Source organism: Ambystoma mexicanum, chromosome 8 (assembly GCF_040938575.1).
Source record: "Ambystoma mexicanum isolate Mex_15411 chromosome 8, UKY_AmexF1_1, whole genome shotgun sequence".
In the NCBI taxonomy this organism is placed as follows: domain Eukaryota; kingdom Metazoa; phylum Chordata; class Amphibia; order Caudata; family Ambystomatidae; genus Ambystoma; species Ambystoma mexicanum.
The window spans coordinates 219602901-219674989 of NC_090929.1; positions in this window are offsets into that span (position 1 = coordinate 219602901).

Sequence of the window (72089 nt, forward strand, 5' to 3'; positions counted from 1 at the left end):
TGAGCTAAAGACTCTGGGTAAGTCTCTCACAACCAGGACTAATGTCTGGCAGAGGGACTCCCAGGACCCCCCTTGTTAATCTGCATATGCAAGTAACTTTGGGTCTCACCCTAAGTTACTACGGGAACCCAGATGTGGACCCCTTGCTCACTATTCTTAGAGAGACACAGCTCCTCCCTACTGATGACGTTCAACCAGACCGAAACACGTGTCTGGGGATGCTGTTGGTACTCTTGTTCAGAGGAGAATTGCCTAGCATTTAGGTGCTGGACTGCCCCAGGGCAGGACAAAGACTGATATGTTTAGGATATTTCTTCTCTGTGAAAGATAGTGAGCTAAAGACTCTGGGTAAGTCTCTCGCGACCAGGACTAATGTCTGGCAGAGGGACTCCCAGGACCCCCCTTGTTAATCTGCATATGCAAGTAACTTTGGGTCTCACCCTAAATTACTAGGGGAATCCAGACGTGGACCCCTTGCTCACTATTCTTAGAGAGACACAGCTCCTCCCTACTGATGACGTTCAACCAGACCGAAACACGTGTCTGGGGATGCTGTTGGTACTCTTGTTCAGAGGAGAATTGCCTAACGTTTCGGTGCTGGACTGCCCCAGGGCAGGACAAAGACTGATATGTTTAGGATATTTCTTCTCTGTGAATGATAGTGAGCAAAAGACTCTGGGTAAGTCTCTCGCAACCAGGACTAATGTCTGGCAGAGGGACTCCCAGGACCCCGTTGTTAATCTGCATATGCAAGTAACTTTCGGTCCCACCCTAAGTTACTAGGGGAATCCAGATGTGGATCCCTTGCTCACTATTCTTAGAGAGACACAGCTCCTCCTTACTGATGAGGTTCAACCAGACCGAAACACGTGTCTGGGGATGCTGTTGGTACTCTTGTTCAGAGGAGAATTGCCTAACATTTCGGTGCTGGAGTGCCCCAGGGCAGGACAAAGACTGATATGTTTAGGATATTTCTTCTCTGTGAAAGATAGTGAGCTAAAGATTCTGGGTAAGTCTCTCGCAACCAGGACTAATGTCTGGCAGAGAGACTCCCAGGACCACCCTTGTTAATCTGCATATGCAAGTAACTTTGGGTCTCACCCTAAGTTACTAGGGGAAGCCACACCTGGACCCCTTGCTCACTATTCTAAGAGAGACACAGCTCCTCCCTACTGATGAGGTTCGACCAGACCGAAACACGTGTCTGAGGATGCTGTTGGTACTCTTGTTCAGAGGAGAATTGTCTAGCATTTCGGTGCTGGAGTGCCCCAGAGCAGGACAAAGACTGATATGTTTAGGATATTTCTTCTCTGTGAAAGATAGTGTGCTAAAAACTCTGGGTAAGTCTCTCGCAACCAGGACTAATGTCTGGCAGAGGGACTGCCAGGACCCCCCTTGTTAATCTGCATATGCAAGTAACTTTGGGTCTCACCCTAAGTTACTAGGGGAATCCAGACGTGGACCCCTTGCTCACTATTCTTAGAGAGACACAGATCCTCCCTACTGATGAGGTTCAACCAGACCGAAACACGTGTCTGTGGATGCTGTTGGTACTCTTGTTCAGAGGAGAATTGCCTAGCATTTCGGTGCTGGACTGCCCCAGGGCAGGACAAAGACTGATATGTTTAGGATATTTCTTCTCTGTGAAAGATAGTGAGCTAAAGACTCTGGGTAAGTCTCTCGCAACCAGGACTAATGTCTGGCAGAGGGACTCCCAGGACCCCCCTTGTTAATCTGCATATGCAAGTAACTTTGGTTCTCACCCTAAGTTACTAGGGGAATCCAGACATGGACCCCTTGCTCACTATTCTTTGAGAGACACAGCTCCTCCCTACTGATGAGGTTCAACCAGACCGAAACACGTGTCTGTGGATGCTGTTGGTACTCTTGTTCAGAGGAGAATTGCCTAACATTTCGGTGCTGGAGTGCCCCAGGGCAGGACAAAGACTGATATGTTTAGGATATTTCTTCTCTGTGAAAGATAGTGAGCTAAAGATTCTGGGTAAGTCTCTCGCAACCAGGACTAATGTCTGGCAGAGAGACTCCCAGGACCCCCCTTGTTAATCTGCATATGCAAGTAACTTTGGGTCTCACCCTAAATTACTAGGGGAATCCACACCTGGACCCCTTGCTCACTATTCTTAGAGAGACACAGCTCCTCCCTACTGATGAGGTTCAACCAGACCGAAACACGTGTTTGGGGATGCTGTTGATACTTTTGTTCAGAGGAGAATTGCCTAGCATTTCGGTGCTGGATTGCCCCAGGGCAGGACAAAGACTGATATGTTTAGGATATTTCTTCTCTGTGAAAGATAGTGAGCTAAAGACTCTGGGTAAGTCTCTTGCAACCAGGACTAATGTCTGGCAGAGGGACTCCCAGGACCCCCCTTGTTAATCTGCATATGCAAGTAACTTTGGGTCTCACCCTAAGTTACTAGGGGAATCCAGACATGGACTCCTTGCTCACTATTCTTAGAGAGACACAGCTCCTCCCTACTGATGAGGTTCAACCAGACCGAAACACGTGTTTGGGGATGCTGTTGATACTCTTGTTCAGAGGAGAATTGCCTAGCATTTCGGTGCTGGACTGCCCCAGGGCAGGACAAAGACTGATATGTTTAGGATATTTCTTCTCTGTGAAAGATAGTGAGCTAAAGACTCTGGGTAAGTCTCTCGCAACCAGGACTAATGTCTGGCAGAGGGACTGCCAGGACCCCCCTTGTTAATCTGCATATGCAAGTAACTTTGGGTCTCACCCTAAGTTACTAGGGGAATCCAGACGTGGACCCCTTGCTCACTATTCTTAGAGAGACACAGCTCCTCCCTACTGATGAGGTTCAACCAGACCGAAACACGTGTCTGTGGATGCTGTTGGTATTCTTGTTCAGAGGAGAATTGCCTAGCATCTCGGTGCTGGACTGCCCCAGGGCAGGAAAAAGACTGATATGTTTAGGATATTTCTTCTCTGTGAAAAATAGTGAGCTAAAGACTCTGGGTAAGTCTCTCACAACCAGGACTAATGTCTGTCAGAGGGACACCCAGGACACCCCTTGTTAATCTGCATATGCAAGTAACTTTGGGTCTCACCCTAAGTTACTAGGGGAATCCAGACGTGGACCCCTTGCTCACTATTCTTAGAGAGACACAGCTCCTCCCTACTGATGACGTTCAACCAGACTGAAACACGTGTCTGGGGATGCTGTTGGTACTCTTGTTCAGAGGAGAATTGCCTAACATTTCGGTGCTGGACTGCCCCAGGGCAGGACAAAGACTGATATGTTTAGGATATTTCTTCTCTGTGAAAGATAGTGAGCAAAAGACTCTGGGTAAGTCTCTCGCAACCAGGACTAATGTCTGGCAGAGGGACTTCCAGAACCCCCCTTGTTAATCTGCATATGCAAGTAACTTTGGGTCTCACCCTAAGTTACTAGGGGAATCCAGACGTGGACCCCTTGCTCACTATTCTTAGAGAGACACAGCTCCTCCCTACTGATGAGGTTCATCCAGACCGAAACACGTGTCTGTGGATGCTGTTGGTACTCTTGTTCAGAGGAGAATTGCCTAGCATTTCGGTGCTGGACTGCCCTAGGGCAGGAAAAAGACTGATATGTTTAGGATATTTCTTCTCTGTGAAAGATAGTGAGCTAAAGACTCTGGGTAAGTCTCTCACAACCAGGACTAATGTCTGGCAGAGGGACTCCCAGGACCCCCCTTGTTAATCTGCATATGCAAGTAACTTTGGGTCTCACCCTAAGTTACTACGGGAATCCAGATGTGGACCCCTTGCTCACTATTCTTAGAGAGACACAGCTCCTCCCTACTGATGACGTTCATCCAGACCGAAACACGTGTCTGAGGATGCTGTTGGTACTCTTGTTCAGAGGAGAATTGCCTAGCATTTAGGTGCTGGACTGCCCCAGGGCAGGACAAAGACTGATATGTTTAGGATATTTCTTCTCTGTGAAAGATAGTGAGCTAAAGACTCTGGGTAAGTCTCTCGCGACCAGGACTAATGTCTGGCAGAGGGACTCCCAAGACCCCCCTTGTTAATCTGCATATGCAAGTAACTTTAGGTCTCACCCTAAGTTACTAGGGGAATCCAGACGTGGACCCCTTGCTCACTATTCTTAGAGAGACACAGCTCCTCCCTACTGATGACGTTCAACCAGACTGAAACACGTGTCTGGGGATGCTGTTGGTACTCTTGTTCAGAGGAGAATTGCCTAACATTTCGGTGCTGGACTACCCCAGGGCAGGACAAAGACTGATATGTTTAGGATATTTCTTCTCTGTGAAAGATAGTGAGCAAAAGACTCTGGGTAAGTCTCTCGCAACCAGGACTAATGTCTGGCAGAGGGACTCCCAGGACCCCCCTTGTTAATCTGCATATGCAAGTAACTTTGGGTCTCACCCTAAGTTACTAGGGGAATCCAGACGTGGACCCCTTGCTCACTATTCTTAGAGAGACACAGCTCCTCCCTACTGATGAGGTTCAACCAGACCGAAACACGTGTCTGTGGATGCTGTTGGTACTCTTGTTCAGAGGAGAATTGCCTAGCATTTCGGTGCTGGACTGCCCTAGGGCAGGAAAAAGACTGATATGTTTAGGATATTTCTTCTCTGTGAAAGATAGTGAGCTAAAGACTCTGGGTAAGTCTCTCACAACCAGGACTAATGTCTGGCAGAGGGACTCCCAGGACCCCCCTTGTTAATCTGCATATGCAAGTAACTTTGGGTCTCACCCTAAGTTACTAGGGGAATCCAGACATGGACCCCTTGCTCACTATTCTTAGAGAGACAGCTCCTCCCTACTGATGAGGTTCAACCAGACCGAAACACGTGTTTGGGGATGCTGTTGATACTTTTGTTCAGAGGAGAATTGCCTAGCATTTCAGTGCTGGATTGCCCCAGGGCAGGACAAAGACTGATATGTTTAGGATATTTCTTCTCCGTGAAAGATAGTGAGCTAAAGATTCTGGGTAAGTCTCTCGCAACCAGGACTAATGTCTGGCAGAGGGACTCCCAGGACCCCCCTTGTTAATCTGCATATGCAAGTAACTTTGGTTCTCACCCTAAGTTACTAGGGGAATCCAGACATGGACCCCTTGCTCACTATTCTTTGAGAGACACAGCTCCTCCCTACTGATGAGGTTCAACCAGACCGAAACACGTGTCTGTGGATGCTGTTGGTACTCTTGTTCAGAGGAGAATTGCCTAACATTTCGGTGCTGGAGTGCCCCAGAGCAGGACAAAGACTGATATGTTTAGGATATTTCTTCTCTGTGAAAGATAGTGAGCTAAAGACTCTGGGTAAGTCTCTCGCAACCAGGACTAATGTCTGGCAGAGGGACTGCCAGGACCCCTCTTGTTAATCTGCATATGCAAGTAACTTTGGGTCTCACCCTAAGTTACTAGGGGAATCCAGACGTGGACCCCTTGCTCACTATTCTTAGAGAGACACAGCTCCTCCCTACTGATGAGGTTCAACCAGACCGAAACACGTGTCTGTGGATGCTGTTGGTACTCTTGTTCAGAGGAGAATTGCCTAGCATTTTGGTGCTGGACTGCCCCAGGGCAGGACAAAGACTGATATGTTTAGGATATTTCTTCTCTGTGAAAGATAGTGAGCTAAAGACTCTGGGTAAGTCTCTCGCAACCAGGACTAATGTCTGTTAGAGGGACTCCCAGGACCCCCCTTGTTAATCTGCATATGCAAGTAACTTTGGGTCTCACCCTAAGTTACTAGGGGAATCCAGACATGGACCCCTTGCTCACTATTCTTAGAGAGACACAGCTCCTCCCTACTGATGAGGTTCAACCAGACCGAAACACGTGTTTGGGGATGCTGTTGATACTTTTGTTCAGAGGAGAATTGCCTAGCATTTCGGTGCTGGATTGCCCCAGGGCAGGACAAAGACTGATATGTTTAGGATATTTCTTCTCTGTGAAAGATAGTGAGCTAAAGATTCTGGGTAAGTCTCTCGCAACCAGGACTAATGTCTGGCAGAGGGACTCCCAGGACCCCCCCTTGTTAATCTGCATATGCAAGTAACTTTGGTTCTCACCCTAAGTTACTAGGGGAATCCAGACATGGACCCCTTGCTCACTATTCTTTGAGAGACACAGCTCCTCCCTACTGATGAGGTTCAACCAGACCGAAACACGTGTCTGTGGATGCTGTTGGTACTCTTGTTCAGAGGAGAATTGCCTAACATTTCGGTGCTGGAGTGCCCCAGGGCAGGATAAAGACTGATATGTTTAGGATATTTCTTATCTGTGAAAGATAGTGAGCTAAAGATTCTGGGTAAGTCTCTCGCAACCAGGACTAATGTCTGGCAGAGAGACTCCCAGGACCCCCCTTGTTAATCTGCATATGCAAGTAACTTTGGGTCTCACCCTAAGTTACTAGGGGAATCCACACCTGGACCCCTTGTTCACTATTCTAAGAGAGACACAGCTCCTCCCTACTGATGAGGTTCAACCAGACCGAAACACGTGTCTGGGGATGCTGTTGGTACTCTTGTTCAGAGGAGAATTGTCGAGCATTTCGGTGCTGGAGTGCCCCAGAGCAGGACAAAGACTGATATGTTTAGGATATTTCTTCTCTGTGAAAGATAGTGAGCTAAAGACTCTGGGTAAGTCTCTCGCAACCAGGACTAATGTCTGGCAGAGGGACTGCCAGGACCCCCCTTGTTAATCTGCATATGCAAGTAACTTTGGGTCTCACCCTAAGTTACTAGGGGAATCCAGACGTGGACCCCTTGCTCACTATTCTTAGAGAGACACAGCTCCTCCCTACTGATGAGGTTCAACCAGACCGAAACACGTGTCTGTGGATGCTGTTGGTACTCTTGTTCAGAGGAGAATTGCCTAGCATTTCGGTGCTGGACTGCCCCAGGGCAGGACAAAGACTGATATGTTTAGGATATTTCTTCTCTGTGAAAGATAGTGAGCTAAAGACTCTGGGTAAGTCTCTCGCAACCAGGACTAATGTCTGTTAGAGGGACTCCCAGGACCCCCCTTGTTAATCTGCATATGCAAGTAACTTTGGGTCTCACCCTAAGTTACTAGGGGAATCCAGACATGGACCCCTTGCTCACTATTCTTAGAGAGACACAGCTCCTCCCTACTGATGAGGTTCAACCAGACCGAAACACGTGTTTGGGGATGCTGTTGATACTTTTGTTCAGAGGAGAATTGCCTAGCATTTTGGTGCTGGATTGCCCCAGGGCAGGACAAAGACTGATATGTTTAGGATATTTCTTCTCTGTGAAAGATAGTGAGCTAAAGACTCTGGGTAAGTCTCTCGCAACCAGGACTAATGTCTGGCAGAGGGACTCCCAGAACCCCCCTTGTTAATCTGCATATGCAAGTAACTTTGGGTCTCACCCTAAGTTACTAGGGGAATCCAGATGTGGACCCCTTGCTCACTATTCTTAGAGAGACACAGCTCCTCCCTACTGATGACGTTCAACCAGACCGAAACACGTGTCTGGGGATGCTGTTGGTACTCTTGTTCAGAGGAGAATTGCCTAGCATTTCGGTGCTGGACTGCCCCAGGGCAGGACAAAGACTGATATGTTTAGGATATTTCTTCTCTGTGAAAGATAGTGAGCTAAAGACTCTGGGTAAGTCTCTCGCAACCAGGACTAATGTCTGGCAGAGGGACTCCCAGGACCCCCCTTGTTAATCTCCATATGCAAGTAACTTTGGGTCTCACTGTAACGCTCACCTGGTTCCCTCGGAGGCGCAGGCCTTGATCTGGTGGGGATACCGTCTTCAGTGTTAGGCGCAGGGTTTGTTTTGCTCCCGGACAGGGCCCCCTTCTCACCGAAAGTTTAAGCTGAAGAGTGAGGTGTCTGCAAGGGTAAACCAAGGTATTAGTGATTGGAAGGTTGGGAAAGTTCCTAGCCCCTCTCGCCCTTTCTTTCCCCGTGGAACTGGGTTGATACTTGCGCTTACCTTAGATAGGTAAATGCCGGGCTCTCCATCCTGCGTCTTGTGCAGGGGCGCTCGGTCCAGTTGCTTCACTGGATGCGAGCTCTGCCTCTTGATAGCAGAAGGTTAGCTGAGAGCGAAGACGCCGTTATTGCACAGGCGTGCCTTGTAAGTATTTAAGTTCCTTTTAGATTGTTCTCTTCTCTTTCAAAAGTCTTAAGTCTTTAAAGTCTATGGCCCTCATTACGACCCTGGTGGAATTCGCGGTGCAAAATGCACCGCGGAGCATGGCGGAAAGCCGCCGATAGCGCCATGGGGGTTGGCGGATTTACCACCCCATGCCGACCTTGGCGGAGCGGTAAATCCCCAATCCCCATTTTACCCTTCCCCATTCCCATTCTTGCCCCATAGGGTATAATGGGAGTGGGGAAGGAGTTAATTACGCCGCCGTAAAGTACGGCGGCGTAATTAACAACGAGGTCCCTTAGCGCCATGGTTTTCTCCGCCCGGTAAAACCAGGCGGAGAAAACCTCCATGGCGCTAAGGGAACTCGTAGTAGGGCGGACGGGTCCGCCGCGATTACCGCTGGCGGTATCCCACTCCGCCAGGGTCGTAATGAGGCCCTATGTCTTTTCCTTTTCAGATGCTGTGGCGGTGAAGATTATCCTTCTAATGGCACGTAATAAAAAGACTGCACTAGCGCTGTAGAATGCACCGTAATGTCTCTTTTGTCTTTGCAGGTGCCGAGGTGCAGCGCGAATAGATTGGAAGCGAACGTAACACAGGTAAGCAGTCTTGTAACTAAGCGTTACGAACCGATGTATCTTGTCTTGCAGGTGCCATAATGCCGCGCGAGCTGAGTTGGAACGGGCGTAACACAGGTAAGCAGACTTTGTAGTTAAATATTACTGACCGATGTTCTTTCTCTTTGCAGATGTCGGATGCCGGAAGAGAAAGGCTGAAAAAGGCGCCTTGGATGCTGCCGTTGGATTAGGTAAGTAGATGCGCTGCCTTTGCTTTAGCCTAACCTGTGCCTTTGTTTTTGCAGGAGCTGCTGAAGACTGAAGAAGACTGAAGGTTGGATCCCAGCAGGTGATTTCGTGTTCACAGGATCTGGAGCTGGAGGTTTCCTGGAGCTGACACGGTGAGCGTCCTGCTGCAGATGCAGAATAACGCGAAGCACGTGAAACCAATCGGGTGTGGTTTAAATAGCCTTCTGTAGTGCTTAGGCGTCTTCTTCCACGGCCCCACCCAGGTAAGAAAAAGAGTTCCAGATTTCTAGAAGAGTTCATGGGCCTCATTACGACCCAGGCGGTAAGTTACCGCCTGGGCCGTGACTTTACCACCATGGCGTAAACTACGTTTACGCCATGGTGGTTGGCGGACTTACCGCCCCATTCCGAGGTCGGCGGGGCGGTAAGTCCCCAATCCCCATTTACCCTTCCCCATTCCCATTTTTGCCCCATAGGGCATAATGGGAGTGGGGAAGGCGTTAATTACGCCACCGTAAATTACGGTGGCGTAATTAACTCCATGGTCCCTTAGCGCCATGGATTTTAACACCTGCTAAAAGCAGGTGTTAAAAGCGCCATGGTGCTAAGGGACCTCGTAATTGGCGGTAAGGGGTCGGCGCAGCTAACGCTGGCGCTAACCCCTTACCGCCAGGGTCGTAATGAGGCCCCCTGTGTTCTGCTTCCAGGGAGTGGCTCCTGCTCCACCCAGACAGAAAAAGTAGTCCCAGGCAGAGAAGGATCAGGAGACCAGCTAGCTGGTAAGTAAGCAGCATGGTCTGCTACAGGTAGGTCCACCAAGCACTCTTATCTAATATGAGCCCGGCGCTTCCTGTGCCGGGACCAGTCACCTTCATGAGCCTGGCGCCACTGGCGCCAGGACAAGGTCCAAAAGGTCCCAATAGGGACTGGCTGGTTCCTGGGATCAGAGTGATGGGCCTACTTCCAAGGTCGTGGGAAGTCCTGACCCCTTGGAAGCAGGGATCATGACAGCACCCCCCCTTAAGGCCCCTCCCAAGGTTGACTTCTCCGGAGGTCTTGGTTTGTTAGGAAATGTCCGATGAAATTTCTTGATTAGTCGAGGTGCATGTACATGTTCTGCAGGTTCCCAAGATCTTTCTTGGGGGCCGTAGCCTTTCCAGTCAATCAGGTAGTGTAGTTTCGATTTGGAGATCTTGGAATCCAGGATATTTTTGATTTCAAACTCGGGTTCTCCGTCAACTAGGATAGGTTCAGGAGATTTAGTCAATCGGGTTTCTGGTTGAACAGGTTTTAATAGTGAAACATGAAAGACTGGGTGCATTTTTATACGAGGGGGTAAATCCAACTTGACCGCTACTGGATTTATTATGGCAGTGATAGAGTAGGGTCCCAGGTATCTTGGGTTAAAAGTGCGTGGTCCCTTTAGGGGTAAATGTTTGGTGGATAACCAGACTTGATCTCCTATTTGGTATTGAGGGGCTTCCTTCCGATGTTGATCTGCTCCTTTCTTGTATTGTTCCTTGGCCCTTTGAAGGTGGGTAGTATCTTCCTTGAAGGCTTGGGTGATGGTTGAATGTAGGTGGACAACTGCTGGCGTTCCAAGATCCTGAGGTGGATCCAGGTTAGAGGTTCGAGGATGGTTACCATACAAAAGAAAAAACGGGGTCTTTCCAGTTCCAGAGTGGACTGAGTTGTTGTAAGCGTACTCGGCTATCCAAAGGATGTCCTTCCAAGTTCCTTCTGTCTGTTGCAGCATGCAGCGTAGGTACTGTTCCAAAGTCTGATTGGTCCTTTCGGTCTGACCGTCGGTTTGTGGGTGGTGACTGGTTGAAAGTCTCACATCAATTTGAGCCAACCGACAGCAACTCCGCCAGAAGTGGGAGATGAATTGACTTCCTCTGTCCGAGATTAAAATTGAAGGAAAGCCGTGCAACCGAACGATGTTTTCAAGAAATTCTCGAGCCAGGATTGCTGCTGACGGTAAACCCTTTAGTGGGATGAAATGTGCCATTTTTGAGAATAAGTCTACGATTACCAGGATTCTATTGTATCCGGAACAGGGAGGTAAGTCGGTGATAAAGTCCATGGAGAGGGTATGCCAGGGACGAGGTGGGATGTCAATTGGTTGTAAGAGGCCTGCTGGTTTCTCCTTAGGACTCTTGTTTTGGGCGCACACTCCACAGGACATGACAAAGTTTCTGATGTCCTTTCTCCAAGATGGCCACCAGAAGTGACGCTTGACCTTTTCCGAGGTCTTGGCCATACCCGGGTGTCCTTCCATTAAGGAGTCGTGATAACAAGAGATGACTTGATTTTGTAAGCTTGTACAGGGTAGATAAAGTCGTTCCTTTAAGTACAATAAGTCGTTCTTTACTGTGAAGTCTTCCCCCTGAAGATGCCATTTTTGTATGTCTGCTGGAGTTACAAGTTGTTTAACCTGGGCTTCAATTTATTCAATGGATTGCATGCCGATCAGACCCAGGATTCTTTGTTCAGGAATAATAGGTACGGGCTCAGGGTTAACCATGTGTTCATCTACTCCAATTCGAGAGAGGGCATCCGCTTTACCATTCTTATTGCCTGGTCGGTAGGTGATTATAAAATCAAATTCGGCAAAAAATAATGCCCAGCGAAGTTGTCTGGAGGATTGGGCTTTGGCTGATTTAAGATACTGTAGGTTACGATGGTCAGTAATGACGGTGACAGTGTGTCGGGCTCCTAGGAGATAATGCCGCCAGGCCTTAAAGGCGGACTTAATAGCCAAAAGTTCCTTATCAGTAATGGTGTAGTTGATTTCTGGGGCCGAGAATTTGCGTGACCAAAACGCCACGGGTGTAACTGGTTGGTTTCTGGGTCTCTCTGTGAAAGCACTGCTCCCATAGCGAGGCTGGAGGCATCGGTCTCGACGATGTAAGGTAGTTCCGGGCGGGGATGTTTTATAATCGGGGCTGAGGTAAATTTAGTCTTTAGCTCCTGAAAGGTTTGTTCTGCCTCGGTAGACCATTCAAAACGTTTGTTTTTTCTGAGGAGAGCTGTAATGGGTTGGACTACCCGAGAGAAGTCTGGAATAAACCTACGATAGAAGTTGGCGAAGCCCAACATACTTTGAACTCCTTTTACAGATGTTGGTGAGGGCCACTTGATGATTGCGTCTACTTTCCTCGAGTCCATGTGAACTCCGTCAGGGGACAAAATAAATCCCAAAAATTCGACCTCAGTGACATGAAAGACGCACTTCTCTAATTTTGCAAAAAGTTTGTGTTTTCGGAGCCTCTCCAGTACCGCGGTGACGTGTTTTCGGTGTTCTGCCTCAGAGGACGAATAAACCAGAATATCGTCAATGTAAACAACTACACACACATCAATGAGTTCACGGAGCACGTCATTCATAAAGAACTGGAATGCGGCCGGTGCGTTACACAACCCGAAGGGCATCACTTGATACTCGAACAGTCCATACTTGGTACGAAAGGCCGTCTTCCATTCATCGCCCTCCTTTATTCGCACCAAATGGTAGGCTCCTCTGAGGTCCAACTTAGTGTATAAACAGGCGTTTTTGACTTGGTCAAGTAGTTCTGGGATCGATGGCAATGGATACCTGTTCTTAATTGTAATCTGGTTCAGGGCACGGTAGTCTATACACGTTCTTAAGTCTCCCTCCTTTTTTGGCACGAAGAACAGAGCTGAGGAGGCCGGGGACTTCGAAGGACGGATGAATCCATTAGCCAGGTACTGGTCCAAATACTGCCTTAGGTGGAGATTTTCAGGTTCAGTGAGGGCATAAATCCGACTGCACGGAGGAGTGGATCCGGGAATCAGGTCTATCTGACAGTCGTATGATCTGTGGGGAGGCAAAGAATTAGCTTGGTCTTTCCGAAAGACATCTTGGAATTCCTGGTATTCAGGAGGCGGTTGTGGACTCTCAGAAACAGTTGCAGCTAGTTTGGTGGAGGGCTGAGGGTAACAGGTAGAAGCGCATTCTGGAAACCGGATTGTCTTTGCTCGCCAATCAATTTGAGGATTGTGTTTCTCCAACCAAGGAACTCCCAAGATGACTTGAAACTGCGGGGCCTTGATCACATCAAACACGATCTTCTCTTGATGCCCATCTTGGCTTACTAACGTTACTTCCATGGTGGTGTGAGTTACAGGTCCGGAAGCTATTTCCGTCCCATCCACGGTGGTGATGACGTCTTTCACCGTCTTTGGACAAAGAGATAGATTCATCCTGGCGGCCAGTTCACAGTCCAAGTAATTCCCGATTGCGCCACTATCAATGTATGCTTTAATGGCATGCATACAATTAGGTTGCTCTGGACTCACGAGGACCATGGGCATGATGAAATGCGAGGTCAAAGAACTGGTTTTAACGCTCGGCAAGCGGACCTCTACACTTGCCGGGCGAGGTCGTTTCCCGGCTCAGAATTCTCGGTACCTTTATCATACGCCCCTACTATCTTCTTCTTGGGCTTCACTGGACAATCTCGAAGAAAGTGCCCTGAGTTTCCGCAATAGAGGCATAATTGCAGTTGTCTCCTCCTTTCCCTCTCCTTTTGGGTTAAAGGTCCTTTAACAACCCCTATTTGCATGGGTTCCACAGAATCAGTTACTTTCGTGGAACTTTGTGGCCTTGGAAAAAGTCGGGTTTCAAATCTGGATCGATCAGCTTTCCGATCCTGTAGTCGATGATCCAATTGCACTACCAGATCGATATATTCGGAACAGTCTTGTGGAGGATTTACCACTTGAGCCAGAACGTCTTTTAATTCCCCACGCAGACCTCTGTGAAACAGTGTGATCCTCTTATCCTCCGGCCATCCGGTTTCCACCACTAATCTGTTAAATGATGCAATATAAGTCAGAAGATCTTGATTGCCCTGTCGTAGTGAAAGAAGTTCATTGTCCAAGGCCTGTCCCTGATAGTGCCTTGCGAACAGTTTCTCCATACTGGCTTGGAAGTTCTGGAAGTTATGGAGAATGGGGTCATCTTGAGACACTAAAGGAACAGACCAACCTGCGGCACTGCCACTGAGATAAGAGAGCACGAAGGCCACATTAGCCTGGTCCGTTGGAAAAGCGGCGGGTCTGCACAAAAAGTGCAAGCGACATTGATTGATGAACACAGCAAACCTTTTCGGAACACCTGAAAAGCGTTCGGGCGGAGCCAAAGGTATATTTCCTGGTAGATTGATTTGCACCGGATTTGAGGAAGCTGTAGGAGCGTGGCCCCCACTAGGGGTGGGTAGAGGAGTTTGTCCAGCTTGGGCTTGCAGCAATTGCCTAGCCAAATCGTCTGTTCGCTCCTTGGAGACCACTAACTCCCTCCTTAGGGCATTTGTTTCCTGACGTGCGGCGTGTACTTCCGCCCTCAACTCCCCGAGTAAATGGGCCAATTGGTCTGTGTCTGAGGTTTCCATTGCGCCTGGGCGGGAATTATGTGGTAAGGCTTCGCGTTCTGTAACGCTCACCTGGTTCCCTCAGAGGCACAGGCCTTGATCTGGTGGGGATACCGTCTTCAGTGTTAGGCGCAGGGTTTGTTTTGCTCCCGGACAGGGCCCCCTTCTCACTGAAAGTTTAAGCTGAAGAGTGAGGTGTCTGCAAGGGTAAACCAAGGTATTAGTGATTGGAAGGTTGGGAAAGTTCCTAGCCCCACTCGCCCTTTCTTTCCCCGTGGAACTGGGTTGATACTTGCGCTTACCTTAGATAGGTAAATGCCGGGCTCTCCATCCTGCGTCTTGTGCAGGGGCGCTGGGTCCAGTTGCTTCACTGGATGCGAGCTCTGCCTCTTGATAGCAGAGGGTTAGCTGAGAGCGAAGACGCCGTTATTGCACAGGCGTGCCTTGTAAGTATTTAAGTTCCTTTTAGATTGTTCTCTTCTCTTTCAAAAGTCTTAAGTCTTTAAAGTCTATGTCTTTTCCTTTTCAGATGCTGTGGCGGTGAAGATTATCCTTCTAATGGCACGTAATAAAAAGACTGCATTAGCGCTGTAGAATGCACCGTAATGTCTCTTTTGTCTTTGCAGGTGCCGAGGTGCAGCGCGAACAGATTGGAAGCGAACGTAACACAGGTAAGCAGTCTTGTAACTAAGCGTTACGAACCGATGTATCTTGTCTTGCAGGTGCCGGAATGCAGCGCGAGCTGAGTTGGAACGGGCGTAACACAGGTAAGCAGACTTTGTAGTTAAATATTACTGACCGATGTTCTTTCTCTTTGCAGATGTCGGATGCCGGAAGAGAAAGGCTGAAAAAGGCGCCTTGGATGCTGCCGTTGGATTAGGTAAGTAGATGCGCTGCCTTTGCTTTAGCCTAACCTGTGCCTTTGTTTTTGCAGGAGCTGCTGAAGACTGAAGAAGACTGAAGGTTGGATCCCAGCAGGTGATTTCGTGTTCAGAGGATCTGGAGCTGGAGGTTTCCTGGAGCTGACACGGTGAGCGTCCTGCTGCAGATGCAGAATAACGCGAAGCACGTGAAACCAATCGGGTGTGGTTTAAATAGCCTTCTGTAGTGCTTAGGCGTCTTCTTCCACGGCCCCACCCAGGTAAGAAAAAGAGTTCCAGATTTCTAGAAGAGTTCCTGTGTTCTACTTCCAGGGAGTGGCTCCTGCTCCACCCAGACAGAAAAAGTAGTCCCAGGCAGAGAAGGATCAGGAGACCAGCTAGCTGGTAAGTAAGCAGCATGGTCTGCTACAGGTAGGTCCACCAAGCACTCTTATCTAATATGAGCCCAGCGCTTCCTGTGCCGGGACCAGTCACCTTCATGAGCCTGGCGCCACTGGCGCCAGGACAAGGTCCAAAAGGTCCCAATAGGGACTGGCTGGTTCCTGGGATCAGAGTTATGGGCCTACTTCCAAGGTCGTGGGGCAAGTCCTGACCCCTTGGAAGCAGGGATCATGACACTCACCATAAGTTACTAGGGGAATCCAGACGTGGACCCCTTGCTCACTATTCTTAGAGAGACACAGCTCCTCCCTACTGATGAGGTTCAACCAGACCGAAACACGTGTCTGTGGATGCTGTTGGTACTCTTGTTCAGAGGAGAATTGCCTGGCATTTCGGTGCTGGACTGCCCCAGGGCAGGACAAAGACTGACATGTTTAGGATATTTCTTCTCTGTGAAAGATAGTGAGCTAAAGACTCTGGGTAAGTCTCTCACAACCAGGACTAATGTCTGGCAGAGGGACTCCCAGGACCCCCCTTGTTAATCTGCATATGCAAGTAACTTTGGGTCTCACCCTAAGTTACTAGGGGAATCCAGACGTGGACCCCTTGCTCACTATTCTTAGAGAGACACAGCTCCTCCCTACTGATGATGTTCAACCAGACCGAAACACGTGTCTGGGGATGCTGTTGGTACTCTTGTTCAGAGGAGAATTGCCTAGAATTTCGATGCTGGACTGCCCCAGGGCAGGACAAAGACTGATATGTTTAGGATATTTCTTCTCTGTGAAAGATAGTGAGCTAAAGACTCTGGGTAAGTCTCTCACAACCAGGACTAATGTCTGGCAGAGGGACTCCCAGGACCCCCCTTGTTAATCTGCATATGCAAGTAACTTTGGGTCTCACCCTAAGTTACTAGGGGAATCCAGACCTGGACCCCTTGCTCACTATTCTTAGAGAGACAAAGCTCCTCCCTACTGATGAGGTTCAAACAGACCGAAACATGTGTCTGGGGATGCTGTTGGTACTCTTGTTCAGAGAAGAATTGCCTAGCATTTCGGTGCTGGACTGCCCCAGGGCAGGACGAAGACTGATATGTTTAGGATATTTCTTCTCTGTGAAAGATAGTGAGCTAAAAACTCTGGGTAAGTCTCTCGCAACCAGGACTAATGTCTGGCAGAGAGACTCCCAGGACCCCCCTTGTTAATCTGCATATGCAAGTAACTTTGGGTCTCACCCTAAGTTACTAGGGGAATCCATACGTGGACCCATTGCTCACTATTCTTAGAGAGACACAGCTCCTCCCTACTGATGAGGTTCAACCAGACCGAAACACGTGTCTGGGGATGCTGTTGGTACTCTTGTTCAGAGGAGAATTGCCTAACATTTTAGTGCTGGACTGCCCAAGGGCAGGACAAAGACTGGAATGTTTAGGATATTTCTTCTCTGTGAAAGATAGTGTGCAAAAGACTCTGGGTAAGTCTCTCGCAACCAGGACTAATGTCTGGCAGAGGGACTCCCAGGACCCCCCTTGTTAATCTGCATATGCAAGTAACTTTGGGTCTCACCCTAAGTTACTAGGGGAATCCAGACGTGGACCCCTTGTGCACTATTCTTAGAGAGACACAGCTCCTCCCTACTGATGAGGTTCAACCAGACCGAAACACGTGTCTGGGGATGCTGTTGATACTCTTGTTCAGAGGAGAATAGCCTAGCATTTCGGTGCTGGACAGGCCCAGGGCAGGACAAAGACTGATTCTTCTCTGTGAAAGATAGTGAGCTAAAGACTCTGGGTAAGTCTCTCGCAACCAGGACTAATGTCTGGCAGAGGGACTCCCAGGACCCCCCTTGTTAATCTGCATATGCAAGTAACTTTGGGTCTCACCATAAGTCACTAGGGGAATCCAGACGTGGACCCCTTGCTCACTATTCTTAGAGAGACACAGCTCCTCCCTACTGATGAGGTTCAACCAGACCGAAACACCTGTCTGGGGATGCTCTTGGTACTCTTGTTCAGACGAGAATTGCCTACCATTTCGGTGCTGGACTGCCCCAGAGCAGGACAAAGACTGATATGTTTAGGATATTTCTTCTCTGTGAAAGATAGTGAGTTAAAGACTCGGGGTAAGTCTCTCGCAACCAGGACTAAAATCTGGCAGAGGGACTCCCAGGACTCCCCTTGTTAATCTGCATATGCAAGTAACTTTGGGTCTCACCCTAAGTTACTAGGGGAATCCAGACGTGGACCCCTTGCTCACTATTCTTAGAGAGACACAGCTCCTCCCTACTGATGAGGTTCAACCAGACCAAAACACGTGTCTGGGGAGGCTGGTGGTACTCTTGTTCAGAGGAGAATTGCCTAGCATTTCGGTGCTGGACTGCCCCAGGGCAGGACAAAGACTGATATGTTTAGGATATTTCTTCTCTGTGAAAGATAGTGAGCTAAAGGATCTGGGTAAGTCTCTCGCAACCAGGACTAATGTCTGGCAGAGGGACTCCCAGGACCCCCCTTGTTAATCTGCGTATGCAAGTAACTTTGGGTCTCACCCTAAGTTACTAGGGGAATCCAGACGTGGACCCCTTGCTCACTATTCTTAGAGAGACACAGCTCCTCCCTACTGATGAGGTTCAACCAGCCCGAAACACGTGTCTGGGGATGCTGTTGGTACTCTTGTTCAGAGGAGAATTGCCTAACATTTCGGTGTTGGACTGCCCCAGGGCAGGACAAAGACTGATATGTTAAGGATATTTCTTCTCTGTGAAAGATAGTGAGCTAAAGACTCTGGGTAAGTCTCTAGCAACCAGGACTAATGTCTGGCAGAGGGACTCCCAGGACCCCCCTTGTTAATCTGCATATGCAAGTAACTTTGGGTCTCACCCTAAGTTACTAGGGGAATCCAGACGTGGACCCCTTGCTCACTATTCTTAGAGAGACACAGCTCCTCCCTACTGATGAGGTTCAACCAGACCGAAACACGTGTCTGGGGATGCTGTTGGTACTCTTGTTCAGAGGAGAATTGCCTAGAATTTCGATGCTGGACTGCCCCAGGGCAGGTCAAAGACTGATATGTTTAGGATATTTCTTCTCTGTGAAAGATAGTGAGCTAAAGACTCTGGGTAAGTCTCTCACAACCAGGACTAATGTCTGGCAGAGGGACTCCCAGGACCCCCCTTGTTAATCTGCATATGCAAGTAACTTTGGGTCTCACCCTAAGTTACTAGGGGAATCCAGACCTGGACCCCTTGCTCACTATTCTTAGAGAGACAAAGCTCCTCCCTACTGATGAGGTTCAAACAGACCGAAACATGTGTCTGGGGATGCTGTTGGTACTCTTGTTCAGAGAAGAATTGCCTAGCATTTCGGTGCTGGACTGCCCCAGGGCAGGACGAAGACTGATATGTTTAGGATATTTCTTCTCTGTGAAAGATAGTGAGCTAAAAACTCTGGGTAAGTCTCTCGCAACCAGGACTAATGTCTGGCAGAGAGACTCCCAGGACCCCCCTTGTTAATCTGCATATGCAAGTAACTTTGGGTCTCACCCTAAGTTACTAGGGGAATCCATACGTGGACCCATTGCTCACTATTCTTAGAGAGACACAGCTACTCCCTACTGATGAGGTTCAACCAGACCGAAACACGTGTCTGGGGATGCTGTTGGTACTCTTGTTCAGAGGAGAATTGCCTAACATTTTAGTGCTGGACTGCCCAAGGGCAGGACAAAGACTGGAATGTTTAGGATATTTCTTCTCTGTGAAAGATAGTGTGCAAAAGACTCTGGGTAAGTCTCTCGCAACCAGGACTAATGTCTGGCAGAGGGACTCCCAGGACCCCCCTTGTTAATCTGCATATGCAAGTAACTTTGGGTCTCACCCTAAGTTACTAGGGGAATCCAGACGTGGACCCCTTGTGCACTATTCTTAGAGAGACACAGCTCCTCCCTACTGATGAGGTTCAACCAGACCGAAACACGTGTCTGGGGATGCTGTTGATACTCTTGTTCAGAGGAGAATAGCCTAGCATTTCGGTGCTGGACAGGCCCAGGGCAGGACAAAGACTGATTCTTCTCTGTGAAAGATAGTGAGCTAAAGACTCTGGGTAAGTCTCTCGCAACCAGGACTAATGTCTGGCAGAGGGACTCCCAGGACCCCCCTTGTTAATCTGCATATGCAAGTAACTTTGGGTCTCACCATAAGTCACTAGGGGAATCCAGACGTGGACCCCTTGCTCACTATTCTTAGAGAGACACAGCTCCTCCCTACTGATGAGGTTCAACCAGACCGAAACACCTGTCTGGGGATGCTCTTGGTACTCTTGTTCAGACGAGAATTGCCTAGCATTTCGGTGCTGGACTGCCCCAGAGCAGGACAAAGACTGATATGTTTAGGATATTTCTTCTCTGTGAAAGATAGTGAGTTAAAGACTCGGGGTAAGTCTCTCGCAACCAGGACTAAAATCTGGCAGAGGGACTCCCAGGACTCCCCTTGTTAATCTGCATATGCAAGTAACTTTGGGTCTCACCCTAAGTTACTAGGGGAATCCAGACGTGGACCCCTTGCTCACTATTCTTAGAGAGACACAGCTCCTCCCTACTGATGAGGTTCAACCAGACCAAAACACGTGTCTGGGGAGGCTGGTGGTACTCTTGTTCAGAGGAGAATTGCCTAGCATTTCGGTGCTGGACTGCCCCAGGGCAGGACAAAGACTGATATGTTTAGGATATTTCTTCTCTGTGAAAGATAGTGAGCTAAAGGATCTGGGTAAGTCTCTCGCAACCAGGACTAATGTCTGGCAGAGGGACTCCCAGGACCCCCCTTGTTAATCTGCGTATGCAAGTAACTTTGGGTCTCACCCTAAGTTACTAGGGGAATCCAGACGTGGACCCCTTGCTCACTATTCTTAGAGAGACACAGCTCCTCCCTACTGATGAGGTTCAACCAGCCCGAAACACGTGTCTGGGGATGCTGTTGGTACTCTTGTTCAGAGGAGAATTGCCTAACATTTCGGTGTTGGACTGCCCCAGGGCAGGACAAAGACTGATATGTTAAGGATATTTCTTCTCTGTGAAAGATAGTGAGCTAAAGACTCTGGGTAAGTCTCTAGCAACCAGGACTAATGTCTGGCAGAGGGACTCCCAGGACCCCCCTTGTTAATCTGCATATGCAAGTAACTTTGGGTCTCACCCTAAGTTACTAGGGGAATCCAGACGTGGACCCCTTGCTCACTATTCTTAGAGAGACACAGCTCCTCCCTACTGATGAGGTTCAACCAGACCGAAACACGTGTCTGGGGATGCTGTTGGTACTCTTGTTCAGAGGAGAATTGCCTAACATTTCGGTGCTGGGCTGCCCCAGGGCAGGACAAAGACTGATATGTTAAGGATATTTCTTCTCTGTGAAAGATAATGAGCTAAAGACTCTGGGTAAGTCTCTCGCAACCAGGACTAATGTCTGGCAGAGGGACTCCCAGGACCCCCCTTGTTAATCTGCATATGCAAGTAACTTTGGGTCTCACCCTAAGTTACTAGGGGAATCCAGACGTGGACCCCTTGCTCACTATTCTTAGAGAGACACAGCTCCTCCCTACAGATGAGGTTCAACCAGACCGAAACACGTGCCTGGAGATGCTGTTGGTACTCTTGTTCAGAGGAGAATTGCCTAGCATTTCGGTGCTGGACTGCCCCAGGGCAGGACAAAGACTGATATGTTTAGGATTTTTCTTCTCTGTGAAAGATAGTGAGCTAAAGACTCTGGGTAAGTCTCTCGCAACCAGGACTAATGTCTGGCAGAGGGACTAACAGGACCCCCCTTGTTAATCTGATTAACACACGCTGGCCAAAAAAGTGTCCCACATGAACGCAAAAAAAATGACACACACTAGTGGTTCGGGCATTTCCTTATTTCCCTATAGGCCAGCACGACCCTGGTCTTACATGCCCCTTAATTGAGTTAAAGAATGTGGAGAGGGGTGTTTTGATTTGGCACCCGGCAGTATGGCCGCTTGACGGCACCACTCCAGTCCATCATTTCATTTAAAGATTTCGCTACTTACCCCCCTTCTTTCTCGTCCATCTCTCGCTGTTCGCTCGCGTGGTTCCCACCTACATGCTCCGCTGTCCTCCAGAGGCCCCAGTGTTTCCTTTTAGCAGACTCTATCTATGAGGGGAAACAAGCACCCTCTCTTGTAACCATTAGCAGTGTCAGCTCGTCGGCCTAGTTTTTGAAGTGTGCGCCACCACCTGCCTTATTTTGTTACTGCGACTGAACTACATGTCATTAGTTAAGGGTTTCGTTTTTTATTATTTACATTGATTTGTGCTTCCACGCTTGCTGCCTTGCCCTACTGTGACAATTTTACTTCAAAAAGCATGGTGTGTCTCTACTGCTTTCTGCCAAGATTTTGCAGGCTCATCCCTGAGAAGTGTTACTATTGTACATTGCCTGTTTCTTTACACCTTTCATTGTATACCTTCCTGTTGTTCTAATGCTTGTTCTAATGCCACCTGTCTGAATTTGCGCTGTTTTTTGATGTCTTACCTGCTGTGGTGGCTCTTGGCTACTATTTTACAACCCCCTGCAAATATTTTGGACTGACCTGGAGGGACTTGTTTTTATTATCATAAAAGCATTGACGGCTCTGCTTACATACCTCATACTGAACACTTCTATTGGTTTGGGTCTTCAAAGCCTTTAACGCTCTGACCTTTACTGCTGGCTGCTGGGTGGCTTCTCCTGCATCTGTGTTATCTGACTTATTGTACTTTACTACACTTTTACAGCAGCTATCTTGCCCATCATATTTGCTAACATGGCTTTGGGTAAATGCTCTAAAAAATGACAACCCACTTTCAAGGACTCAATTCCTCCCTTGGCTAATCTCAAAAGACCTAAAAGTGATTCACCACCACTGCTCTCTCCTGTCGAGCCAGCTATTGATGCTATCCTACAAGAGATCAGAGCTCTGAAACCCTTAATTGAAACCCCTAACCAGAAACTGCAGCAACTGGATGACAGGTGGAAGGGCTTTGAAGGCAGAATGGATAAAATGGAGAGAAGGTTTGGTTTTGTGGAGGATGTTTGGCCTAAAGTGGCAATGCTTGAAAGGATCTTCAATAGTACACTGAGGAGTTGGAGAACAGAAATAGGCTGAACAACCTGTGCATTACTGGTCTGCCAGAGCTATCTGAAGGATCTGATCCCATATTATTCCAACAGAAAATGCTGCCAAACCTGCTTCGTCTCCAACGAAATACCTCACTCAACATTCAGCCTGCCAATCGTATAGGTCCAGTCTGAAATTCTTCATCATCTAATCAACCCTCTCGCATGCTGATATTCTATCTTCTAGAATTTACTCAACACAAGCTACTGATTTTGAAGGTTAAGGAAAGGAATCCCCTTATTGGCAAGGTGGCAAAATTCATATCTCGCAAGACGTGGCTAAGATCACTGCTCAACATCGTAAAGAATTCTTGTCCTTTTGTCCATCCCTCAAACAGCTTAATGTAAGATATGGCCTTTTTCATCCATGCTCCTTTAAAATCACTCACGATGGGCATACTGCCATTTTTGATGAACCTGCCAATTTGAAGGCCTTTATTCTTCACACTATAAAAAATGAAGGCATGGACACATCACTTCCCTCAGATTCTCTTTTGACTTCGAGACCTTGATTCTCCTCTGCACTTGGTGCTGGTATTGAACTCATTTCATGCATTATTGATACCAACTCATGTTCTATATTTTTGATGGGTCGGGTGTGGTTTTGTGGCCCGTTCTCCTGTTGAGAACCGTCTGTGTGTGTTAGACGATCCCAGTGGTGTCAACAACTCCTGATACTTCTTTCCCCATTTTCTTCCATTTTTTGCTTGACACTATAGCTTCATTAATCTTTTATGTACTTTACCATTTGGAATAGTGTTTTTCCCACTTACGTGTAAACACCCTTTGTTCCTGGTCTGTCTTCCCTCTCCTTCCTACCCTCATGTTTTTTCCTTCTATGGGCCTCATTACGACCCTGGCGGAAATCGCGGTGCAAAATGCACCATGGAGCACGGCGGAAAGCTGCCGATACCGCCATGGGGGTTGGCGGATTTTCCGCCCCATTCCGACCTTGGCGGGGCGGTAAATCCCCATCCCCCATTTTACCCTTCCCCATTCCCATTTTTGCCCCATAGGGTATAATGGGAGTGGGGAAGGCGTTAATTACGCCACCGTAAAATACGGTGGCGTAATTAACAACAAGGTCCCGTAGCGCCATGGATTTCTCCGCCCGGAAAAACCAGGCGGAAAACGCTCCATGGCGCTACGGGAACTCGTAGTAGGGCGGACGGGTCCGCCGCGAATAACGCTGGCGTAAACCCACTCCGCCAGGGTCGTAATGAGGCCCTATGTCTGGTCTTCGTTCCAAAGCCATTTATCTTATTATTGCAAGTTTTGGATGCCGCATGTGAATTATCGTTGTAACTCTCTCTTGATTACTCTTGTTTTATAATGTGTTTTGGTCCATATGTTGCAGTTCTCTTTACTTATTGTTATGCACTATCACGGTTTTTAAGTACATAACTTGGAATATCAAAGGGTGCAGTATCCCTATTAAGAGACACAGCATCATCTCCCACCTTAATAAGTTCAAGCCATCAGGATCATGTATACAGAAGACTCACCTGTCCCTTCCTGAAACCATGAAGCTTAAATCATTCTGGCTCAAAGATGTTATTGCTACCCCTGCTGTTGGCAAGAAAAATGGTGTTGCTATAGCTCTCAGAAAAAAATAGTTCTTCAAAATATTAGCACAGCATGCTGATGCTAAAGGGCGCTGGGCTTGGGTTAAACTTCTGATTGGGTGTGACTCTCGATCTATGATGAATGTGTATTGTCCATTGTCCCTGGCCCTGGTTTTTAAGATTCTATTAAAAAATTGTTCTTAGCTCTGGCCGAAATAATCTCATTTTATGTGGAGATGTTAATTAGGTACAATATCCCTTTTCATACTGGAAATCCAAGTGCATCTTCAAAAGCTCCAAGTCTCATAAGGCTTTTATGCATTGTTTAGCTGAGACTGGTCTTGTTGACACCTGGGGCTCTCTCACCCCTCTCACTTGGATACACTTTTTACTCATCCCTTAATGACACTCTATTACATCTTGATTATGTTTCCTCATTGAAGTCTCTCACTGGTACTATCATTGACTCTTCTATTTCTAACATCATCATCTCCAATCATGCACCGGTCTCTACCACGTTAAACCATGCTGATATCAATAAGCCACCTTCTTGTTGGAGATTTAACAATAGCTTTCTTCATGATTAACAGTTTTTCCAGTCATGTCATTCCTTGTAACAACAGTATTTCACTGAGAATCTAGACCATGACACTTCAGTTGTTACAAATTGGGATGCCTTTAATGTGACGTTGCTTGGTCATGTCATCGCTTATTTTGCAAGAAAAGAAAATTACATAAAGCACATCTTGATGACTTATATCTCCAGCTTTCCGATGCTGAAAAACAATTCTATCATTCTCCATTAGATGTTAGTCTTCGCTTGGTTCTTTCATTGTGCTTTCAGATAAATAAAGAACTCACTGAATTGGCCACTGGTGCGTTACTAAAATATAAAACCAACATTTATCAGACTTCTAACAAGGCTAGCAAATCCCTTACCTCATACCTTAAGTCTAAGAATGAAAATATGTTTATATTGCACAGCAAAGATAAATCTGTCACTTTTAGGACTGACCCTGATGACATTCTCAACTGTTTTAAACAATTTTACTCTGAGTTATATACCCCAGAGACCCTTGTTTCTCCTACCCATATTGAGTCCTTCATGAATAAAATCAGCAGAGCATCAAATCCTGTCATGATTCCTGCTCCTCATGTCCCCAGCCCTCCAAGATGTCAGGCTGGAGCCAGGCCACAATCATCTACATGGCCCTCAAGGGCTTCTCCATCCCTCCAAAGACCCACTTCGAGTCAGACTTGGCGCTTGTGGCACCAGACTCACTCACTCCCATAGGATAACATTGGGGATTGGACTTGTAGTGCATTGATGGGGACAAGATGGATGCCCCCACATATTTCGGTTCCCAGAACTGCATGTGCAGTCTAGTATTTTGGGTGTGGTTCAGCCCAGAGACACCTGGGATACCCAGAGACTATTTAATCCACGCCCAGGCTGACAAACATGCTTTGTGTTTTCTGCACCTGCAGCGTGACACTCACCGTGTTCGGATCGGTCTCCATTAGGCCTGCATCTTTCTTCTGCACTCAGCTCCTGCAAGAACAAGAACACCGTTAGGAACAGCCTTACCTTGCGGCGCTTCTGCCCATCATTCATCACTTCTTCTGTTCTGCGGGCATCTTCGGCGGTGTCATTCCCATCCCGGCACGCCGCTTCCTAAGGAAAAGGGAAAAGAACAGAAAAAAGGCATTAGTAAGCAATCAGCAAATCTTCACTTATTTTTAAAGACTGTTCGAGCTTCAAACACTTACCTGAATCCCAGACGCTCTGGAGGAACTCTGTCTCCAGAACTTCTCATCCATCTGCAAGAGGGAAAAGACACTCCAGGTTAGCGTGGAAACATCTAGAGGCGCCGCATACCGCGCTTACTCACCTCATTACTTCTTCATAACTGGCATCCACCGTGAAAACGTCACAGCACCTAAAAGACACAGAAAAAGAACTCAGTTCAATGGAAATACAAAAGGGTCGCACAACGCATCGCGCTCTCACTCACCTTCAGAGCTACTCATCTCAGCAGCACATTGCCATCCCCGGACGCCGGCCATCATCTAAGGAAGGAAAGGAACGAAGTTAGAGAACTGTTCAAAAGACTCATTATACTTACCTGTCGGACACTTGCCAGTGAAGTAACTAGGCAGCAACGAGCCCGCATCAATCAACGTGCCCATGTGCTGAAAGCAGGATGGAGAGCACACTTTCCAAGAAAACAAGACCCAGTCTCCAGCTGAGTAGACTCCAGGGAAGGGTTTGAGGTCGTAAGAGGTCAGGACAGGCTGAGTGACGACCCCGTGGATACCAGGTGAGCGTTACAATCCTCAAACTGATCTTGCCCATTTGGAGGGAGAGATTCCACTTCTTGAGATTAATCGTGCCATTAAGGGATTAGGTAAAGGGAAGGCCCCATGTCCCGATGGGCTATCTATTGAATTTTTCAGTCACTTTGCTAGCTCCCTTTCTTCCAGATTAAAGACACTTTTTTATTATTTTGCATCTCAGCATTGTTTGTCCGGGTCCTTTTCCACAGCTCTTCTTATTCTTTTTCCCAAGGCCGACAAAGACCCTGATCTTCCCAAAACATATAGGCCCTCATTACAACACCGGCGCTAAACCATGGCACTATTAGAACCATGGTTGGTGCCGGTGTTATAACGGGTCTGCCATGGTTCAATGGGGAATTACCACCCCATTCCAAGGTTGGCGGGGTGGTAATTCCCCATTGAACCATGGCCCTTCCCCATTCCCATTTTCGCCCAATAGGGCTCTATGGGAATGGGGAAGGCGCTAAGTACGGTACCGCAAATTGCGGTACCGTACTTAACACCAAGGTCCCTTTGCGGGCCCCTACTTTAACGGCTGGTGTAGACCAGCCCTTAAGGTCGGGTCCCGCAAAGGGACCTCGTAATCAGGCGCTAATCGGTTAACGGCGCCGATGCCTTTTACGGCGCCGTTTACCCATTAGCGAAAGGGTCGTAATGAGGCACATAGACTAATCCCCCTCATTAATGCAGAAAGCAACATGTTTGCAAACATTTTGGCCAACAGGATTGAATCTTCTCTTCCCGCCTTGATCAAGTCTAATCAAGTTGGTTACGTCAAGGGTAGGAACATTTCTGCGAATGCCAGACTTCGAATGAATGTTCTACACTTGTTGTCTAAGGACAGAAAAGACTATCTAGGGTATGCCGCTATTTCACTTCATACTGAAAAAGAATTCAATTGGGTCAACTGGGATTTTATGTTTCAAACTTTACGCTGGCAGGGGTGTTTGGAATTTTTTTTAACTCTCTTATAAAACTTATTTATTCTTGCCCTAAATCATCTATGTGTATTAATGGCCTATACTTGTCCTTACCTTTACTAAGAGGAACTAAACAGAGCTGCCCTCTCTCCCCTATTCTCTACATCCTATCTCTAGAACCTCTTTTAGAACCAAAATTCTTCCCCTTAACTCCTTTTGTGGTAAGCATGATTTAGATGCGTTTGGATTTAAATGGTGTCAGAACGCAATTAAATATTTAGGTCTACAATTTGCTTCTGCTGTGGCTGACACGGTTAGAATGAATGCAGAGTCACTAATCAATAGACTAAAAGAACTCAAATTAAGTTGGTCACCACTTTACCTATCCTGGTGGGATCGCCTTGATACCATTAAGATGATGCTGTCCCCATTGTTCCATATTATCTGCAACTACTCCAGACCTCACTACCTTTCTCAATTGTTAAGTCCATTCATTCTATTCTTCTCAATTTGATTTGGGGGGGGTAGGGAAATGTAAAAGAATTTCTAGTAGCAAATTAAGAGCTGTGTATGATGGTGGGGGCTGGGGTCAGATTTCTGGACTTTAAACTTTATCACTCTGCCTTCTTACTCAGACAGACTAGTTGCTGGTTCACCACTTCTGTTCCCTCTCACACTCCCTCTTGGTGGTACTCCAGTATGACATTACTGATTTAATTTATATCTTCAGTCATATGTCCTCTGAATTCTCAGGCTCCATTAAGTCTTCTATTTAGGCCTTAAGAATGTTTCTCTTCCTCTGCTGCAGATCCCCGCCCAGAATCTCTCTCCATTTTTGTGGCATAACAAAGCTATCACTATTAATGGAAGGACACTTCACTGCAAGTCTTGGTTAAATAAAGGCATCAATTTTTCTATCAGATTATTGACAATGGCTCAACAGTTAAAATGCATGTTTCCCATCCCTAATTTGGATCTCAACTTTTACATTAAACTGGTCAATGAATGTTGGGATGTTCTGCAGGGCTCACTGTACTGTATTCCTTTACCTGATGCCTCTAGACTCCTGCTCTTAGTAATGGCTTCTATTGCCCCAGCGGCTACATTTTATAAAGTGGTGTGTATTACGGCTCATCCTACCACCAAATGGTCTATGCAATCCAATTGGGAATTGGACTTTGGTGCTACTCTAGTCGACAAAACCTGGTCTCTACAATTTGCAAGGATTAAGAGTGTCTCCACCTCTGCTAACATTACACAACATCTGTATTTGTTCACTCATAGAGCCTTCATTACTCCTCTGAAACTATCCAAGTCAAAACCTGGGGTGGATGACAAGTGTTGGGCCTGTGGGGATGCCCATGCCTCCTATAAACAAATGGTTTTTGATTATCCCCATGTTCTGGAAGGAGGTGTGGCGATTTCCTCCCTTAATTGTTTATGTCAATTTTCCCCTCTCGTCTTTCAATGTTTTTCTGGGCAGTCATGCCATTATCACTATTGATTTATAGGAATCAGCTAAACTCTACGACCTCTTCATTGGTCTTGCCCTTAAGCTTGTCACTACCAATTGGAAAAACTTGCAAAATGTATCAGTTATAGCATGGTGGAACAACGTATGTCATGTGCAGAGAATGGAACAATGTATGTGTGAGGCTGGAAATGCATTGGGGGGACAGGGCCTCTCTGTCCTTGTCCTGTAGTCCTTTTTCATGTGTGTTCTGTATTGTTTTCTGCCCAGGAGTCCATGTGGGACTCCTGGCAGTGCAGCTCTTCCTGTTTTTGGTTTGGTGTACAGACCCTTGGGATACCCTTATGGCACCCATTGGTGGGGGTGCAACCCTGTGCCCCTAGTGTATGTTTTTGGTTACCTGTGTGTGGCCCACAGAGCAGGTTATAGGCTGGTGGCAGCTCCATGCTGAATTTGACAGGTGCTCTGAGTATCCTCCATTTTGGGATACCCAGGCCCTGCCATTGGAATCAGTCGATTCCTGATAGGAAACAAGATGCCCCCTGTGGCCTCTTGCTTTCTATTGCATGTTACCTTTTTTCCCAAAGTCCTTGGAAGCCCTGACTCTGTCCCTTCCCCCTGACTGGCTGTTGGGTGGAAGTTCCAAATATGGTGTTGTTGTGAAGGCCAGGCAAGACTGACTGGAGCCTTCCCAGTGACTGCATGTTTTGGGTACACCCTCTGGGTGGGACCTGGGTGAATGGAGTTTGTGACCAATATGCACTTCTTGTTGTGGCTGTCTGGTTTCTGGTATGAGAGACAAAGACTGAGACAGCCCTGCCCGAAACTAGCATGAATGCAGTGTGTAGTGTTGAATGGGTGGGTACTTGTCCCAATACACATTTGTGATGTCTGAGAGGGAGGAGTATGGCCTGAATGCACTGTATGCCTGATTGGCTGACTGACTGCATGAATGGCCTTCTGTATGATTGGCTGCTGATTGTGACCCAGCAGTGTGGATGAGAGACAGAATAGTATATCTGGGGACCTCTCACCACTGGAAATTGTTCAGAAGCTGTGTCTACATTTGAAGAGTAACTGGAACTGCTTATCCTCGACGCCCAGCCGGAAGAAGAAGAAATGATGCTGCATTTTCATCGACCCAATCCGAAAGCTGTCGAGTTCGACGAGGACTGATCCGAGAGAGGACCTGGCTAGGTGCCCTCTTCCCGTGCTCCGATGGACCATCGTGCACCGCTAACCTTCACCGAAGCTCCCTGGAAGTCAGACCCTTGAAAGACTGCCGACCGGATACCGGGACCGCTGAGGAGAACGAAGTGAAGCACCCGGACATCGCTGCCGTCGAAGTCCATTGCCGTCGACCAGGGTTCGCAGGTTTGTGTAACCGCTGGAGGCACGTCGAAGTTGTGTTGCCCAGACGCGGGGACCACTTGACGCCGAGCCAACAATGACCGGAGCTGCACGCTCTGTTGCCTAAGACTTTCTGATTCACGGATGCGCTCGTCCGAACCGCAGCCCGCCTTATCCCGCTGGAGAATGCCAGGCCGTCGACACGCCGAGGAGCACCCGCCGGAGGGTTTCCCACCACCCAACGACCGTAGGGACGCGGGACGACTCGACACCCTTGCTGGGCCACAGTTCTTCAAACTCTTTGCGGTCCTGAACTATCGTCACCGAGGTGCCCCGCACGCCTCTTCCTTGTAGGACGCCAACTCTCCATCGTCGACGAGCACCGCTAGGAACGAAGCTTCTGCCTCATCGACATCGTTCAACCCCGTTCTCTGTCGGACGTTCGACGACCCGTGACTCCTGCCTTAAAGGGAGGGCACTCAAGAAGGGCCATCAATTCCCTGACGCCGAACGCTACAACACCAGGTACTTTGGGGTTGCAGAACTATTTAGAAGGAAATAAGACTGAAAGAGCAATATATGGACTGGGCTTGTGATACATCTTTATTTACAGGTTGACCAGGTTGGGGGATCTCCACACAGAACTGTGTTTAACGGTAGAGGCCAGTATTCTGCCAATTGCTCTCACCAGCTGCTTTCCCTCTATGCCTATTGTTGGTTGCCTTTAGTAAGTGATCTGTGTGACATTTAACCAGAGCATAGTTGATGCACTTTAATGAGATCTGATAATAATTGTGGTACCACTTTAGAACTGTATATATTTGACATTGTAGATTTTCTAAGCACAAAGTGAGTTATTGTGATAGTGTACATAACCTTGAATATTAATTATATAAAGACTGTGTTTTCAGTAATACAGTGTGTGGATATTCCTTTGTGGGTGTTTGGGGACTACACTTTACTTAAGAACAAGCCTGCATCACCTCCTGAGAAGATAGGCCTTGATTGCTCGACCACGTACCAATAAGAGAATATCTTGGCTGGGGTCCTCTGTGCCTCTCCTCTGCCATATAGAGAGCAGAAGTACAGACACCCCCCTCCAGTCTTTACAGTAAGACCATTTACCTTGATGCTATTCCCAAATATAGTGCACAATGGGCTTATTTTATTTGCTACTTAGATCCCTTTAGCTTGACATTCCATGGCTCTTAAGCAGTCCTCTGAAGCGCTCTTTGGTGTTGTTGTACCATCCTTTCGTCCTCAAATTGAATTACACATTGTTTCTTGTTTGGCTTGCATCGTGATTCAACTCCAGAGTTTATATGACTCCCTTGTGATATGCTCCTTTCCTGCACTTCCTTCCTCTTGTTCTCGTGTTCATCTCCTTGTTCGTTTTCCTGGTTTGTCTGCTATTTATCCGTTTATCTTTTAGATACTGAATTTGTACTACTTGGTTGGGTTTTCACCTTTTTAATACATCATCCTGTCTGGTTTTCTTTCCCAGCATCATATTTGGCAGTTTTGCTCAATTGTTGCTCGTGTTTTCTTTGTGTATTCTCTGTCTATTTAGCCTTGATTATGCTTTTATTATCCTTCCTTATAATCCTAATAAAGATTATTAAACTAAAAAAGAATGTGGAAAGTGAAAATCATCTGAAATCCTTAAGCAATGGTTCACAAAGCAACATGTAAACAGAAATAATGCTTGTGTTTCCTTATATTGTATTTTGAAGTAATGGGGTTCTCAGGCTCACACACCATGCTGTAGCCAGCAGGTAAGTTCCAAAGGTAAGTTTATTCCCAGTATGTTACTTGCTACAGAAACACTGGAATATACCACCCAGCCAGCTTCCAGATCTCAACAGACACACTTAGAACTCTGTGTAAATCCATTTAAACCCCACACCCACATGTGCAGAGTCCCCAAACCCAGTTGCAGCACCCTGTGCCCACATGTCCTTGGATCCCCCTAGAAAGAAAAACAGGTAAGCTGCAATGCATCCAGCAAACCCCAAGTCCATGAATCCCCCTAGAAAGGGAGAAAAAAACCTTAACACTCAACATCTTCCAGAAATGCAGCCTAACGGGGCACCCCGGGGCCAAAACATCAACACACACACAAATGTAAAAGGCCCAGAATAACATTTGCCCATGGCAGCCACCTACTACACCACCATCTAACCAAAAATGTCACAACACAGAGACAACGAAAGATCACAGACCTCTTCCCAGACAACTTATTACTAACAAATTAGCATTTACACCTAGTGGACACAACTGGCCAAAACGCCCCCACTGTCACAGTAATAAATAAGTGCAATTCTATTTCCATTGAAACTTACCCCCACTTCATAACTAATTTCCTCCTCAATGTCATCTTGCTGCCTAACGCTTGTGTTCCACCAAAACTCGGGACGAGACCTTGGTCGTCCCGTCTTTTGTTGTTGCCAGACTCTCCAGCAGCAAAGCGCACCTTCAAAAACTGACCACGCGTCCTTTGAGATGCACAAATACCCATGGGCCGACAGCTCTCTGCCTTGTGCGGCGATGGAGTTCCGCAGTCCTCCATAGCTTTCCTGAGGGCCATGGTACTGTCCTGTCCACTCCAGATGGCGCTGTGCAGTCACGTGGTGCATGTGGACGCTACATCCGAACGCCAACGTCATCACTACTCAACAATCTGTGGGCCAACAAAAGACCTATGCTGTACCTGACAGCGCACCACCTGGCCACCAGCAAACAGACCAAGGCTTGGTCTGCTCACCTCATACCAGCGTCACCCGGTCCGCTTAACACTTAACTTCGCTGTCCTGCTACCAGCTGCAACTGGCCTGGTTGACTCTTCCTCTGCTCACATTCTACCAGCGCCACCCGGCCACTGGTACCAGGGCCACTGTGCCAGGCCCAGACTGGTTATTCCCTCCTCCGTTCTCCTTTGGCCCTGCAGCCTCTCCCTCACACAGGCCTCTCCTCACTACAGCCGTCCTCGCCAATTTGAGGAAAATTCTCTTCTCCAGAACCACCCGTCCTGCTGGGAAATGAGGGACAATACTTTCTCCAGTACCACCCGGCTTACTGGAGTTCCTTGGGCCAATTTTCCTGGATCCAGGGAAACTAGCACCCCTTGAATGGGATGTTGCTCGTGGAGGGCAGTGTCCAGACCACTTGCCGTCCCCTCCACACCAGCTACAGCATCATCGTCATTAGTGAAGTAATGGGGTTCTCAGGCTCACACACCATATCCGAGCTATCAGGTAAGTTTCAAAGGTAAGTCTATTCCAAGTATGTTACTTGGTACAGAAACACTGGCAAATCCCATCCAGCCAGCTTCCAGATCTCAACTCACAACCTTAGAACCCACATAGCCACTCACACATCAACACTCTACTCTGGCATAGGTACATTCCACACACCCTGCTGTCCATGACATCACGTCCCATAACTCACATTATAACATATTTCATGTTGTCCAAAAATAAGGTTGTAATGTTTTTAGTGTTTGAATGAGATACAAATGCTGGTGTTTGAAATGTACTGCACAGAGTCACTAGGGAGGGTTTGTTTATTCTGAATTGTCAAATTAGTACATTTCTCTAAGGAAAGGGCTGGTATCACAAAGGGTTCTTAATCTGCATTTCTGAACACTAAGAAAGATTGTGTATCGTATGTCTTTCACTCTGGAAAGTAAGACAAGTAACTTTGACTGGCGATTTGACACTCGCCTTGTGCTCCGCAAGGGTGAGACGGTCGTTCACAGAGTTTGCCAGTTGGATAAGTGTCATGGCTCTTATGTCATCAGAGGTGAAAACAGCTTCCCTGGAGACTGAATAAGGATTTAGATCAGACCTATTTGTAATGTTCTACATCAGTGCATACAGTGCTTCTTCAGCAAGACTTACATTGTACTCTTAATAAGATGTGGGCTTTAGTGTCCACTCTTTTGCACCACAACACAGGAATTTGACTACCTTGTTGCTTCAGGTTTAGAACCACTAAATGAACCAATCAGGGATTGCCCTGGCGTGAAACAAAGCAAATATGGTCACAAAATAGACACATGTAACCATGTGAATATCAGTTGGATTGTAATCACACCTGGTGCCACCTTTTTTAAGTGTATGCACAGAGATTGAGTTAACAAGACCCTTACCCTTCCCTTGTCTTTCATCCCAGAAGTGCACATTCTCTAGATACAACCCCAGGCTGATTATTTAATGACAAATGTATCTGTCATTAGGACAGTGAGAGGTTTAAGAAACAATGGGCCTCATTAGAAGTTTGGCGGTAGCCTTGCTGGTAAAACCGGGAGGCTGACGACAAACTTACAGAAATTTCCGGCGCCCACGAATGGGCAATTACTGGGTCATTACGGCCCTGCAGGACCCGGTAATTGCCCTTTCGCAGGCGCCGGAACATAATGCTCCCCATTCCCATTTGAGCCCCCGGGGCTCAATTGGGTGGTCGCATGTACCGGCACCGTTATAAATGGTGCTGGTGCATACAACATACTGTGCTCGCGGGGGCCACTCAGGTCACACCTGGCGGGCAGAAATGCACCCGCAAGCACAACTCATACTTTGCCGGTTGGGGCAAGCTTACCAGTACCGTAGTTCCCGGACAGGCAAACTTATAATGAGGCCCAATGTTTTCTATAACCCAGTGGGCTGATCTTCCTGGGGAGAGAATCTGGCAGCTATTTTGCTTCCTTCAAAGTGTCATCTACGGCATCTGTGTGCCTCCACAGAAAAGTCGAAGTGCCTGAGAGGAATGTTATGGGTAGCACTTCAAAGAGTGTCCACCTCTCAGAAGACTCCACAGAGAGCCCTCTATCTCCCTGTTAATGGCAACAAAACCAGGCACCACATAAAATGACCCATTGAATCGTCCATGGGTGGTGTTGCCCTTTAGTCCCTATCCACATAGTGATCTAAATAGTTATCAAATGTTGTGTGACAACTTAAGATGCCACTTTTGTATCACTTGTAATCACTGATAATTGTTGATATTACTATCCCAAAAACATGTTCATATATATCTAATACAATTGTAAAGACTAAGTAAAGGTGTGCTCTCAGCCCTATATTAAGAAGATAATCTATGTATCAATTGATGTAGTCATATGAGGATGAAACTTCAGAAACGCATTTGTTCTTCTAAGATACATTTGTATTCACATTTTGTAATTAGAAACACGAATTTCCCATCCATAAATCAACCCTGCATGATTTTGCTAAACCAATCACCATGCTTAATGTCAATTTCTTTTCCCAATATGTGTCTGAACCTTACATACATAACATAACTGCCTTCAAGCAAAAGTACCAACATCATGCATATCTCTGCTTTACTTTACTACGAAGTAGCAATTCGTTTTCCTACATTTACTTGGACACTAATAGATGAAAGAAAAGCAACATTCAATATTCAATAAATGGTACCAATAGGATTTTACTCTAATAGTTCATCATCAAGTATTGATGAATAGGATCAGCTGTCAAAGAGGGCATCTTCTCTTTGCCACTGCAGAGCAGGAGCTGAAGATCAGGGAGACCAATGCATAAGGGCATCGGTGTTGCTATCCTTTTGGCATGGAGTTTAATGAAAAGGGGTGGGGGGTGATAAATAGATCACACCTTCTGAGATGGAATTACCTGCATCATTTTATCATTCAATAATTATTTTTAAAAAGCTAGTGCTTCCACGCCCTCCCCAGTTGGAAATTCTGCACAAACACTTACCCTGATTACTGTATAGCTGTCATGATGCCTACCTCCAAGGAGCCAGGTCCGACCCAGCAACCCCAGAGGCAGGCATCATTTCCCCCAGGGGAGTGCCAGCGGGCCCAAGCTGGGCCCTTTGGACTCAGTCCTGGTGCCTTAGGCGCCAGGCTCATGTTGGACCTCTGTCCTGGCGCCTTAGGCGCCAGGCTCATAAAGCTAGACATCTGTTCAAGTGTTTTAATGTGCACTTACCTGATGCAGACCATGCTGCCACATCCAGGCCTTCTTGAGGCCTGAATAGGAACTACTTTACCTGTGGGACTACTTTCCACCCGGGTGTGGTCGGGGAAGGATACATACCTGATCGGAGGAAGGATACACACTTGGAACTTCTTCCAAAGCTATTTAAACCACACCCGATCAGCAACTCACGCTTCGCGTTGTTCTGCTCCTCACAGCTGGACGCTCACCGTGTCAGCTCCTGCATCTGGACTTCAGCCACGCCTGTCAGCATCCTGGGTCACCTGCAAAGGGAGACAAGAGACCTACCAGCTAATCTGCACCACGGAGACATCACCGACGATCCTGAAAGGGAAGACATCATTTTTAAAAGCATTTCGTTACGATCGCTGCAGCTCTGCATTTCACTCACCTTTCCTGGGTTCCTCCATCTTCAGCAGCGATCATCCGGATACACAGCCACTTCCCAGAGCCTAGAGAAAAAGACAAGAATAAGAGGTGAGAGAAGGAAGGGAATAGGAAAAGCTCAGTTTCCTTCTAAGACTTACCTGTTGGGTCATTCCCATTTCATTTCGGGTCTTGCTGCTTCCAAGCAGGACCCCGGCCCCTATGGGGAAAAAAGACAAAGACATTAGATGAGCGAATGCAAAAACATTACCTGAGCGCTCATCTAGGACTTACCAGATCTTTACTGGAACTGCACGCTTCACTTCGGGTCGGCGCCATATCTCCGGCATTCCGAACCCCGGCCCCTATGGGGAAAAGACATCAACATCAGCGCTTTGTTGCAAGAAGTCTCCAAAGGAATCTTCATTCATCACCTGAAAAAAGACAATGAACATTATTATTTAAAGCTTGAACTTTTGAACTTGCAACAGAACTTTTACAGCGCCTTACCAGTATAATCAAGCTTACCTGAACTCCCATCCAACCTCAATCCAGTGAAGTAACTGGGTTCAACGCGCCCCTGCGTCAGAAGCAGGATGGAGAGCTCGTCCTTTCGGACCCTAAGGTGAGACTTCACGGGGAATCGTGGAAGGGTATTGTGGAGGTTTGGAAGAGAGTGGGAGGCTTGAGCATAACTCAGTCAGTAGGTAATACTCCCTTTTCACGCACAGGGGAATATTCCTGCGAGCCGGAGAAGCCAGAGTAGAGGGCCCTTCCTGTCCATCTTCAGAGTCCTGCGCTTCACCATTGAAGAAGCATCAGCACTCGAAGCCAGACCTGCGCCTCCGTGGGAATCAGGTGAGCGTTACAATAGCAGAACCTCATTCACACTCTTTTGTCAGAGTTGTTAAGTCATGCTGTGTAATTTCTGACGTATTTAAGTACAGTAGCACAGTGCAGTACTCCACTTGATGTTTTCTTCAAGTTATAAACCTGGGTCTTAAAATACCTGAATGCAATGTGAATAAGGCTCAGACTGGCTGATGATTTCCCACGTCTTTAGACAACATGGGATCCCTGTGATCTGGCCTAAGGATAGGAGTATTTTTAACAACTTAATGTGCCACCCCAAAAGATGCTATGTGATAAAGTCACCTTCCTTACATCCTATTCGGACACAGAATTACAGCTCATTTGTTTGCATAGTATTCATAAAATGTACAGCTCCCCCAAAAGGGGTGGACATTTCTGTGTCTCAAACAAGCAGGTATTATGAGCTAAAATATTGGTTTACTGTGTGATTCAATTTACATTGGGGTAGGCACAGATGTGGGGGCCAGGTGGGGTATTTTAAATGCTAATGTACTCATCCCATGCTAACAAGCCAAACCATACACGTTTTAGTTTGGGTTATTAGGTGGCGCTTGAACCACCTTTTAGGCGAACCTATTGCATTCAAGTACAGATATAGATAAATGGCTCTTTAGGAGGGACACAAAGCTAATAGGTGTTCGTTGGCATTTTGCCCCACATTGACAGCCCATGGCCATGCTAATTCCTATGACCATTCCCACTTAGTTCCTGACCCTCTCCGCCCAAAAGACTCCCTCATGGGAACTCTTTGAACTCTCTCAGTGTTAATAACTTAACTGGGGTGCAATAAAAATGTCTTAGCCAGGTATGCCTTCAGCCACTTGATGTTTAAGCATGTGTATCTGTCACTGAAGTACTGTTAAAAATAAGCATTATCAGAGCCGACCATTTTGGTTTGTATATACCCATTAGGCATTTGACAGGAACTGTTTTTTGATGCCCTGATACTCATACCATTTTCTCACCTGTGTTGTTAGGCAGAACCAGCTCCTATGTCCTCCGAAATGGTTCAGGATCTGGAAAATCTATTAGCACACACAAAAGCGAACATGCACGGCTGAAGGTGGATGGAGCGTTTGAAAAGGGAATAACATATATATATGGTTTGTAGCAGTCATGAAAACGTATGTAAGCCCAGGTAAAGTGAACGAGTTATATTGAAGTGCAATAGTCAAAATATCATGTACAGGGATGATGACAAGCACCGCCATATTGCAAGTGAGGCCTAGTATCTTGCAGGCCCTGTTGGAAGTGGCACTGCAACGGGATGAAGAGTTTTAATCACCTTCCCACTCCAAGCCCTATCATAGAAACCGAACACAGAAGCCTTCATGCCGAACAGATAAAAAGTTATTGTATCGAGATGCTGGCCTGCAAGCCAGAACGGAATGTGAATGGCTGAGAATGGGCAGGGCTGCACCTGTCCCGAAGGACAAACCCATGTGAGCAAGAGTAGAGGTCTTGAGCTGCCAAAATGTGCAGTATAGATTTAGGGCACTAGCATCTCCCCCCCCTCCGGAGACTGGCCATCCTATTTGAACTGCCAGATGCTCATAAAATAGTATTTAGCTGATTTGGGTGGTCCTCGAATTACCCAGGTGAAGCTCCAGAGGGGAAGCTGATAAGGGGGGACTCGGGAGTGAAGCAGCTGTGACTTTTGATACGAGGAGCAGGAGGTGATGCCAACAAATGTAGTTCACTAATAGAGAGGCATGGTGGGGGCCCCTGAATGTCTAGCATCAGGAGAAGCACTGCATTATTCTAGAGGACCAATTTGACCTCAAATGTATCCGCAATGTCTTGTCTTATAACCCCGTGTTTGGTTTGAACTAAGAGAGGTCCATGGCAGTTTGGTACCATGGGACCGTCTGTCAACTTTTTCCATACAAAATGCATCTTGTTTTTCTTGCAAAGAGGTGCACCAAGCCTTTTTCCTTACAGCAGTGCTTGTTATTGCCTGGTTAACTCGAGGTCTGCCTCCCACCTGCTACCATCAGTGGCCAGTTAATACCACTACAACAGTGCCTGACAAGTGCCTTTCCCACACCTACACAAAGGCCCAAACTGTTGACATTGCCAAATGATTGTTTAAATCCTGTCATAAAAGGACATGCCAAAAGTATGAAACATTCTAAAACACAAGTAAAAGTCAATTGTCATAAATTCCCACCAATCCATATGGATACATTTTGTTAGATTAGATGTCACTGTGTTTTGTGTGTATCTTTCTATCATACACTCATGTTTAATGTCACCTGATACACACCACCAGCCCCAGCGATAGGAAGGTGGAGTATAGGTAGGAGAAAATCTTTAAGATACTGCCCCATCTAAAATCTATCAATCCCTCAAAGGAACCCCGATCATTGAAGACCCAAAACAGTTCTTCAGAATGAAATCATTGACAACATATCAGATCCTGTCTTCAGAAATCTCAACTCAGAGTTGATGGCAGCTGGGATTATATGCCCACATTCACAGAATAGCTGGCAACGCAGTCACGAATTACATGACATAGGAGTAGGAGACGAAACTGTGACGGTTCCCCGTGAATCAAAGTCACAAGGTCAACACCAGGTGTAGGGAAGTGAGGGTGGCTGTGGTAATGTACAGGTTTGTAGCAAAACCAGGGAGAGATTTGTAAGTCACCCTCTGGTGAAGAAGATGTGGCACCCTGAACTCACCTGAATGAATGATGGAGGGCTAATAAGGTGAAGAAGATGTCAATAGAACAGGTGGAGAGGATACGAAAATGTTGCCCAGCTCTACTTTTTCCTTCCTAGGCCTACCGTTGGAATTCCTTTCACAGGAAATCATGAATACAGCCATAATTCAAGGATTTAAAGTTGCTTTTATGAAACAATATCCTTAATCTGTGCTCTTTTATAATATAGCATCATAGCTCTGTGTACATTACTGTGCATGTATGCATAGCAACTTATCTATTGGTCTCTATCGGCCCAATCCTATTTCCCAAAGTTATTCCTTCTCCTCCCATGCCATAATGCCTTTTGTCCCTACCAAAGTAAAGCATCCGTCCACAGGAATGCTTCATTCTTTATCGTTACTATTGTACAGTGTTTCTCGTAGAAGTTCTAGTCCCCCTCTAAGGTAGGTATCTAATACAAATAGCAGAGGCCAAGTAGACAATGATGGCACTCTTGGAGTAGGCTCATAACGACCAGAGAAGAGCTCAGGTGGAGGGCTGAAGAGCAGTGCGAGCCTGGACTCACTTTGGGTCAAAGAGTCTTCCTGGAGCCAGTTGCCCCACTAATGGGAAAGTTGGATTGGACTCTGGGGGTTGAGATGAGGTGGACGGCACCAGCCATTCATAAAGGAAAACAGTGCTGTTGGTGAGCAGCAGGCAGAAATCCAACCAACATACAGACGTACTTAACAGGGACCAGGGAAATGCGTTATCAACTCATCATTGAAAGGAGAAGCCATACTCGAGAGCAATCAGAGGCTCAATAGAGATTGTTTTGTGAAGAGTCATTCCCTCTTGTTCTGCAGATGTGGGATACTGGTACCAATGGAGCAAGTGAGTGGACTGATTTGAGTACTGTTTGTAGGAGAGCTGAACTATGTTTATGCTTAAGGCTGAAGTTGGATAGCGTCAGTTTGACTGATGGCAGAGATGTTGCCGGGGGTGAGTTGGCTGTCAGCAGTTACTTGAAGCGAATAGTTAGTCTTGGCTCCAAGTAATAGATGCAATGAACTACATGTTCAATGTGTTCCGTACCTTAAGCGTGAGCAGAAGGTATGGGTTCTCAGTCCCACATTCCACATCACAGTGTCTGTGGAATCTGTTGCAGCCACAAAAATAAAGGATTTGCCTATTTCAAACTTAGACTTGGTGAGAATAAATACTTGCAGTCCAGTTTGAGCCCCTACTGAATATGCTGACTGGGTGGAGGGAGAGGCAGAGCACCTTGCCCCACCCAAACATCATGATGGCTATGCTTGTAGTTATCTGAAAATCATTTTGCAAAGTGTGATGGGGTTCGGGGGTGGGAAGAAGTACCATTTGGGAGGAGTGGTGTCAGGATTGTGTTGATCCTGGGAACCGGGCGACACCACCAGCTCTGTGATGGAGTCTGCTCAGGTTCCCATGTCCATTTCCAGCCTCAGGGTAGAACCGCATGTCAATAGTCTAGCAGTTCCAGAGCCTGCACATTTTACTGCACCCTCCTCCCCCAATTGTTTGTCAGGGCACTAAATCCCAGCATAATCCTTTACCTATAACACAGGGAAAAAGAATAGTTACAGGGTAATCTGCGAACTGGCACCTAGAGAAAAGGAATGGGGGACCCATGTCAAGGGCAGCCAATGCTCTATAATGAAGCTGCTTTCCAGACCATTGTCGCCTTACTCTTCACCCACCAAACCTTCGGAGAAAGCTGACACTCTTAAAATCTCTTTTAGTATAATATCAGAATTGTCCCTGGACCTAGTATGATAGCAACCTCGTCTGTCTCCCCCCTCTCCAATTACTTGACCCCCCAGCCCCCTGCCTCCAGCACTATTTGAAATGTCATCAGGCCTAGTATGATAGTGGCTTGTTTTGTTCCTCCCTTCCCTTTCTGCACCCCTCTCCCTCACCTTTTGCTTCCTCCAGCTCTACCAGAAATGTTGTCAGGCCTAGTACGGTAGTCGACTGTGTGTTTCCATTTCCTTCCCACTCTCCCTTCCTTATCTATGTCTTAGCTCTTCCACTATCTGAAATGTCACCAGGCCGAGTATGATAGTTAATTTCACATCCTTACTGTTCATGGCCTGTAAGAAGGTCATTGTATTTTCCCTTGTTACCTCCCTTGCCTTGAAGAGCTTTGAAACACATTGTGTATAGGCGCTATGTAAATAAACTATCATATCAAAACTATCATAACAACTGTTTCCATGCTTAAATGAACTTTTTTTGACCAGAATACAATGCTCTACTGGTTGACACAAGGGAAATGATAGCTTTGGCTATGTCCAACCTCACTGCAGCATCCAACTCCCTCAACCATTTCATTTTAATTTCTTATCATTCTGAAGTTGGCATCTGCACCCTCGTCTCGATCCTCCCTGTCCACCAGCTCTTTAATATTTACATGGTCCCACTTACTATTCTTGTCAACTCCATCACCTTCTCTTCTTTCACCTACATTGTTGACACCCACATCTCTGCCAGCTGGAGGGGGATCTGGGTCATCCACCCAAATTATAATTTCATAGCAGCCAGCGAGAACAGAATCAGCCTAAATTGGCTAAAATGAAATGTGAGGTTATACTGTCATCCTTCCCCCTGCCCTCCTCTCAGCTCCCAAAGCCTCTGATTGCTTATATTCTGCCCCAGTTCTCTGAGTGTATTACATTGTCTATTTACCTTGGTTAAGGATAAAGTTTAAGATTGGACTCAGAACTGTCCCTGGACCCTAAGGTCAATGCAGTGGTATAGTTTTTCTTTCTCTCTCCTCTTCATTCTACAAAATAGTATTAGCGCCCTGTATGTGGGAGCCAGACAAGCCGGAGGATAGAAACGCAGGCTGATAATCCTGATCCAGCCCGTGTTTCAAGCTGCCTGATCACCGGCTCCCCAGCCGCCATCTTCCCCCACCGCCACAGTCATTTTGTCCCCCACCCCTCAAATCCCCACTTACCTGTTTGCTGCATTGCCGGTTGCCACAGCAGCTGCTGCAACTTCTATACTTGCCCCTTCTGGCCACTATGGAAAGGAAAGTCGGGCTCTGTACAGAGCCCTGCCTTCCTCAACCATGGTGGCTATCTATGCACAGGATTTTATTCAATGACGAGACACCACGTGCGTTCCTTTCTTTGAATGAAAATACTTTTTTAACACTCTGGGTTACCGCTTTGGTAATGGTGTTGTTAACGCATGTGGAACGGGTTAATAAAGCCATATTATTATTCTCTCGTACACTCAAATGTTGATTGTCACATCCTCAATCTCTCCCACATTTACTACAGGAATTCTTTCTGCTTCGATCCTTCTTTATTCTCGCATGCTTTACTCTGCAGAACGCTGGTAAATCAGAATTCTGCAGCCAGGTCCCTCACCTATACCCACAGATTTTACAGTATTTCTCCAATCTTTGAGCCATTGTGTGGGTTGTAGTGAAAAAAAAAATACAATACAAGGCCTTGCCTGTGAACCCTAAGACAATTCATTACCAGGCCATCATTTTCCATAGTCTGGGTTCGTTCCTTATAAGACTGAACTAATTCACTCTGTGCCAATCATTTACAGTGCTGGCTAGTGATTGGAGACAGTCACTGCCTCGTGAGTGCTTAGCACTCCCATATTGAGGAAGTTGAAAGCAGGAAGACAACACTCTACCACGAGGCTCAGCCTGCTACAGTGATAGGAAAGGGGCTAGAAGACCCTGTCAAATATCTCACCTGTTAGGTCACTGCTTAAGTTAAAGCAATCATTAACCGGCAGCAGCAGGCGTATGGGGGCAGAAGACAGATGCCTGATCTGACCACATACATGTACCCCACTGATGAAGCCAAAGCTATAACTGCGCTGATGGGCCACACCACCGAATGTTTAGCATTTATTTGTGAAACTAAATATCCCCAACATTGAGTTGGAAGACGGATGTAATGGTTAATGGACGGTACAATAGATATTCAGCCTTAAAAGTTGAATATATATTCAGCGTCCTGAGCTGGGTTACTGCAGTTAGTGCGCCCACTACAGATACGTGTACAATGCAGCTCACACATTCCCAAAGAAATGGATTTCAGCTATTGCAATATTTCTCATTGCATTCATGAAGGTTGTCCACAGAAAGTATGTAAACCAGGAATTACGTCGTTGTTGTTTCCAGACCCTGACACAACCATCAGACCCCTTTCTGTCCTCAGTTTTGATTCGTGCGTTCCCTGTGGTTGACGTGTCTAACTTGGGAGTTATCAGTCTGGAAAAAGAAGGATGGGAGAGAGCGCCTGAGCGGGAAATAAAAATAAATGGGTCCTCTCGTTGATTTCTGTTAAACCAGCAGTCATGACGTCCGTCAGCCAATTGGAATGGGAAATTGTAACATGGTCTTCATCGCTTCAAATTAACTCAACAACCCCAGCCCAAAATACGGGGCAGACGTCTGAGCAGAGCCAACATTAAAGCTGAAAGGCTGGAGCAGCCCTCAGCGACACCTGCCCCTGCCATGTTCAAAGGCGCGACATCACTGCTTTATTAGGCGATTGAACGCTAATGAGACATACATTTGCAGTACCATGGCAACCAACCCCTTTAACACGTGGCATATACACGCGCGCTGGTGAGGCTAAAGCAGACGGGCACCGTGAGGCGTGTGCCGAAGAAGACTGTAGGTGGCGTTGCAAGATCTTTCTATTCATCAGCTTGTGTATTCAACTGGCCCAGGATGCTTCGGTTTTAGCTAGAAAAATGCTCACAAGGGAGGGAGGGGGGGATGGATGGATGGATGGATGGATGGATGGATGGATGGATGGATGGATGGATGGATGGATGGATGGATGGATGGATGGATGGATGGATGGATGGATGGATGGATGGATGGATGGATGGATGGATGGATGGATGGATGGATGGATGGATGGATGGATGGATGGATGGATGGATGGATGGATGGATGGATGGATGGATGGATGGATGGATGGATGGATGGATGGATGGATGGATGGATGGATGGATGGATGGATGGATGGATGGATTCTTATAATCATGGCAGTTTCCAGATAAGATTGTGCCCAGGGAGAAAAAACAGAATATGCCCGCATTTTCCTCTCCTGCCGCTATACATTGCACTCCCTCAACAAAAGAATGTAATCATTGCAATTTAACTACCATTTTATTGACTTGTACTTAAAATTAATAAGATAACGTATACAACCATATTTTAAGCAGGAATTCCTTTTCTACCTCAAGCTTATGTTCATTGTCTAAAGCAGTGGTTTTCAAACTTTTTTGGCCGGGGCCCCCCCCAGAGCAAAATCTGGGCAGGCCAGGACCCTCCAAAAATGCCAAATGGACAGTATGTATGAAATGATAGGTTATTTATAACGTGCTTAATGCCCAGAGGTTTCTAAGCGCGGACCCAGGCATCGAACCTGTATTGCTTTGTGTCGTCTTGTTTCCAAGACGAGCACGTTGCCGCTGAGCTGTCCTCCTGGGCTGTCAACACTATTGCGTGCTGTCACCACAGCCTACTCCCAGTATAGTCCCTGGGGTCCCCCAACTGCTCCCATCACAGTCACTGGGCTCCCTCATCCCACTTCTACCCAGTCCTTGGGCTCTCCCTACCCCATCACACACCATGGGCTTTCCCCACCCTGCTCCCAGCACTATCCCATGGTTCCCGCCCATCCTGCTCCCACCACAGTTCCTCAGCTCCCCCCATCCTGTTCCCAACACAGTCCGAGGGTCAGTGGCGGCTGGTACATTTTTGAAGTGGAGGGGCATAACTATTTCCCCCAAAAATGCCTAAGCGACTGAGCGCAGTGAGGGAGCCTGAACCAATCAAGGAGGGATTGGGGGGGGGGGTTTCCCCCGTGATTTTATTTTTAAATAATGGGTTAAAATGTTGCATTGTGGGTAAATAGCCAAACAGTTTGCAATTGGTGCTGGGGGGCCCAGAGGGCAGGTATGACAAGTTTTACTGGACATCTATGATAGATGTCCAGTAAAAAAAATACCATCCCTGCCACCTGGGCCCCACTGGGCCTAACACAATCGACAAGATTGTGTGTATGCAAGGCATTGGGGTGACATGGGGGAAAGCATGATATTTTTGACTGGACATCTATGATAGAAATTCAGTAAAAAAATACCATCTCTGTTCCCTGGGCAGAAAGAGAGCTGATTTTGGCAGGTGGGTAGGTGGATTGTACAACAAAGGCATTTAGGCATTTTTAAAATGCCTTTGTTGTACAACCCTCCTTCCCTCTCTATCCAGCACTTGCCGAAATCAGCTCAATGGACCAAAACAAACTAACACACGCACACACATTCATACAGCAATCACTTTATCATTCACACGAGCATCATCACCGTACACTCACTCATAATACAAGCATACACGCATCCATACACATGTTTAAATTAAAAAAAATGAACATAAACATACCTTCTGCATTGGCCTGCATGTGGGTGCTGAAACGCCCTGCTCCAGGCTGCTCTGTCCGTATGTGCGAGGAGGCGCTGGAGCTCCCCCTCGGACATACAGACATGCAGTGCCCCAGCCAGCATTTCGAATGAGCTATGCAATGCTGGCGAAGCAAAACACCCCAGCCTTGCATGGCTCAGTGAGCATGTGCGGCTGGGGCACTGAACTGAACTGTCAAAGGGAAATAGTGTTTCCCTTGACAGTTCAGCCAGCCCAGGAGCATTCCCTCAGCTGGAAAAAGCAGCTGAGGGAGTGCTCATTGTTTCACTGGGCTGGCTCCTTAGCTCCTCCATAATGGGTGACGGGGCCACTGGGTGGGCGCCCTCTCACATTATGGATGAGCCGCCAGGCTCGGACTGGCATATCGGGCAATAGGGCAATGCATGTATCAAAAATGCAAAATGCTAGTTTGGCCCATTTAAAATGGGCCACCTTTTTGGCAAATGTGGGCCAGTGTGATGAGTAACTTCACTATGCAGTTACATTTTGACCATTGAGCAGTTAGTAATTTTGACGATTGTTGCTGAATAAATATTCTTTTATTATCACAATTTACTTACATTTTAACACAAAGCTCCCCTTTGGGTACTATTAAAACAGCCTGTGACTAAAGGAATGAATATCCATTTACAACTGTGGGCCACTTTTTCATTCGTGCCTGAGATAGTTTCATGCTTCTGCCCGACCATGTGAGCCACCCCTGCCATTTATTCCAATCTAAAAAAGAAAAAAATCTTTTTGTATTTTAGATTTCATGCTGGCCTCCCACAGCCCCACAGGGATGCGGCCGCTGCCCCCCAGGGGCCGCGCCCCAGAGTTTGAATACCGCTGGTCTAAAGGAAGCGCACACTCCTAGATGATGCTGCTGCAAACTCATCTTTTACTGCTGCGTGATCTATTTTTCCAAAAATATTTGAAAGTGTACCAAGAGACAATAGCACTCTTCTGTTGCTTAACACCCCTTTCCAAATTCGCCAACATAAGAACGGTCAATGGGTGTGAAGTAAAGCGAAATAGGCAGTGGTGAAAAAGAAGGCAGTTTCTTGTTATAAGGAATGCCTTGAAACTATGTCAAAGAGGAAGAGGAGCTAAGTAGGTAGGCTATGAGGTCGAGCAGTCGTGTTGTCATATGATCTGTGTACGTAGGCAAAACCGTTTTTGCCAAATGGTGTGAGTGCATGAGCATTTCATAGGAAAACCTTTTATATGCTGACAGTACCTGAGCATAGACTGGAGTACTTAGGCCTTTGATGGCAACAGCCACCTTATGGGGTGAATTCATGGGCACATAATATTAACTTCTGGCAAATAATTGCATGCCAGAATGGTAGCTGATGTGCACCATGCTAGTTTTGGAAATTAAACAATGGCATGCAACAAGTTTGAAATCCTGGTGCCACCGACTAGGCCCTGCTCCATTCTGAGAGAGATGAATCGAGTACCTTCAGTGGGTAACAATAACACTGATAATTACAGAGCTCAGAAGTGGCCATCTAAACGAAGCTCTATACAAATCACCACAGTATAATTGCAAGATGCAAGTACAATGCCAACATATTGAAATAACTATTTGATTGGGCTAGTTGCTGTTGTCTGATGGCAAAAGCTGGCTATATGGGTTAATAACTGGCCATGATGGTAGTTCCTTACTGTATGATGACAACACCTATAATAGGTTTTATATTAACATATCCTTGCCAAGCCTAAGAAGTGATGGTAACTTGGACGTACAATTGTAAATGTGCATGAACATTTGATCATCTCAATACTTACAGTAGCAAAAAAGAAACTCCTTTCACTAGACACATGCAAAAACGGTTGGTTTCTCATGAATTGTTGCCACAATAATTGTGTTCTACCTTTGCACATACATTTTTCCACAGTAAAGAGCACACACACACGCAGACCACCATCACCAAACAAAGCAAGTAATCCCTTATGTGTTATCGCCTCAGCCTTCAACCACCCTACCACTTTTCCAACTCCTGACCCCTTTGATAAAACCTAAAGGGCAGCAGCCACCAATGTGAAAGAATATGCTTTTTTCCATACTTACTCAAACTGCTCTTTCTCCTCAGTGAAGAGCATAGTTTGGCAAGGTGACGCATTGTCTCCTGAGCAGGTGTTTCAGTCCTCCCATTGTCTCCTGAGCAGGTGTTTCAGTCCTCCCATTGTCTCCTGAGCAGGTGTTTCAGTCCTCCCATTGTCTCCTGAGCAGGTGTTTCAGTCCTCCCATTGTCTCCCGAGCAGGTGTTTCAGTCCTCGGCTTCCATGTAACAGATCAATGCATTCTTGGAGCTGTAGTCTTTTGTTTCAACCTGATGAACATACTAGAAACCAATGGTTTTCAAAAGAAATCCCAGTGTTGTTCGGATGACATTGAGTCACTCATTTGATTGCCGCAAAACATCCCACAAGCAAGAATATGAGGCTAGTGACCTGCTAAAATACCATATATGAATGCCAATTCCTCCCCTCCTCGTAATACGCCTTTCTTTGGCCATTTACTTTGGTCCCCCACTCCTGGCCCCACAACTGTCTACTCAGGCATGCTATCTCTGGCCATTTTGATTTAGCCAGCAAAAAAAAAAAAAGTGAAAGGGGCACTTTCAATCCACCATAATAAAACCACCCTCGATTCTGGCATACTGGTGCTATGTAGACATGATCACACTCTTTAAGAAGATCAGTTTCACAGAGCAATGCTAATTTCGGCGCTAGGGGCCTTCTTAAATAAAGCCACTGAGCAAAGTATTCAAGGGGGGCCTCTGTCTGTGTCCTGGGTCCATGTAGTGCACAATGATGTTAAATGCAGCAGGATCCCTGCTCTCCCTGGAGGGAGTTTAACAGGCTGCCTGCTGTGCCCCTTGCAACCTGGCAATTGCCCGTCCCCAGAAACAAGCATGCTTGATAATAGCAACAAATGTGCAGGTGAGTGTAACAGTACGTTATGTTGCAACATGGCCAATTCAAAAGGAATCATCCCTCACACTGTCCTTTGGAGGAGAGACTATGGTCGGAGGCTTTGAGGATCATTGTATACCAGTAACATTAATCCGGCACCAAAGTCACAATTCAAGAGGCACAGCACATTTCAAAGTAGCAACCAATACAGTTCCCACATCAACAACTCCACAAAGCCGTGAACAAACCAAGGAGGCTTAACTGTGTGCCCCTTACGTTGCTACTTTGAAAATTCCTCTTTGCTTACTGGGAACTGAACTTGCTGAAAACAAACTTGGATTCCAATACCCTGCAAGTGCACCTATAAAAATGCAATGGCCAGTGAGAAGTTCTGGATGGAATGTGTGGATATGTGTAGTGTCCCTGATATTCAAAACTGTGAACAAATGAATATATCCATATTCACTGAAAATACGTTGATAATGGGACGTTATGGTTAAGTTGCACTAATAAAAACCGAAATAATTCAATTAAAAAATGTTGTTAAAAGGACGTTATGGTTAAAAGGAAAACCGAAATACCTCAGAAATTCACCAGTAATGTTATGGTAAGCAACCATAACACGTGCTACCACTGTGCACTGCTAAGACTAACACGCAGGACATCAAAGATGACATCACAAAAGTAATTAAGGACAACATTGATGACAACACATATCTGGGCCACTTGTTTTTGTTCACTGACATATCTAGGCCAGGTGGTTTTGCTCACTGACTGTCAGAATATTACACTTCAAAGGGTGCTATATATCTAGACGTTAACCTTGTTGAATATTCACTTTCCCTAGGGTTTGGTCTCAGCTCATGGTGAACACACATGGGGCAATAAGTAGGCCTCAAACACACAATTAATTTGTATACATGAAGATGAATTGTATGTTATTAAAATTTTCTGGTGGTGATGTTTCTTTCTTTGTTACTTTAGTTCCCCTGTATGTGCCTATGATCTGTGTGACCTGTGGGTCTTCATATGTATTGGTTGTACTAGCACAAGTGTGCAGTAAGTCTTGAATTGTCGGCTATTTTTTTATGTTTAACATTACTCAAAACTCAGATAAGGTAGCATTCATTATTTTACTATCCAACATTACAAGATTAAAAATATTGTACTTCTATGATGCATTCTGCAGCAATTGCCTATGTTTATGTATGATAAGGTTAATATATTAACAACAACACTCCAATATAATGTTTTGTTTAGATGAGTACATTCTTTAATAGATTAAGTCATTTATGATAGGCCTCCCATTCACCCCTGACATATTGTTACCAACATTATAAACAGAACCCCTTGTAGGGTTGAATTGTGTGTTTCAGGATTGGTTATTTCTCCATGCATGTGTACCATGAAGGGAGGCCAAATCCTAAGAGAAATGCCTTAACAACATACAACAAGGTTAATGTCTATATATGTAACACCTTTTAATTTTTAAAATTGTCTTTATCAGTGAACAAATCCCTGTGGCTTAGATGTGTCAGTGAACAAAAAGAAGTGGCACAGACATGTGATTTAATCAGTGATGTCATCAGTTACATTTGTGATGTCATCCTTGATGTGCTGGGTGTTAGTCTTAGCAGTGCGCAGAGGTGGCGTGAGTTATGTTTGCTTAGTTTACCATAACTGATGAATTTCAGAGATTTTTAGGTTTTACCAGAACGTCCTTTTAACAAAGTTGTTTCACTGAATTACAAAGGTTTTTATTAGTACAATTTAACAATAACGTCCATTTAACAAAGTTTTTTCAGTACATTTCATGGGTTTTTACCAGTGCATACTAATTTCCTACAACCTAATAATATCATACTTACCCCAAAATAGCAACATTTTTGTCCAATTTACATAGTTTCAGCTTAAAACTCTGCCATTTCCCAACTTCTATCATAATTTGTAACATTTCTACACACTTTTTGTGATTTATCCCACTGTTTTTGTATTCGTCGATGTCCACGAACGTCTGACGTCATCGCGGAATTTCCAGACAGAGTCACATGACCTTGCACGCATGCGCAACATGATGACGTGTTCGCCAACGTGCTCGCACTTCGCGATCTGGTCTGTGCTTTGCAAACAGTTTGGAGCTGCTTTTCCAGCTGATCTAGGAACTGTCAAGCTCACAACTTACCCTTGCACAGCTCCAACACCTATTCTTACTCATTATTAATTAACAATCTAGTACAGAGTACACACATACTTTGATGAATATTACCAAAACTGCTATTTATCTTAAAAATGGCATCAGCTATTGCCGTCCCGCCTCCCCAAGAGCCAACACCACCACCAGCTGGAGGACCTACACAACAAAAAAAAGCACAGTACATCCAAAGACAATGAAGAGGACCAAGAAGATGAGGTAGAGGAAGTGCCTACCTCTAGCACCCAGAGAGAATCATAGGTGTGGCAGTTCTTTACTACATTTGGGAATGTACCAAAGGGTAAAGCTATGAAAGTGAAATGCATTGGGTGCAACGTTGTACTCAGTTGCAGACTACCTCAACAGTACTCATACGGGACCACCTCCATGCGTTGCCACATCAAATCCAACCACCACAATTCTATCAGCAAGTAGTAGTCTGTCTTCCTCCACCTCTTCTTCCTCAACCAATGCTGTAACCACACAACCTACTTCTGTGGTACACATAATCCCACCAACTACCTTGCAAGTGATAAAAGAGGCTGTTGATCCATATCTTTCAAAGAAAACAGTCGACTTTATATACTGCAGCACAACACTATGCAGGGGGGAGCAATTCCAAAGTGCTTTTGAAGCTGTAATCAAGGAGCATGAGAATCACGGCCCCCTACCTTAGATGTAACATACATGCACATCGTCCCCTGTCCACCTGCCCCTTCATATTAGTAGTTGGTGGCTCTTCTCTAATTTCACTCCCCACCTTAGTTTCTGACCACTCCTGTAAAAATAAAAAATGAAAAAAGGTTCCTTTAGGAACGACCTTTCACATTTAAAAAAATAGAACTAAAAACATTTACATTTCTCAGTAAAATAGATAGACTGAATACGATTTTCCAACATTTCCATTAACATTTTGTTTAATGCTAACAGGAATAATGTGGCATTCCAGGGACTGGAATGGGGGATAGCGGCCCGGCAGCCCAAGTTATCGGCCCAAGTGAAGCGAGGGCAGATAACAAGGGCTGCATGCCATTATCCCCTGTTCCAGCCCCTGCAGCAGGGAATGAAGGCCATTAGACCCCGGGGTTTCCAAAATGGAAACCTGATTTTCCTTCCTACAGATGGCCATGCGTGGCGTCCAGCTATAGGAAAGAAAATTCTTCTCCAAGATGGCCACCATGGAAAGGGAAGGCAGGGCTCCATGCAGAGCTGCTATTACCTTTCCATGGCAGCGGGCAAAAGGCAAAGGGAAGGTGCGAGTGCGGCACTGGTACTCACCACCGCTGAAATAAGGTAAGTAAGGGGTGAGGGGTTAAAAAAAATTGACAAAGGGTGTGGGGGAAGATGGCAGCGGGGAGAGCCGGCCATCAGGCAGCTTCAAACGCGGGCTTGTACCAGCGATTCAAGGCTGTGTTCCTAGCCATCTCATTGTCTGGCTCCCCCGCGCAGAGTCCTATTCGACAATTATATACTAGAGAAAAATATAAAAGGACAAAAAAGTCTGTCTCTAATCGATGAACCTTTATAACTATCCACGGTCTCCACAGTACCCTTTCCAGGCCATGGATCATTTGAAGACCCAAATGGCACATGCACACCATCGCACAGGGCAGCCCTTCTACCCTTTTTAATTTTATATTTGTAACACTCCATCAATGCTTGCTTTCAAACAGACACACATCCATCCACCAATCACTTCCAAAAACTGTACATATAACCCTATGACCATACTATGCTTGCACACACCAACTGCTACTTAACAGACTTCTACAAATCATTTGTATCTGCGTTTCCCTTACATATACAAACATATTGTACACAATCCTCTTATAAATATGCATATGCATTGTGCAGTGAGAGAAGTGCATAAATAGAAGGGACAGTATGAATGAGCAAGTGCTCATGAGAACCCAGGAGGGAAATAACAAGGGATGCCAAGGTGGGACGCCACTGGCTAACTACTGAAGCAGAGGAGTCCTAAGGGTGGGATGCATCTTAACCGTAAGATAATTTTAACAACATTTTTTCTATCAATTTGTAGGTTTTTATAAGTCAAAATGTTTCATGGTGTTACATCACTGTATATAAGTAATTAATAATTCCTCTTTTCATATATATAAAAGATGGGGAGCAGGTGCAAGTGGATCTAGGTCACCTGGCCTAAGCCCCGCCCACCTGGTGCCTTCCTGCCTGCCGCTCTTATTCAACACTTAGCAAGCCCCGCCCAACTGGTGCCTTCCTTCTTGCCGCTCTTTCACCACTTAGCAAGCCCCGCCCACCTGGTGCCTTCCTGCTTCCCGTTCTTTTTCACCACTTAGCAAGCCACGCCCACCTGGTGTCTTCCTGATTGCCGCTCTGTTTCCCTACTTAAGGAGCCCTCCAGCTTCTTTTCCTTTGCAGATGGGGAGCAGGTGCAAGCGGATCTAGGTCACCTGGCCTAAGCCCCGCCCACCTGGTACCTTCCTGCCTGCTGCTCTTTTTCACCACTTAGCAAGCCCCGCCCACATGGTGCCTTCCTTCACCATCACTGTCTTGTGGCCAATGCTGGATTTGACTTTTATGCACTTCATTCGTTCACGGTTCGTCACTCTTTCTCAACTCTCATGCTGGACTTCCTTTGCATCTTGTACTCATGGTGGTCCTGAATCATGCTGTTCCTATCTTCATCTTGTATCCTGGCTTGCAACATTATGTGTTACTACTGACTTCTGCAATTGTATTCGCTCTCCACTCTTGCTTCTCCAATCTTTTTGACTGCTTACTCTCTTTTCTCTCCTCCTTTCCCTTCTCCCTTTTCCTATCTCCTCCCCTTACTTTCTTCTATGCACTTACTCTATCAGAATTGTCCCTGGACCTAATATGATAGCAACCTCTTCTGTTTCCTCCATCCTCCCATTACTGTTTTTTTCCTCCCCACCACCCCTTCAGCACTATCTGAAATGTCATCAGGCCTAGTATGATAGTCACTTGTTTTGTTCCTCCCCTCCCTTTCAGCACCCCTCTCACTCACCTTTTGTTTTCTCCGGCTCTACCAGAAATGTCGTCAGGCCTAGTACGGTAGTCGCCTGTCTGTTTCCATTTCCTTTCCACTCTCCCCCTCCCTTCCTTATCTATGTCTTAGCTCTTGCACTAGCTGAAATGTCGTCAGGCCGAGTACGATAGTTAATTTCACATCCTTACTGTTCATGGCCTGTAAGAATGTGGTTGTATTTTCCCTTGTTCCCTCCCTTGCCTTGAAGCGCTTTGAAACACATTGTGTATAGGCGCTATATAAATAAACGATCATATCATATCATAACTATAAACATCCATTAAGAAACATATTTTGTGCAACACATATGTATGTCTAACGTTATCAACAGCGCATGCTGGGGATGAAAATCATCTTTCAATTGCCTATGGAATAAGGCTCCACCATAACCCCAGCCAAATCAAACCACCCCTATTACTCACTGCACCTACCCTGCAACCTAGCTCAGTGTCCACTATACCCTAATAATGTAACCAATGGCCAGTGCTCATGGCTTGCAGCCATGGCCAGTCTCCAAATCCATGGGGCATAGGCTTTGGCTATGCCACATTCCCCAATAAGCAAATCAGAGTACACATTTGCGTTAGCCGAGGGCCAGGCCCACTACCCAGACACCAAATGTATTTCACTAGTTTTTCTACTTACATTCTTACAATTTTGAAAAATGAAAACACAATATATATATCCAAAAACATGCTTTCAGGTCCTTGCTAATGCTCGTCGCGCAAATTTGATTTAATCGAGTCAACCACTTCAGGCTCCACTTCAGGCTGTAACCGCAAGCAGAATATTTTTTTGCCATTGAAACCTACCACTTCGGCCATGCCTCATGCCCCAATAAGAAAATTACAGTACACATTTATCCTTGCTAACTGAAAGGCATTTTGCCCAGACACCAATGTTATATTACTGTGTTGTGTACTTACATTTCACAGTTTTGAGAAAAATAAAAACAGGACATATTTGCAAAACCATGTTTTCAAGTTCTTGCTGACTCTCCTCGTGTATATTGCTGCAATCCCATCCAGCACTTCAACCTGTACCCACAAGCAGATTTATTTTCCCCCATTCAAACTTTAACCCCATTGCTGGTCCCTAGTGGTCATGGCCAGTAGCCAGATTGTCCGGGTCATGGCCTTAGGTCATGCCCAGGACAATCTGGCCACTGCCCATGGCCACAGGCTACACCTTAGTCACCAAAGGTATATCACAATTTTTAGTACCTACATGATGAAACTTTTCAAAAAATAAAACACGGACACATTTGCAAAACCATGTTTTCAGGTCATTGCCAAAACACTTTACATGAGTCTGCTGCAAATGTTTTATTTTTTCACAAGTGTCAAAATGTACGCACATACAATAGTCATATGACTTAGGCCCCACTTGACAAAATCCATTGAGACTTTGCCCAGACATTCAGGGTTGGGTCTATAATCTTTCTGATAACTGTCTGTCCAAATTTGTCAAACGGCAACAAAGTTATAAGCCTTCTAAAAATGGTAAGAGCCCTGCTCTAATTTTTCCCCTTCTTGACAAAATCCCACCAAACTTTGCAAAAACATTCATACCTAGCTCTACAATCTTTATGCAAACTGATGTGCGGATTTGTCAAATGGCACCAAATTTGTAAGCCTTTAAAATAATGTGGGACCCCCCCTTTAATTTTGTTCCCTCTTGACAAAACAGCACTACACATTGAAGAACCATTCGAGTCCGGTCTGAAATTAAATCCCAAATTCTCATGCAGTGTCATTGAGTGGCACCAAAGTTATAAGCCATTCAATAACTGATTTTCACCAACCTTGTAATGCACAAATAAGCATAGATGTCCCGAACATCTCAGATGTATGCGAACATGACACGACTGCCCTGGACATACGGACTGTTCACGGATGTCAGAATTGAAAAAACACCCCTTTTTGGGCTTTTTAAGGGCATATCCCATCCCATCCTCATCACCCCTCACCGCTCCAAAGATTGTTTCATTAGTTTGACAATTGCAATATTGTGTTTTTTAATATGTTTTTGGCGCGGTGTTCGGAGACACCGGCGGCTGTCGGCAAATTCAACATAGCGGGCGTTTCCAAACATCAGACTCACCTCATGTTTTTCACCACCCAATCAGCGGGCGCGTCCAATGTCCAGAGACATCATGTCTTCCTCTGGACCAATCTGAGGCACGTCTGTGGACTGAACAGGGAAGTGAGTCAGCGGACCGAACACAGATATCACATATTTTGTTTACCTACTTTTGGGCCATTTCAAAAAAAAAAAACTACTGGATGGAATGACACCAAATTTACAAAAGCACGCTTTCGGGACCAACCGCTGCTCCTGCAGCAAATTTTGGCAAATCCATCCAGCGGTTTGGGCTGTAGGCGTGAGCACATTTTCTTTCCATTGCGTCTATAGAAAAAAACACACATTTTGGGACCCCCCTATAACTTTGCTCCCCCTGCACGAAAACTCACCAAACTCTGCAGAACCAATCAGATGGAGCCATATACTTTATTTGTAAATTTCTGCAAGGATTAGTCCGGGGGTGAGGGGCAACACAGATATACGCCGCTCAGAAAGTGCTCCTCCTATGGGTTGAGCAACTTAACCATATCTAAAAGGCTGCTACTGCAGACCCTGTAATGACAATTAAAGTAACATTAGATATTGAAGAAGGCTGAGAGCTAAAAATGTTATCACTGTGAGCTGAAACTCAATTTGATCTTTCATAAAGGAACCTCACACATTGAAAATGAAACAGTTGTTCAGTAAATAATTCCCTGCTAGTTTTCATGGTTGTATACGAATTGTTCGTTTTACAACTTTTCGAATGACAATTGACCTTTTCACAATTGACCGAATTTTGAAGTTCAATTGTACCATATGTGGGGGGAATACAGCATTGAATGGCATTTTATTGCATCTTTCTACAATATAAGGTGGAAATATAGTGGGCGAATTGTGATTACAAACTGTTTATTGAGGATAAACAAATGTATGTTTGTTCTCTCATATTGTGTTGTTTTCATTTGGGTTTTTCTTATTTTGGTCAAAATGGTGAATGGGTTTTGAATAATGATATGATGTACATGTTTCTATTATTTTTTGTGATCTAGTCATATATGTATACAATGGTTAGTTACTAGCCATCAGAACACTATGTTGTTTACAGGATGTACTCTATATCACCCAGTTGATGGGCAAAGAATTTCATGAAAATGAAAGAACTGTGCCTGCAGTTTTTTATTAAATTCAGGTTTTTATAATGCACCTATACACAATGTGTTTCAAGGTGCAACAAGACAAGTGGGGGTGGAGGAAGGGATGAGGGATGACAAAACAAAAACAGTCCCAGTAGGGAATTTGGATTGTGTAAGTGAAGTAAACAGAATTGCAAGGGATAGGGGAGGAAGAAAGTGTCAGAGGGTTAAGCGGGTGCCAGGGTAGGCCAGGTGGACAGAGCCTGGGAAGAGTGCAGGAGGAGAAGGTCCACATGCTGAGTGTGAGGAACGGGGCTGTAAGGGCTCAGGTGGTGCAGGCCTAGCCAGGCAAGTGCAGGGGTAGGGAGCCCAGAACAGCAAGTGCAGGTGGGGCTAGGGGGTGGAAGAGACAGGGGTAGACTGGTGCCCTGTAAGAATCTGAAAGAACCAAGCAGCCATTCAAGAGGCAGAGGGGGAACATTAGCATGGAGGGGGAATGGGAAGGAGGAAGAGACAAGGAGGGTCTTGAGAAGCTTCCGGAACTTAAGGAGATCTGGCTCAAGTCTGAGAGGGGCAGGGAGGCCATTCCAGAGGGAGCCACTTGTGAAGGAGAGAGAACTACCCCCCACTGTCTGCTTGGAGAAGCATCTGATCTACAGAGAGTAGGAGCTAGAAGACTGAAGGGCTCTAGCAGGGAGGTATTTAGGGAGAGAGAGTTGGATGTAGTGGGGACCCAGGCCCCAGAAAGCCTTGTGGATGATGCAGAGGGTTTTGAACAGCAACCCGGAGCCAGTGGAGATACTTATGGGCTGGAAAGATGAGATCCCTGGGCTTGAGGCCAAGGATAAGTCTTGCAGTCCTGTTCTGGATTAGTTAAAGGGTGCGAAGGGAGAGGTGTGGCAGGTTGAGAAGGAGGCTATTGCAGTAGTCCCGCCTGGAGAGGACCAGAGCTCTGGAGACATTGAGTTTCTGGGAGAAGTTGAGGAAAGGGAGAATGCCTCTGAGATGCAGCTGAAAGTGGGTCTTCTTGGCAAGGTCCGTGATGTGAGGGGAGAAGCACAGAGAGGAGTCGAAGATGATATCAAGGTTTCTTGCCTCACAGGAGTGTGAGGGAAGGGGCCTATGGAGGGTGACCAGAGTGTAGGAGGGAAGGAGAAAGCAGGGGTACCAATGAGAAGCATCTCAGTCTTACTGGCATTTAGGCAGAGATCGTTAGCAGAGCTCTATATCTAAAAAGCAGACAGTCAAGAATGAGAGCGGAAGAGGAGGAGGCAGTGGAGGGAAGTTTGAAGGAGAGTTGAGTTTTGTCTGCATAACACTGGAAGTTAGGAGAGAAGGCAAAGATCACATGAGCTAGAGGGGCAAGGTAGATATTTAAAAGCTAAGACAAGAGAATACAGCCCAGGGGGACACCAGAGGTGGAGAGTGAGATGGAAGAGAGAAAAGGGCCCAGTTGATACTGAGAACGTCAGTCAGAAAGGAAGAAGGTAAGTCAGTCTGGAACCAGGTCCGTGTTGCCAAGGGTAACAGAGAGCTGTTTTATAAGGGTAGCATGATTGACCGTATCAGAGGCAGAGGAAAGGTCAAGAAAGAAGATAACGGAAGGAGAGTTGAAATCGAGATTAGAACGCAAGTCTTCACAGGTGTTCAGACGTGCAGTTTCTATGCCTCTGGCAGATCTGAGGCCAGACTGGTGATCATGGAGACCGCCAACAGATTGCGGGCCTCATCACGAGTTGGGCTGTAGCCCTTAAATGCGGTGGTAACGGTATTACCACTGCATTTAAGGGCTGGCCCCATCACGAGTTGGGCGCTAAATGGGCTGTTTTATCTCCAGGCTTTCTCCGGAGGTGAAAATCCCCTGTTTTCGGCTGTATTACCACCGTCTGTATTAGCCCGCATAATTAGTGCTGAAAATGTTCCATTGAATCCAATGGACCCAATGGGGATTGGGGATTTACTGTTAACACCCAAACCGTGATTTGGCAGTAATACCGCTGGACCAGTCGGTGCTAGGGCTATTACAGTCAGGCTGTATTACAGCAGGTTACAGCAAAACTCGTGATGAGGCCCCTAATGTGGTGGATAAGCTGGGAGATGGCCAGCTTCTCCAAGATTTTTCCCAGGAAGGAGGTAATGGAAATAGGGCAGTACTTAGCTGGAAATGAAGGGGCAACCGAAAACAGTACCCCATGTCCAGAGAGGCCAATGGAGGGATCTATAACACAATTGTCGTATTATTTGAACAATGCATTATAGTACCATTAGCATCCCCATGTAACACACCAATTTATCCTGTACAATAGTAAAGGGTTCAACTTGGACAATGGTGCAGGGCCTCAGCCCTTTGAACAACATAGTTGAGGCATAGTTCCCAGTAGTGCCCAATCCTGCATCCATCCTGTGTAATACAGCTGCTGATGAAACCCATTTTACCTTCATTGATCTCAAGCTTGCTTTCTTTTCTATCCCACTGCACCCAGACTCCCAGGATCTCTGAGCATTTTCAAGAGAGTACTGTAAACCGATCTTGGAAACCTACAGGCACAGAGCACAGTGATCGAATGTACAGATGATCTCTTAGTTTGTAGCTCCACAGAAGAGCAATGCAGGAAGGATTCAGTGTACCTCCTAAAGTTACTTGTGGAGAAGGGGTACAAATTGTACAAGAACATACTGCTGTATTGTACCTGGGGCAGATTTCTTTTTTTAAACTTTATTTTTAACAAAACAAACAAGAACAAGTTGCGCTATTAGATCCAATTCCCTTCCCGCCAACCTTCCCCCCAGCGACATTAATACAGGATATGGTTTAGACATATAGGGCCTCACTACACAGTAGGCGGTAAGGGTTTACCGGTAAACCCTTACCGCCTTACTACGAGGTCCCTTTGCGGGACCCCACCTTAACGGCTGGTGTAGACCAGCCGTTAAAGTTGGGACCCGCAAAGGGACCATGGTGCTAATTACGGTACCGCAATTTGCGGTACCGTAATTAGCCCCTTCCCCATTCCCATTGAGCCCTATGGGGCAGAAATGGGAATGGGGAAGGGCCATGGAGAAAGGGGGAATTACCACCCCGCCAACCTTGGAATGGGGTGGTAATTCCCCTTTTCTCCATGGTGGTACCGGTATGGTACCGGCGGCAACCATTGTGCTAATAGCACCATGGTTTACTGCCTACCGTGTAATGAGGCCCTCAGGCCCTCAGTCACTGTTCTATATACTGCTAGCCGCGGTTCATTGAGTTTCTGCTCCTTTTGAAGTGAATTTTGGAGTTGAGTTATGAGATGAGACATTAGGGGTCATTCCGAGATTGGAGGCAGCCATGGTGCTATTAGCACCATGGCTGCCTCCAATACCGGGTCCGTGTCTGGTCTGGTTGAATGGGGAGTTATCGGGACATTCCGACCTGTGCGGACCCGGTAAGTCCCCATTCTACCAACCATTCCCCATTCCCATTTGAGCCTGCGAATGGGGAAGGCGCTAATTACAGGTCCGCAAATAGCAGGCCCGTTATTAGCGCCCTAGTCCCTTAGCGAGACCCATAAAGGACGTGTGGTCAGACCACACGTTCTTTGCAGCTCCCGGTAAGGGACCTCTGAATTGGGTGGTAAGGGTTTAACAGCACCGGTCTCCTTACCGGTGACCGTTAACCCTTACCGCCCAACTCGGAATGACCCCATTGTCTGGAGTAGATATTAGGTAGGAGATATATGGGCCCCAAATGTCTGGGTGTATTGTGTGAAGGGGTAAGAGTCTGATGAAGTCTGTTTCAATGTCTTGGCAGAAAGTTATGTATTTTAGCCACTGTTGCACGGAGGGTGGAGGCCCATGCCCCCATGACATTGCGACTCCTCTGCATGCCAGCAGTAGACTAGCCAAATTTCGTGTTGAGGATGGGAGATGTCTACTCAGACCTAGGAGCGCGAATGTAGGATCGGGTTCTATGGGCGCACCTATTATCGCTGATGTTTTCTCGCATACCAAGTTCCAAAATCGATTAATGGATGGGCACGACCAGGCCAGGTGGCGGAAATCCACTGATGGGGCGTTGCAGCGGTCACATGATGGTGAAATTGTTGAGCGATGTATGTGGAGGTTTGCTGGGGTGTGGTATACCTGTTGTAGGTAGTTGAAGTGTATTTGTTTATATCGCGTGTTCAGAGACACCTTCTGGGTTTGACCAAGTATGTAGACCCAGTGTTCATCTGAGATTGTGGTTTTCAGGGACTTTTCCCATCTTGTTCTTGGAGCTTTGGGCGTGAGAGCAGGAGGGATGTGTAGATTACGAAGACTAGCCTGCATTCACCTTGAGATTGGATCACCCCGTGTAATAGTTGCCATGTGGGTGGTTGTTGAAGGAACGTGGGAAAAAGCGCATGGAGAGCGTGGCAGAGGCAGAAATATACAAATGTATCTAAAGCAGTGTTGGCCCCTCGGTCTCTATGCACGTTGGGGTGTTAGCAAGACCCCATCTGTAAAGAGGTTGTTCATTGTGCTGATTCATAGTTTGTCCGCCCATTTGAGGTATACTTTTTTGGCGGTTAGAGGGATTCTGGGGATGAATTTAGCTGATATGAGAGGGGAGAACCTGACCTGGACATCGCATATCTGTGCAATTTTCTTGCAGACTGCGTATGTAGAGAGAATTACATTTAGTGTTGCCTGCGTTATTTGTATGAGACCTATGATGGCTGCTCTCAATAGATTGTGGGCTGCGAGGGCACGCTCAATTTGGACGTGGGGTCCGATAAAGTGTGGAGCAAACCAGTGGGCGAGGAATTGGGCTTGTGCTGCCCAGTAGTATCACTCAAGGTCGGGGAGTGCAAGGCCTCCTTTTGCCACTGGTTGGATAAGTGTCGTGTATGTGACCCTTGCAGGTTTGCCTGCCCATAAGAGATCAAGGACTAAGCTCTGAATACGTTGGAGGAAGTTTTGCAGCACCAAAAGAGGGATATTTGCGAAAAGATAACGGAATTTGGGCAGGATCACCATTTTGACAAGGGAAATGTGCCCCCATAGTATAAGGGGGAGGAGTTTCCATCTGTTTATTTTGTCTAGCAGTGTCTCTGTTACCCTCTGATAGTTGTCATGGAAGAGGTCATGATAAGCCCTGGACATCAGGATGCCCAGATATCTAACTTTCGAGTGTTCCCAACTGAATCCATAGTCATCTTTGAATTCTTTTGTTCCTGGGGTTAGGGGGAATATGACTGACTTAGTGTGATTGATTTTCAGGCTTGAGAGGGTGCCGAATTTGACTACTTCTCGCATGACTGGGTCTAGGTTTTCTATCGGATCGTGGATGTATAGGGCTACGTCATCTGCGTATGAGGAGATTATTAGTTTATGGGGTCCAAGGGAAAGGCCTCTATTTAGTTGTTGGGACCGAAGGCCGGAGGCCAGGGGTTCCATCATTAGGGCAAACAATAGGGCTGGCAGGGGGCATTCCTGTCTGGTCCCTCTCTCCAGGACAATGCTCGATGATTTGGTTTTACCCAAAATATGTTTGACTGGGGGTGATTGTAAAGGAGGGCAACTAATTTGATAAAATGTTTCCGATGCCCATCTTAGGTCCGTGAAAAGGAAAGGCCATTCGACAGAGTCGAAGGCCTTTTCCGCATCTAGTAGGACTGCAGCTGCCTGGTGTGAGGGGTCTAATGCCCCCATGACTCTGAACAGTCGTCTTATGCCGAATGTCGTGTTTCGGCCTGGAATAAAGCCTGCTTGGTCAGCCAGCACCAGTCCGACCATCAGGGGGAGCAATCTAGTAGTGAGAAGCTTAGCGAGGATCTTGTTGTCGAGATTCATTCGCGAGATTGGTCTATATGAGGCTCATTCTTCTGGGGGTTCTTTCCGTTTTGTGTAAAAGAATCACGTTTGCTCCATGGAGGGATAGTGATAGAGTTCCGGTCTCAAGTGCTTCTTTTTAGGTCTGTAATAGGAGTGGGGCTAGGAGAGGGGAATATGCTTTGTAGAATTCACCTATTAACCCATCCGGCCCAGGGGCTTTGGTGTTCGCTTTGGTGTTCGGAAGTTCCTTTATCACCTGGAGGATTTCCTAAAGTGTGATAGCTTGGTTCAGGGGTTCCCTTAGTTCATTGTTCACCCAGAAGAGTTCAGTATCATCTAGGTAGTGGAGAAGGGCCTCTGGGGTTGTGGTGTGTTTGGAACTGTACAGATTTTGGTAAAAGGCTTGGAAGGAATCAGCGATTTCTTTTTCGGTATACACTAGAATGCCTCGGGAGTTGCAAATCTGTACCACCAGTGTGGGTTTTCTGTCGGCTGCTATTAGCGTTGTGAGGAGAGCGCTGGGTTTTTGGCCTTCTCCATATTGGCAGAGGCAATGGCCTCTAGTCAGGAATTTTATTTCACGTTCTGCAGCGGACCTTAACTTGTCTAGTTCTACTTTTAAAGATGCGAGTGAGTGAGGGTCTTTTGAGGTGGAGCACGTTTGTTCAAGCTCTTTCAGTCGGGACTCGCATACAGCGAGTTCTTTTCTGATTAGTTTTAGAATCCTATTTTATTTAGCAATACAAACCCCCCTAACATAACATTTCAATTACTCCCAAAGGGCACCTGCTGATGGGACCGAGCCCTGATTGTTTTCAAGAAAGAATACAATCTCAGAGCGAAGTTCATCGTCAAATGCCAGGTCTTGTAAGGCACCTGGTTTGAGTCTCCAGTGGTGCCTGCCTTCGCTGTTGACCTCAGGGTTACACTCGAGAGTGACCGCAGAATGATCGGAGAGTGTTCTTGGAAGGATTTGGCAGCGGCCCCATTGCAGGCGGCTTTGGGTGGATACCAGTATGTAGTTGCGTCGTGAACTTGTATTGTGGACCCAGGAGTGGAAGGTGTACTCTTGGGTTTCCCAGTGATTGCGTCTCCAGATATCCACCAGGTCATAGGCATTTACAAATTTAGAGTATTTGGAGGCTTGCTTTGGTAGGGGGAGCCGTCGGGGCATTAGATTTGTCTCTTTGGGAGTCTAATGGTGTGTTCAGGTCCCTGCTCCAGATGATTGTGGCCGTACCTGGTCCTTCCAGGTGTGTCAATACCCAGTCAAAGTTGTTGGCTCTGTCTACGTTCGGGCCGTAGGAGTTTACCAGGATGATTTAATTTCCTTCAAGGATTCCACGTACCAGGAGTGCTCTGCCTTCAGTGTCTTTCACTGATGACAATAGTTTGAATTTTTATTTCTTGTCTATCAGGATGGCCACTCCTCTGGCATAGGAGGAGTACAAGGAGAAATATCTGTGACAAACCCAATCGGGGGCCCAGCGATTCTCGGAGTTTGGCAGGAGGTGTGTTTCTTGGATGAGAGCTACATCGATCTTATGCCTCCGGAGATATTGGGAGATCTTCCTTGTCTTGGTCGGGTGGTTATCTCCTCTAATATTCCAGGTGACTAGCTTGAATGTGACATTTGTTGGTTATAATTGTAGCAGATCTGTCTGACTTCAGAGGTGACTTCAGCAGACATTACAGTGCTGGGGTGATGGCTACATGCTGATGATCTTTGGTTGGAGTGACGAGGATTAAGTTCGTATGATGGCTGCGGGGTTGGGTGGCGGGGGCTGGATCCATAACTGGCACGTTTCCAGAACATGTTACTTTCACCCACCCAAACACAGGCAACCCTCAACTTGCCTGTCATCGCCCCCCCCTTTAAACAGTGACATAAATGGTGCTGAGCTTGGGTGGCTGGTGTCCTCCCAAGGTCAGTAGCTCCCTTTACCATTGCGTTTTTGTAGGGTTCCAGTGTGGCTTGTTGAGCGGTGAAGAGCTAGTTGCGGATTTGTAAGTAGTGATGTCACGGTGGGTTTCTTCTAGCTCGGTCTCTTCTGGGTGGTATCATATTGTTGTCAGGGGTCTGCAACCGAGCCCGTCTAGAAAGATATTTGCTTCTTCCATTGAGCTGAAGAATTGAGTCTTCCCATCACGTTGGATACGTAGCTTTGCCGGGAATAACATGGAGTAGGGCATTTGGCTTTCTTGCAGTCAATGTTTTACTTCTGAAAAGGATCTTCTCAGAGCCTGGACTACCGGGGAGAAGTCTGGGTAGAACTGGATATTGTCGCCATCGAACTGGAGTTCGCCCTTCTCTCTGGCCAGATGCAAGATCGTGCTGTGGTGTTTAAAGTTGTGGAGTTTTGCAATGATTCGGCATGGGGCAGTTCCTTGAATTGGCCGGCTGGATGGCACTCTATGGGCTCTCTCAACCACGAACATCTGCGATAACACAGTGGTTCCTGAATAGGTATTTTCAAACATTCTCAATAAACTCTTCCATCTTCATTGGAATCTGTCTTTCTCTCACTCCTACCAGCCTAATGGTGTTACGCATGACCACCCTTCGAGATCTTCATTTTTGGCGGTGATGGCTTTCATTTGGGTTTCGAGTGTTGTCGTCTAAGTCGGAGACTCTCTGTTTGACCTCATCCAGTCTGTCTCTGCACTTATCAAGGCGATGCTGCAATTGATCAACTTTGGACGATAATGTGTCGAGAGTGCTGTCCATATTGCCTATTACAGCTTTTAGTTGAAGGAGGATCTCCCGGATGTCCATGGCCTGATTCAGAGGATTCTGCTTGGCTACTTGGTTTGGAGTTTTGACCACAGTGCTGGTTCAAAGTTCAATGTTCTTTGGGATTTGTGAGATTTTCCTATTCGAGAGGCGCGATTGGATGGAGCTCGGGGAGGTGTGTGTGGACTTGTGTGTGTGTCCAGAGCGAGATGGTTGCTTAGTTGATGAGGATTGGACAGGAGGCCTTTAAAGATGTCTGTTAACTGTGGAGGCTTTTTAATGTGTACTTGGTGCCTTGAGCGCACCTTAGAGGTTAGGTTGGGCTTTCTGGTGATTGAGGAGCTCCACAGTGGTCTGGTCGCTAGAGTTTGGGTGCCGAGGCAGGTGATGATACGGATGTGACAGGCTGGAGTGCAGCCGGAGGGTGATGTCTCTGTCGTGGGGTGCTGCACCAGAGTAGGGTGAGGGGTAATTTGGTTCTCGATGTAGTGGGGTATCTGTGTATATAGATTACTTCTTGTTTGCGTTATGGTTATAGATCTAGATTGTCAATGGATGTGGCGCAGCCGGTGGGGGTTGATGCGGGTGACCAGGAACAGGCTTCCTTTTCCTCAGGGTCTGGCCTACAGTGCAGCAAGTGTAGGATCGTTCGGAACGGTGTTGTCTCATTGCCGGGTGTTTTGACATAGGGTTATGGGTTGCGTGTAGAGTCGCAGTGTCTCCCTGGTATGCATGGTTAGTGTTGTGGCGCGGTTGTGGTCGGGGTTTGACTCAAGTGGGAAGTGAAGGATGGTACACTCTGTAGGGTCCGCACCCTTTGAGTGCCTTAATGACCTTGGAGTCTGTTGTTTGAGAGTGTGGTATGATGAGCAGAATTACCTTGTTGCCGGGATTACCGCTGTTTCAGCTGCTGCTCTTGTCAGGAGGATTGCTCTTCGCTGGGCGAGTAGCTGGTTGCCGTGAGATGCAGTTCTACCTCACTGATGGTGGGCTCTGGTGTAGTCCAGGGGCGAATTCAGCATAGGGTAGGAGGTTGCAGTGAGTCTCCAGCTTGTTGCGCAATCTTTGATTGTGCACCTTAAGGGGACCAAGATAGAGGCTGTTGGCATCGTATAGCAGGGTGAGGAGACACCCTCACTGCAGTCTGTGAGTGCCAATTTCAGTGATCCTGGAGGGGAGGAGATCCGCGCCTCGCCTCGGACTACCGCGGGAAGACACCCAGCCCGAGCCAGGTTAGGCTGCTTGCGGCGCGTGGAACACAGGCTGTCACAAGCCGAGTGCATGGTCTGCTGCGAGGAGGCTCCCGTGATTGTTTGGGTCTTGATGGCCTAGCCCCTTATGTCAGTGGTAAGTGGGGTCGGAGGCCGGGACCAGAAATGGCTGAAGCTGCCCACCTGTTATTGCTGGTGTCTTTCCTTCGGTGACGTTTGAGTTGTCTCTTGACTGAGCAATAGGTTAACGTGGGTAGCTAGTGTCTCTGAGCTGGGGCCTGCCTCGATGTCACAGAACAGGGTCTGACTCCCCTCGGCCCACCGTGCGTAGGCTGGGGCTATGCAAGCAGGGGACAGGTGGCAGTTGGCTCTTCAGGTTGGGTCAGGGTCCATGGGGGCACCACCTGCGTCACCAGGAGGTGTATCCCACTTCTCGCCGCCAACGCAGCCTGCCACGGGCACTCCGGGGTTGCTGTGCCCCAGGCAGCTATAGGATGTTCGTGGTTCGGCGCCTGGCAGCTGTCGCCAGACTGGCTGAACCGTGGGGCGCGGGTCCGCTCTGCCCGGCATCTGCAATCCTGAATGATGCTGAACGGGTTGAGAACGCCTAGGATCTTCACCAGCCACGCTGATTATAAGACGGCGTGTGTCGTCCGTGAAAGCCGGGGTCCTCTCCTGTTGAAAACTGTTACCTTTGGCGAGGCTTGGAAAGGTCCCCAAGAGCTTCGTTGCTGGTGAGCTGAGTGTTTTGAGCTAACGGGGTGCAGATTTCCCCAAGGGTTGCTGGATAGCCCTCTGGAAGTTGACTGCTTGCAGGATTTATTCAGGAGCTCTGTCGGAGCACACAGAGGGGCTACCAACTTGGTTGGCCCTCTAGTGCCCTCTTCCTGGGGCAGATAATATCATTAGCAGGAAGAAGAGTTACCCCAGACAGAGCAACAACAATACACAAAGCACCACAGCCAACAACAGTGAAACAGATGCAACAGTTCCTGGGACTGTGCAACTACTATAGGAAGTGGCGTTGGCAGCGCCACCTGACCTCCTGATCATGTTCAGCAGTAGAATAGCAACACCTGCAGCCTTTTTAAATGTTTTTTCGTCCTTTGCAATGTATGATTTTATCAATAATGTAAAAGTATAGAAAGTACATTCTTTAGACAAATTATCGTTATTTCTTGTCTATCAGATACATATATTTCTTTCTGAATGGAATGTTAGGGCAATGTTAGAGCCTTGTGAGAGTGGTGTACGAATATGTTTTGCTTTTAAAGTTTCGTAGAGGAGTCAAATACCCCTCCCAAAAACTCTGCCCCCATGTTGCCTATATGTTGGGAATTGGAAATTGCAACATGTGCAGTACTAGTGAGGATGCCTATACCGCAAAGAATCCTTGAGACAAGGTATCCATTGAGAAAACCTTATAGGTATTCACGAAGAAGTAATGGTCTTCTGGAAAAATTCCGGGAAGAAGTGTGAAAATAAACAGGAAGATTGGTGACATCACATGAAACAGAACTGACGCACCCAGAAAAGACACAAATGAAGAAAGAATATAGACATTCTATAAGACCCGAGGATGAGGTGTTGAAGTAAAGCAACATTTCGGGATCCAAATGAAGATGATTGTGTGAAGAAACACTGAAGAAAATGAAAAGTCATTTTACAATTGTACAGATGCTGTAACACAAGTAGATGAAGTAGTCCTGAGGTTGGCTACATAGTGACTAGATTGCGGCGATGTGCCAATGTATACTCATAGCATTGTATAGAATCTGGATGTTGCACAATGCACTTTAGCAAACTTGAACCCCATGAATGGAAAGGGCTTGAAGTATGGCACAGTTAAAAATAGCTGATGGCGAAGGAGAACTCAAGAAAGGCTGGCTGGCCCAGCACCAAGAGTCGAGGCCACCATGACCCTGGTTGTATTTTATGCAACGAAAAGCTTGAAAATGTGGTCTCCAGTCACATGGTCAGATGGAAATAGACTGTGGGTCGAGCTACACGGAAACCAGAAGATAATACCATGCCACACTCCCTTTTATTCCCAGGCACAGTGAGTTTCTACAAGGCCAGGTTGAAGCCTAATTGAATGGCAGACCAGAGGAGTGATGATAGATGTTGGCATAATTGGGTGGGGAGGCATGACCAGGCCGACCCTCGCAGCACCTGGGGTAATCAGCTTGCATGCTGCTAGCACGTGGAATATTCCAGAAGGGTACAAGTGTGCCAACCAATTCTAAAGGGCCACGTATCAAAGAGCCCTATAGTTTGTGTAACCAAGAAGGTGTCGCGTATTAGTATGACACGGAAGATGACTTGCACTTGGGATGGGCTTAGTTGCCCACCTGATCTTAGAGACCCAATCACAATCCCTGTCAGTATGGAACGTATACCTAGATGTTCCCTTTAAGCCTATCACATCCCCAAGTAGGTTTTCTTAGTTTGCCATGTAGGATGTCATCAGTAGTGGTAAAGTTTTAGTATAAGAATGCTGTTTTTTCATGAAATGCTTTGAGTGCGAGAGAAATCGAGCGAATGTCTGTTGATGTCCGTTGTAGCTCCCTGTTATAGATAATTGTTAATAAAACTGGTCTAAGTTTTGCCAACTTTCTGAGTCCGTTTGAATAAGTGATGCATCCCCATCCATCTCTAAGTATTGCTGCCTCATCTTAAAGGGCCCCCGGTCCCCGGGTTCACGTGGTAGCAGAGGTAGGATGGTTAAAGAGCTAACGGCCCAGTAGGCTTTTAAGGGTCTCGGAATATCAGACGTCCTCTGCCATTTAGCTGGAGGAATGCAAGGCTTCATGTGGATAGCGCCTGAAAAAGTTCTTGCAAGACATTAGAGATAAGTGGGATGGGTCCCTCCTTCACAAAATCCCCTCCTGATTTCCACAAGGAGCTGAGCGGACAGAAGGCGATGGTGGCCGGTTGAGGTGGAGACGATCTTGGGCGTCAGGAGCTGAAAAGCGAATGGTGAGTAGATTGACAAAGGTGGCAAAAATGAATAAAAGTTAATTGGGGAAAGTGATAATGGGAAGAAAGGAACGGAGGGTTGGTGGGGTATTTAGTTAATTACGAAGAGCGTTGCATAGAGGTAAATGATGAGGAGCATCACAGATAAGCCAGAGTCCTACGTCCAAGGAATGTCTAGTAGAAATTATAACAAAATCCAAGTGGATAAATAGGTGACAAGCAGACAAGGTTTGCTAAAAGAAATAATGAACACTCCCATCAGAGTAAATTTAGAGGCAAGAATAGGAGCAAAGAGTGCTGAGAAGTGATATATGTTGGGGACGGCCAGTTTGTCTGTTTGTGCATTATATGTATTTTATGTATAAAGGAAAAAATGAGATGTCGAAGAGCGACAAACGAAAGGTTGTGTTAAGAGGTTGAGAGTGAATTATTTATGTATTTAGTTATTAATGGTATCGACTGAATGGATAGATTGAAATAAAGTGAGAGATAGAGGTTTTGAGCGCCGACGATTGGTGCACACTCATATCTATTGTTTTTCTAAAAAGCATTTTTGTGTAAAATAACGGTTGGTATTGACAGTCGATTGAGACTTGTCACAATGGGTGATAATACTCCACTCTTGCATCTATGTAAGCAACTGCCAAAACACGTACTCAAGCTTAAGCAATATAGTGCAGAATGGGATAAGGGCATGGCAGATCAAATGTTCATGTCATGGCCACAAGGGGGATCACTGTCAAAAGCGGTTTTGCAACTCATGACCTCATACTTGCACGCTGCGTACATGGGACAGAAATTGGAGAAAAGGTTAGCCAGCTCAGAGCTTTGGAAGATGTATCAGGAGGAATGGAAAGACACGCCTCCAGAAGACTGAATGCTTAATCAGTGTAAAGAGGGCGTTGTTGAGCCTTCTGTCCCCCCACAGCGCCTGAAGTAAATGGAGATAGTGCAAAAGATGAAGGATTGTATCCATTAAGGGAATTGAAAGGAGCAACAGCTTATAGTAATCCGATACATAAACCACCTGCTTATAGCACTGATGAGAGCCCAGAAAGGACTCCAGAAAGGGAAGTGATCTCTAAAGTCTTACAGGACAAAGGGAGAAGTGAATGGCCGAGTGTGACCCTAGACATAGAAAGGAAAATTAAAAGATGGAAAGGAGAAAAAGACAGAGCTGACGAGATAGCGCTCATACAGAACTAATGGATGGGTGTCAAGATCCGGGTCAGGAGACCCATATCTCGCACAGCCGTTAAGCCAAAGAGTGTTGATACAA